Source organism: Bubalus kerabau, chromosome 1 (genome assembly GCF_029407905.1).
Source record: "Bubalus kerabau isolate K-KA32 ecotype Philippines breed swamp buffalo chromosome 1, PCC_UOA_SB_1v2, whole genome shotgun sequence".
In the NCBI taxonomy this organism is placed as follows: Eukaryota; Metazoa; Chordata; class Mammalia; order Artiodactyla; family Bovidae; genus Bubalus; species Bubalus kerabau.
Window position 1 is genome coordinate 124,777,312 of NC_073624.1, and position 72,089 is coordinate 124,849,400.

Below are 72,089 nucleotides of genomic sequence, written 5' to 3' on the forward strand. Positions count from 1 at the left end.
AAAATAATCTATAAAGTAACCATAGACATTTGTTCAAGTACCTTTACAAAGAACGTTCCAGAATGAGCACGTAGGCTGCAGCTTGAGGCCATGGGAAGGATGGTTATCTGAGACCTGTTTGTGAGGGAAATATTTATGGCAAAAGAAGTTTGCTGAGTTTAGGGTTTAAGAGTAATTAAGAATAGTTAGAAGCTTAAAGTTTAAGGAATGTTTTAAGGAAAGTTAAGGAATGTTAGCATATTTTACTATAGCTTATAGAGATTAGGGGAGAAGGCAATGGCACCCTACTCCAGTACTCTTGCCTGGAAAATCCCATAGATGGAGGAGCCTGGTAGTCGGCAGTCCATGGGGTCGCTAGGGGTCGCTAGGGGTCAGACACGACCGAGCGACTTCACTTTCACTTTTCACTTCCATGCATTGGAGAAGGAAATGGCAACCCACTCCAGTGTTCTTGCCTGGAGAATCCCACGGACGTGGGAGCCTGGTGGGCTTCCGTCTCTGGGGTCGCACAGAGATGGACATGACTGAAGCGACTTAGCAGCAGCAGCAGCGGCATAGAAATTAGGAATTTTAGAGATATCAATAGCTAGAAGCCTTTTTAGGAGCTCATGATCTTAAGATACTAAGGGCAAACAGGATTTAGAAAGATTAGAAATAAACTGAGGAATGTGGCATGAGTTACAATGTAATCACAAGTTAAGTATAGGACACATAGAGGAAGTGGATAATGGATAGTAAAGCTGATTCTGAGAGAATCGCTGAAGCAGGAACTCTATTTGAAGGGCAACAGTTATTTCTGGAGACAATAAATCTGGGGGGGGGGGACTAAAAATGTCAAACCTCTGACCTAATGCTTTTGTCAAAGTATAAAAGAAAACCTGAAGCTTGAAATAAACATGTAGTCCCGCACCTTGAGTCAGAGGCTACTGTCCCCTGCTGATACCACTCATCCCTTCAGGCGGATTCCCTGGCTGCTGGAGCTGGACTCCGAACTCAACATTCAGAAAATGAAGATCATGACATCTGGTCTCATCACTTCATGGGAAATAGATGGGGAAACAGTGGAAACAGTGTCAGACTTTATTTTTTTGGGCTCCAAAATCACTACAGATGGTGACTACAGCCATGAAATTAAAAGATGCTTACTCCTTGGAGGAAAGTTATGACCAACCTAGATAGCATATTCAAAAGCAGAGACATTACTTTGCCAACAAAGGTTCGTCTAGTCAAGGCTATGGTTTTTCCAGTAGTCATGTATGGATGTGAGAGTTGGACTGTGAAGAAAGCTGAGTGCTGAATAATTGATGCTTTTGAACTATGGTGTTGGAGAAGACTCTTGTGAGTCCCTTGGACTGCAAGGAGATCCAACATTCTAAAGTCCATTTTAAAGGAGATCAGCCCTCAGTGTTCTTTGAAAGGACTGATGCTAAAGCTGAAACTCCAGTACTTAGGCCACCTCATGTGAAGAGTTGACTCATTGGAAAAGACTCTGATGCTGGGAGGGATTGGGGGCAGGAGGAAAAGTGGGACAACAGAGGATGATATGGCTGGATGGCATCACGGACTCGATGGACGTGAGTCTGGGTGAACTCCGGGAGTTGGTGATGGACAGGGAGGCCTGGTGTGCTGCGATTTATGGGGTCGCAAAGAGTCGGACACAACTGAGTGACTGAACTGAACTGAACTGAGGTCTGGTCTTTATAAGGATTATGTAACAATAATGTATCCTGCCTGAAGGCAGTCTCTGGACTAAACTTTCTAGCTAATCCTGTTATCTTAAAATGTAAATTATGGGAGTAGGTCTGGTGAGATCTTTACAACATCCAGACATTCTTTGGATTCATTGGAGAGTATATAACTCCATTGCTAACACTAGCAAGCGGGTACTCTTTCTACCCTCTTCTGATGTCTATGTCAGAAGCTTTCTCTATCTCCTTTATACTTTAATAAAACTTTATTACACAAAAGCTCTGAGTGATCAATCGAGCCTTGTCTCTGGCCCCAGATTGAATTCTTCTCCTCTGGAGGCCAAGAATCCCAGTGTCTTTGCATGATTCAGCAACAAACTTTCAGTCTGCAATCACCATTTGCAGTGATTTTGGAGCCCCCCAAAATAAAGTCAATCACTGTTTCCCCATCTATTTGCCATGAAGTGATGGGACCAGATGCCATGACCTTAGTTTTCTGAATGTTGAGTTTTAAGCCAACATTTTCACTTTCCTCTTTCATCAAGAGGCTCTTTAGTTCTTCTTCACTTTCTGCCATAAGGATTGTGTCATCTGCATATCTGAGGTTATTGATATTTCTCCCAGCAATCTTGACTCCAGCTTGTGCTTCATCCAGCCCAGCGTTTCTCATGATGCACTCTGCATGTAAGTTAAATAGGCAGGGTGACAATATACAGCCTTGAGGTATTCCTTTTCCTATTTGGAACCAGCCTGTTGTTCTCTGTCGAGTTCTAACTGTTGCTTCCTGACCTGCATACAGGTTTCTCATGAGGAAGGTCAGGTGGTCTGGTATTTCCATCTCTTTCAGTATTTTCTACAATATTTTTGTGATCCACATAGTCAGAGGCTTTGGCACAGTCAATAAAGCAGAAATAGATATTTTTCTGGAACTCTCTTGCTTTTTCGATGATCTAGCAGATGTTGACAATTCGATCTCTGGTTCCTTTGCCTTTTCTAGAACCAGCCTGAACATCTGAAAGTTCATGGTTCACGTATTGCTGAAGCCTGGCTTGGAGAATTTTGAGCATTACTTTGCTAGCATGTGAGATGAGTGCAATTGTGTGGTAGTTTGAGTATTCTTTGGCATTGCCTTTCTTTCGGGTTGGAGTGAAAACTGACCTTTTCCAGTCCTGTGGACCTTGCTGAGTTTTCCAAAATGGAAAGAAATCATAAGGATCAAGCAGAAATAAATGAAATAGAAATGAAGAAAATAATAGAAAAGATCAATGAAACTAAAACCTGGTTCTTTGAGAACCAATTGAAACAACGACAGACTTTATTTTCTTGGGCTCCATGACGTTCAGTCATGTCCGACTCTGCGACCCCATGAATTGCAGCACGTCAGGCCTCCCTTTCCATCACCAACTCCTGGAGTTCACTCAAACTCATGTCCATCGAGTCAGTGATGCCATCCAGCCATCTCATCCTCTGTCGTCCCACTTTTCCTCCTGCCCCCAATCCCTCCCAGCATCAGAGTCTTTTCCAATGAGTCAACTCTTCGCATGAGGTGGCCCAAGTACTGGAGTTTCAGCTTTAGCATCATTCTTTCCAGAGAATCCCCAGGACTGATCTCCCTTAGAATGGACTGGTTGGATCTCCTTGCAGTCCAAGGGACTCGCAAGAGTCTTCTCCAACACCACAGTTCAAAAGCGTCAATTCTTCGGCACTCAGCTTTCTTCACAGTCCAACTCTCACATCCATACATGACCACAGGAAAAACCATAGCCTTGACTAAATGGACCTTTGTTGGCAAAGTAATGTCTCTGCTTTTCAATATGCTATCTAGGTTGGTTATAACTTTCCTCCAAGGAGTAAGCATCTTTTAATTTCATGGCTGCAATCACCATCTGCAGTAATTTTGGACTGTTAGTATTTGCCATATATACTGGGGTGCTATATGTGTGCATATATAATCACAATTATTATATATTCTTCTTGATTCGTCCCTTGATCATTATATAGTGTCCTTCTTTTCTCTTGTTATCAGTCTTTATTTTAAAGTCTATTTCGTCTGATATTAGTACTGCTGCTCCAGCTTTCTTTTGATTTCCATTTTCGTCGTCTACCTTTTTCCTTCCACTCACTTTCAGTTTGCATGTGTCTCTAGATCTGAAGTGGGTCTCTTATAGATGCCATATATATGGGTCTTGCTTTTGAATCCATTTAGCCAGTCTATATTCTTTGGTTGGAGCACTTAATCCATTTACATTTAAGGAAATTGTCTATATACATGTTCCAGTTGCTATTTTCTTAATTGTTTCAGCTATGTTTCTGTAGGTCTTTTTCCTTCCATTCCTCTTTTGTATTCTTATCTTGTGATTTGATGACTGACTTTAGCGTTGTGTTTGGATTCCTTTTTCTTTTTTGTGTGTGTATCTGTTACAAACTTTTGGTTTGCAGTTATCATGAGGTTTTGATATAGCAGTCTGTATATTAACAATACTATTTTAAGTTGCTGGTCTTTCAATTTCAAATGCATTTCCAATATCCTGCACTTGTACTTTCCTCAAAATTGCTGGTTTTGATATCACATTTATCTGTGAATGATGTCCTACATTTACTGTATGTTTGCCCTTACCAGTGAGCTTTTCCATTCATAATTTTCTTGTTTCTAGCAATTTTCTAGAATTGCCTCTGTCTTTGTACCTGCAGTGAACCACAGCTACCCTCCACCACAACAGGAAACTCTCCAACACTAGCAGGTAAGTCTGGCCCCGTCTCTTGTGAGGTAACTGCTTTTTTCACTGTGTTCTGGTGTGCATGAGATTCTCTGTGTGCCCTCCAAGAGTGGAGTTTCTGTTTTTCTCAATTCTCTGAAATTCCTGCAGTCAAACCCCATTTGTCTTCAAAGCCAGATTCTCTGGGGCTCCTCCTATTTCCAGGCTCCTAAGCTGGGAAGCCTCCCATGGGGCTCAGGACTTTCACTCCTGTGGGAGAACTTCTGTGTTATGATTCTTCTCCAGCTCATGGGTCACCCACCTGGTGGGTATGGGACTTGAGTTTATTGCTGTCCTCCTACTGTCTTATTGTGGCTTCTCTTTTGTCATTGGATACAGGATATCATTTTGGGTCAGTCGGTTCAGCGGGTCAGTTATGTCCAAACCTTTGCAAACCCATGGACTACAACGTGCCAGGCTTCCATGTCCATCACCAACTCCTGGAGCTTACTCAAACACATGTCCATTGAGTCAGTGATGCCATCCAACCATCTCATCCTCTGTCATCCCCTTCTCCTCCTGCCTTCAATTTTTCCCAGCACCAGGGTCTTTTCCAATGAATCAGCTCTTTGCATCAGGTGGCCAAAGTATTGGAGTTTCAGCTTCAGCATCAGTCCATCCAATGAATATTCAGGACAGATTTCCTTTAGGATTGAGGGGTTTGATATTCTTGCAGTCCAAGGGACTCTCAAGAGTCTTCTTCAATACCACAGTTCAAAAGCATTAATTCTTCAGTGTTCAGCCTTCTTTATGGTCCAAGTCTCACATCCATACATGACTACTGGAAAAATCATAGCTTTGACTAGACAGACCTGTTTTGGTAAATTAATGTCTCTGCTTTTTAATATGCTGTCTAGGATGGTCATAGCTTGTCTTCCAAGAAGAAAGCATCTTTTAATTTCATGGCTGCAGACACCATCTGCAGTGATTTTTGAGCCCAAGAAAATAAAAAGTCTGTCATTGTTTCCAATGTTTCTCCATCCAGTTGCCATGAAGTGATGGGACTGGATGCCATGATCTTAGTTTTTTGAATGTTGAATTTTAAGTCAACTTTTTCACTCTCCTCTTTAACCTTCATCAAAAGGCTCTTTAGTTCCTCTTCACTTTCTGGCATAGAGTGTCTGAAGAACTATGGACAGAGGTTCATAACATTGTACAGGAAGCAGTGATCAAAATCATCCCAAAGAAAAAGAAATGCAAAAAGGCAAAGTGTTTGTTTGAGGAGGCCTTACAAATAGCTGAGAAAAGAAGAGAAGTGAAAGGCAAAGGAGAAAAGGAAAGATATATCCATCTGAATACATAGTTTCAAGGAATAGCAAGGAGTGATAAGAAAACCTTCCTAAGTGATCAATGCAAAGAGATAGAGGAAAATAATACAATGGGAAAGGCTAGAGATCTCTTTAAGAAAATTAAAGATACCAAGGGAACATTTCATGGAAAGATGGGTACAATAAAGGACAGAAGTGGTATAGACCTAACAAAAGCAGAAGATATTAAGAAGAGGTGGCAAGAATACACAGAAGAACTATACAAAAAAGATCTTCATAACCATGATGGTGTTATCACTCACCTAGAGCCAGACATCCTGGAGCGGAAGTCAAGTGGACCTTAGGAAGCATCACTGCAAACAAAGCTAGTGGAGGTGATGGAATTCCAGTTGAGCTGTTTCAAATCCTGAAAGATGATGCTGTATGCCAGCAAATTTGGAAAACTCAGCAGTGGCCACAGGACTGGAAAAGGTCAGTTTTCATTCCAATCCCAAAGAAAGGTGATGCCAAAGAATGTTTAAAGTACTGCACAATTGCACTCATCTCACACGCTAGCAAAGTAATGCTCAAAATTCTCCAAGCTAGGCTTCAACAGTATGTAAATCAAGAACGTATAGATGTTTAAGCTGGATTAGAAAAGGCAGAGGAAGTATAGATCAAATTGCCAACCTTCGTTGGATAATAGAAAAAGCAAGACAATTCCAGAAGAACATCTACTTCTGTTTCATTGAATACACAAAAGGCTTTGACTGTGTGGATCACAACAAACTGTGGAAAATTTTTTGGGGGTAGGTTCCTTTGGGGTAGGTATTTTGTTGTTGTTGTTGTTACTGATGGCTGCTAAGCAGTTAGTTGTGATTTTGGTGTTTTTGTAAGAAGAGGTGAGCTCACATCCTTCTACTTTGTTGTCTTCTAACTCCCTTCTCCAGTTTGATTTTTTTTTTGCATGTAGCTCTCTAGTTTTCCCCGGAGAAGGCAATGGCAACCCACTCCAGTACTCTTGCCTGGAAAATCCAATGGACGGAGGAGCCCAGTAGGCTGCAGTCCATGGGGTTGTGAAGAGTCGGACATGACTGAATGACTTCACTTTCACTTTTCACTTTCATGCATTGGAGAAGGAAATGGCAACCCACTCTAGTGTTCTTGCCTGGAGAATCCCAGGGACGGGGGAGCCTGGTAGGCTGCCGTCCATGGGGTCACACAGAGTTGGACACGACTGAAGCGACTTAGCAGCAGCAGCAGCAGCTCTAGTTTTCCCAACAGCCTTTATTGAAGAGATGGTCTTTTCCTTCTTGGGCATTCTTACCTCCTTTGTCATGGACGAATTGACATATAAGTGTGAGTTCTCACTGTGATCATCCATTCTTTTGAGTACATTGAATATCTTTATGATTATTACCTTGAACTCTTTATCAGGTAGGTTATTTAACTCCACTTCACTTAGTTCTTTTGGAGTTTATCTTGTTCCATCATTTGGGGTATATTCCTCTGTTGCCTCTTGTTACCTAATCATCTGTTTTGTTTCTATTTATTTGATAGGTCAGTTACTTTCCCAGTCTTGAAAAACTGCCCTTATGTAGGAGATGTGGGAGACCCAGCAGCACATTTGCTGTGGTCACCAGAACTGCATGCTCTAGGGGCGCCCCCCACCCCAATGTGGGCTATTTGTGTCCTTCTGTTGTGGCTGAGCCAGCCATTGTGGGCATGCTGGTTGACAAGGCAGGGTCCCCAGCCCCTTGGCTGCCAGGATTTCCTGGTATGGAGGTTTCTGGCTACTGGTGGATAGGGCAGTGTACTGGTATAACTAACACTGTTGCCTGGAGTCTTAAGGGCTGGTGCCAACTCACTAGTGGGCAGGACTGGGACCTTGGTTTTCCTAGAACTGGCTCCAGCCTGCTCATGGGTAAAGTCAGGTCCTGGGCCTGCTTATGGTTGGGACTGGGTCCTGGGGCTGTTGGCTGGGGGAGTTAGGGAAGTGGTCTATGGCCAGTGCTGACCAGCTGATAAGCAGTTAAACCCCAGGTGCTAGTAGGCAAGAGGGAGGGCTCCAAATCGCCCTCATCAGCACCAGTGTCATCACTGTTTTACGAGCTTTCAGTAATTGCTGCTGCCAGTGTCTCTATCCCCAAAGGGAAGCCCCAGCTGCCTCCTGCCTCTCTGTGCAGCTCTTAAAGTTCAGCAAGTGTGTGTTATCCAGGCTGCTTAAAGGTCACTGCCTCTGCTCTGTGTCTTGGATCATGTGAAGTTTTGTATGTACCCTTTAGGAGCAGAGTCTTTGTTTCCTACAGCCCTTGGCTCTCCTGTGTACAAACCCCACTAGCCTTAAAGCTACATGTTCTAGAGGCTCACCTTCCTGGTTCTGGGGTACCCAAGGTGGAGCTTGGACCCCTTCTTGGCGAGAAGTCTACTATTGTGATTATACTCCTGCTTGTGGGTTCCCATCTGGGGGTATGGTTCTTGACCTCATCATGCCCTCTTACCCTTCTTGTTGTGGATCTTTCTTTATACCTTCAGTTGTGGATTCTCCTTGATGGTGGCTCCATGAATAGTTGTAGGTCTGGTTTCGGTGGCAGGAGGTGAGCCAGGATCTTCCTATTCTGCCATCTGGCTACCTCTCAAAATTATATTTCTTATGGAACATGTCTGCTGCTGGGAAATTATATCAGCTTTTTCTCATCTGAAAGTTTTTACTTTGCTTTTAGTTTTACACTGGGTATAAAATTCTAGTGATTTCCCCCCCCCCCCTTCTCAGAACTCTGTTGTCTTCAGGCTTCTGTAATCTCAATCAACAAGTTCACAGTAATTCCTATCTTTCTTCCTTTGTCTATAACATGCTTTTTTCTCTGGCTACTTTTAAGGTTTTTCTCTTTATTACAAATTTTCATCAGTTTCATTATAGTGTTCTTTTGCATAGTTTTCCTTGTTGATTATTGTGCTAGTTGGGATTTGTTAAGTTTCTTGGATTTTTTTTTTTTAATTTTAATTAAAAACTTTTTTTGGCTGCACTGTGTGACTTACAGGATCTTGGGTCCTTGACCAGTGATTGAACCCACAGAGTCCAAACTACTGGGCCACCCATCCAGAGAATTTCTGGATCTTTGGGTTTAGAGTTTTCATCAATTTTGGAAAATTTTCAGGCATCATTTATTCAAGTATTTTATTCTATTTTCTTTCTCTTTCTAACTGTATTTATGCTAGACTGATAATGTCCAAAATACTATTGAGGTTCCTTTAAAATTTTTTTCCTATTATTTTTTCTTTTTGTGTTTCTTTTTGAATTCAAATTCATTTTTCTTTTATTCTGGGGTATCTAGTCTGTAAATTCTACTCAGTAAAAATTGTATAAATACAATTTTCATGTTGTATTTCTCATTTGCTTCTTTTTTACACTATTCACTTTTCTCCCATTATTCTTGTATTTTTATTTGGATCTTTGAGCATATCACACATTTATTTTTGAGCATGTCACATTTATTTTAATATTTTACTGATAATTCAGTTTCTCTATTATTTCTGGGTCCTTGTAATTTTTGAGGAATATTTATGTCTATTTTTATTGCACATAAGCAATAAACTAGATTTTATTCTGACATTTTCACTTTATTTACTTTATTTGAAAATTTTTTATTGAAGTGTAATTGATTTACAATGTTAATCTAGTTTCAGATGTGCAGCCAAGTGACTCAGTTGTAATACATGTATGTTTATATATCTATCCATTTTCAGATAACTTTTCTTTGTAGATTTTTACAAGATATTGAATATAATTCCCTTTCTGTACAGTAGGCCCTTGTTGTTTATGTAGCTTATATAAAGTAGTATGAATCTGTTAGTCCCAAACTCCTAATTTGTTCCATTCCCCAACTCTTTCCCCTTTGGTAACCATGAGTTTCTTTTGTATATCTGTGAGTCTTTTTCTGTTTGGGAGTTTTATTTGCATCATTTTTTTATATTTCACATATAATTGATATCATATGATAGTTGTCTTTGTCTGACCTAGTTCACTTAGTATGATAATTTCTAGGTCCATTCATGTTGCTGCAAATGGCATTATTTCATTCTTTTTTATGGCTCAGTAATATTCCATTGTATATATACCACATCTTATTCATCTATTCATCTGTCAATGGACATTTAGGTTGCTTTGATGTCTTGGCTATTGTAAATAGTGCTGCAGTGAACATTGAGATATATGTATCTTTTCAAATTATGGTTGTCTCTGGGTATATGCCAAGGAATGGGATTGCTGGGTCATATGGTAACTCATTTTTTAGATTTTTGAGAAAACTGCTCTCCATAGTGACCGCACTGATTTACATTTTTCTGGGTCCTTTTTAATCAACTGATTTTTCTTCTAGTTATGTGACACACTCTTCCTGCTTCTTGGAAGTCTACTAATTTTTTAGATATAGGACATTGCATTTTTTTCATTGTTGAGTGCTAGGTATTGTCTTATTCCTTTATTGTGTGTTTGAGTTTGACAGGCTATTAAATTACTTGTGGATTAGTTTGACTCTTTCAAAACTTGTTTTTAAAGCTCATATAAACTAGGCCTAGAGTAGCCTTTACTTTAAGGGTAGTTTAGTTCCATTTCTAAGATGTGACTCTTTGGAGTTTATGCTAAATGTATTCATTGATGTTCCTTCCACTCTGGCAGGTGGATGCTCACATGATTCCAAGCTGTGTGTGAGCTCTGCGAATTATTTAGCTTGAAACACCTTGTATGCTCTTTTCTTGAAAGTTCTCTTTCCCTCCTTGTGGAGCTTTACCTAAGCATATGCAGATGATTTTTTTCAGTCAGAGACTGAAAGGGACATCATTCAGATTTCTGGAGCTCTTTCTCTGTGTATCTCCTCCTATCTGTACTCTCCCCTAAATACTACCTGCCTTGGCTTCTCTGAATTTTGATCTCTGTAGTCTAATATTGATAAGACTGCTGGGATCTGAGTTCTCTCTCAGCTTGAATCAGTTCTGTTCAGTTCAGTTCAGTCACTCATTCATGTACGACTCTTTGTGACCCCATGAATTGCAGCACGCCAGGCCTCCCTGTTCATCACCAACTCCCAGAGTTCACTCAGACTCACATCCATCAAGTCAGTGATGCCATCCAGCCATCTCATCCTCTCTCGTCCCCTTCTCCTCCTGCCCCCAATCCCTCCCAGCATCAGAGTCTTTTCCGATGAGTCAACTCTTCGCATGAGGTGGCCAAAATACTGGAGTTTCAGCTTTAGTATCATTTCTTCCAAAGAAATCCCAGGGCTGATCTCCTTCAGAATGGACTGGTTGGATCTCCTTGCAGTCCAAGGGGCTCTCAAGAGTCTTCTCCAACACCACAGTTCAAAAGCATCAATTCTTTGGCACTCAGCTTTCTTCACAGTCCAACTCTCACATCCATACATGACCACAGGAAAAACCATAGCCTTGACTAGACAGAACTTTGTTGGCAAAGTAATGTCTCTGCTTTTGAATATGCTATCTAGGTTGGTCATAACTTTTCTTCCAAGGAGTAAGCATCTTTTAATTTCATGGCTGCAGTCACCATCTGCAATGATTTTGGAGCCCCCAAAAATAAAGTCTGACACTGTTTCCACTGTTTCCCCATCTATTTTGCATGAAGTGATGGGACCAGATGCCATGATCTTCGTTTTCTGAATGTTGAGCTTTAAGCCAACTTTTTCACTCTCCACTTTCACTTTCATCAAGAGGCTTTCATCCAGTAGCTCCAATATGCTACTGGAGATCAGTGGAGAAATAACTCCAGAAAGAATGAAGGGATGGAGCCAAATAAAAAACAATACCCAGTTGTGGATGTGACTGGTGATAGAAGCAAGGTCCGATGCTGTAAAGAGCAGTATTGCTTAGGAACCTGGAATGTCAGGTCCATGAATCAAGGCAAATTGGAAGTGGTCAAACAGGAGATGGCAAGAATGAACGTTGACATTCTAGGAATCAGCGAACTAAAATGGACTGGAATGGGTGAATTTAACTCAGATGACCATTATATCTACTACTGTGGGCAGGAATCCCTTAGAAGAAATGGAGTAGCCATCATGGGCAACAAAAGAGTCTGAAATGCAGTACTTGGATGCAATCTCAAAAATGACAGAATGATCTCTGTTCGTTTTCAAGGCAAACCATTCAATATCACAGTAATCCAAGTCTATGCCCCAACCAGTAATGCTGAAGAAGCTGAAGTTGAATGGTTCTGTGAAGACCTACAAGACCTTTTAGAACTAACACCCCCAAAAGATGTCCTTTTCATTATAGGGGAATGGAATGCAAAAGTAGGAAGTCAAGAAACACCTGGGGTAACAGGCAAATTTGGCCTTGGAATACGGAATGAAGCAGGACAAAGGCTAATAGAGTTTTGCCAAGAGAATGCATTGGTCATAGCAAACACCCTCTTCCAACAACACAAGAGAAGACTACACATGGACATCACCAGATGGTCAACACCGAAATCAGATTGATGATATTCTTTGTAGCCAAAGATGGAGAAGCTCTATACAAACAGCAAAAACAAGACCAGGACTGACTTTGGCTCAGATCATGAACTCCTTATTGCCAAATTCAGACTTAAATTGAAGGAAGTAGGGAAAACCACTAGACCATTCAGGTATGACCTAAACCAAATCCCTTATGATTATACAGTGGAAGTGAGAAATAGATTTAAGGGACTAGATCTGATAGATAGAGTGCCTGATGAACTATGGAATGAGGTTCGTGACATTGTACAGGAGACAGGGATCAAGACCATCCCCATGGAAAAGAAATGCAAAAAAGCAAACTGGCTGTCTGAGGAGGCCTTACAAATAGCTGTGAAAAGAAGAGAAGCAAAAAGCAAAGGAGAAAAGGAAAGATATAAGCATCTGAATGCAGAGTTCCAAAGAATAGCAAGAAGAGATAAGAAAGCCTTCTTCAGCTATCAATGCAAAGAAATAGAGGGAAAAACAGTATGGGAAAGATTAGCGATCTCTTCAAGAAAATTAGAGATACCAAGGGAACATTTCATGCAAAGATGGGCTTGATAAAAGACAGAAATGATATGGGCCTAACAGAAGCAGAAGATATTAAGAAGATGTGGCAGGAATACACATAAGAACTGTACAAAAAAGATCTTCACCACCAAGTTAATCATGATGGTGTGATCACTCACCTAGACCCAAACATCCTGGAATGTGAAGTCAAGTGAACCTTAGAAAATATCACTATGAACAAAGCTAGTGGAGGTGATGGAATTCCAGTGGAGCTATTTCAAATCCCGAAAAATGATGCTGTGAAAATGCTGCACTCAATATGCCAGCAAATTTGGAAAACTCAGCAGTGGCCACAGGACTGAAAAAGGTCAGTTTTCATTCCAATCCCAAAGAAGGGCAATGCCAAAGAATGCTCAAACTACCGCACAATTGCACTCATCTCACATGCTAGTAAAGTAATGCTCCAAATTCTCCAAGCCAGGCTTCAGCAATATGTGAACCATGAACTTCCAGATGTTCAAGCTGGTTTTAGAAAAGGCAGAGGAACCAGAGATCAAATTGCCAACATCTGCTAAATCATGGAAAAAGGAAGAGATTTCCAGAAAAACATCTATTTCTGCTTTATTGACTATGCCAAAGCCTTTGACTGTGTGGATCCCAATAAACTGTGGAAAATTCTGAAAGAGATGGGAATACCAGACTACCTGATCTGCCTCTTGAGAAACCTATATGCAGATCAGGAAGCAACAGTTAGAACTGGACATGGAACGACAGACTGGTTCCAAATAGGAAAAGGAGTACGTCAAGGCTGTATATTGTCACTCTGCTTATTTAACTTATGTGAAGAGTACATCATGAGAAACGCTGGGTTGGAAGAAGCACAAGCTGGAATCAAGATTGCCGGGACAAATATCAATGACCTCAGATATGCAGATGACACCACCCTTATGGCAGCCTTAATAGAAGTTCAGAAATTGCCTATAGGCAGGTGGACCAGAGGACTACATAACTCACTCACTTGTCCCTTTTTCTCAGTGATCACAGTCCTGTACTGCCTGCTGTCCATTGTCTGAAAGCAGTTTGTTCTGTTTCCTGCTTTTTTGTAATGGTAGAAGTGATGCAGAGAAGAGACTGAGGCAAGAGAAGATGGTCACATTTCAAGTCACATTTGAGTTCCTTGGATGGCTTCCAAGCATGGGATGTTGGCTTCACGCAGGAAAGAATTCAAGAGTGAGCCATAGTAAAGTGAAACAAGGTTTATTCAGGGAGCAAATACACTCTCTAGACAGAGTATGGGCCATCTCAGAAGGCTAGAGAGGCCAGAGTGGAACCAGGATATAGGGTTGTCAGTTGTTATAAGGGATGAGTAATTTCATAGGCTAATGAGTGGGAGGAGTATTCCAGTTATTTGGGGGGAGAGGTGGGGATTTCCAGGCTTCCCTTATAGCTCACTTGATAAAGAATCTGCCTGCAGTGCAGGAGACCCTGGTTTGATTCCTGGGTCAGGAAGACCCACTGGAGAAGGGATAGGCTACCAACTCCAGTATTCTTGGGCTCAGCTGGTAAGGAATTTGCCTGCAATGCGGGAGACCTGGGTTCAGTCCTTGGGTTGGGAAGATCCCCTGGAGAAGGGAAAGGCTATCCACTCCAATATTATGGCCTAGAGAATTCCATGGACTGTATAGTCCTGGGGTTATAAAGGGTTGGACATGACTAAAAGACTTTCACTTTCACTTTTCACTGGGGATTTCCAGAAATTGGGCCACCCCCTGCTTTTGATTTCTTGTGGTCGTCCTTGGAACCAACATGGCACCTGGAATATGGCATTTAGTGTGCTGATGTGTTGCAATGGGCATACACTGAAGCTCAAGGTCGAGTAGAAGTTGACTAGTCCACCATCTTGGACCTACTCAGTTTATGTTGTGTCACTGGGCTATGTCATTCTTTTAAAGGTTGTGCCCTGACCCCTTTGTGTCTCAGAAGGTAATTTTAGACTCTCTCATTCTTTTGCCTCTTTCTTTGACTAGAACTAAAAAAGACCATAGACATACAAGGTGCTAAGTTCATAGGACTTTTACAGTAAGGTGTAAAATGAAATGAAAACAATGTGTTTAACAGTATAAGCCTATGGATGTGAGGCAGGTGGGTCTTCTCTGCAAATAGATAAAAGTTTTTCTAAAGAAAGAGCCAGACCTACAAGGTCTGGGCCACTGGTTTTTGAACTAATACAAAGAGAAGCATTTGGGTGTTAAAAGGGCAGATTCTAGGTTTTCTACAAAAGATCCTGTTCAGAAGGTCTAGGGTGGGACCTCATACTTTCTGTTTTTAACAGGCACTCTAAGATGATTCTGATGCAGGTGGTCTGTGGACACTTGTTGGAAAAACCTCAAGCTAAGGGTCCCAGTTGGAGTATCTTAGTGTTACTATAGAATTCGATCTCAGACACATGAGTGGGGCCTCTACTTGGATAAAAGACTAGCAGGCGAGCAAGAATAGGGTAACAAAGGGCCAATAAGAAAGAGCTAGCCTTCCCAACCAGATAGAAGGTCAAGAGATAGGAGAGTGTGAGCAGGGGGTGAGAAGGCATTCGGATCCAGAATTGCTTTCCTTCCACAGGCTGCATAGACTGTGTATGGAAGGTGCCCGTCAAGATAAAGGGTCTGAAGCCATCCCACACAGGAAGGTCAAACAGAAGAGCAGCCCAGAAGGAAGACAGCTAAAGTCAAAGCAGCAAGAAAACCTTGCTTTGCTGGCGACTGCAAACACTGATTTAGATGAACTTTTGCCTCTGCAGTGGTGTGGCCTATTTCACAAGATGCTTCTCTCCATTCCCATGAGCTCTCTAGGGACACAATTTTAGCTTTGTAGTGATTCATGCTAGGTTGTTATGCAGGTCAAATTGCCTTAGTGCTTTATCAGAGAGCTGAGTACAAACAGAGGAAGTGGGGTTGATCTCATCATCAAGGTTCCTAAAAGACCTGTCTCAGTAGGAGTTTAAAAATTCAGGTACACTGAGTGCAGCTCAAAATCCTTTATTAACTTTCTATTGATGTATCACCTGTGAGGAGTCAAATCTTCCTATCTTCTATCAAAATCCACTAACTACCACTGGTGCTTGGAGCAAAAAGAGAAGTCTTTCAACTACAGATAAAGGAACCACACAAAAGGAGTCTTCAGGGACAAACAATGCATATTCCGACAAACAGGCCCACTACATAGCTTCTTTAGAGCAGGATGTGCACTTGAACCTGTGAGCAAGGACTTTCAAGTTAATGACACCAGGAAGGTGAGAGTGGAGGTAAAACATCAGGAAAATGTCGTTGTGACTTACTTTACAATCTTCGGTGGTTGTAGACAGCTCATAAGGCCAGAAAGTGATCCTGTCCAGAGGGGACTGGCATTAACCTGTTGTGTGAGGAGTCAAGAGACTACAATGTTGTAGGACTTTGCAACCACAGTTGCAAACTATCAATCACAGTTCCATAGTGGGTGTTCTCAGAAGAATAGTCACAGAAATGTTATTCTAGGAAAGGACTGACAAATTTAGAAAGAGACTTGATTAAATAAAGAACAGAAAGACCTCTTCATTTTTGTGGAGAAAAAAAACTGTTTCAGCTAGTGTATACTAATTAAGAATCCACAGATTATTTTTCTTCTATGAACTGTAGCAGCATTTTCCAAATGTGTTTTGCCCAATATTCACTTATTGGGGTGCTTCATAAAAAAAGAGTTTCATGGTCAAATTTTGGGAAAACACTGCTTACTATAACATTCTTGTGGAATGTACAGAAGGTTAGTCAATAAAAAAAAGGAGAAATAAAAAATATATACAAGTTTGCTTATATATTTTTTAATAGAAGGATAAAGAATTAAAAAATGGTATGTAGGTCAAGAAGCAACAGAACTGGACATGGAACAATGGACCAGTTCAAAAGTGGGAAAGGAGTCCATCAAGGCTGTATATTGTCACCCTGCTTATTTAACTTCTATGCAGAGAATACATCATGCAAAATGCCAGACTGGATGAATCACAAGCTAGAATCAAGATTGCCAGGAGAAATATCAACAACTGCAGATGTGCAGATGATACCATCCTAATGGTAGAAAGTGAAGAGGAACTAAAGAGCCTCTTGATGAGGGTGAAAGAGGAGAGTGAAAAAGCTGGCTTAAAACTCAACATTCAAAAAACTAAGACCATGGCATCCAATCCCATCGCTTCATGGTAAATAGATGGAGAAAAAATGGAAACAGTGACAGACTTTATTTCTTGGGGCTCCAAAATCACTATGGACGGTGACTGCAGCCATGAAATTAAGATGCTTGCTCCTTGGAAGAAAAGCTATGACAAACCTAGACAGCATATAAAAAGCAGAGACATTATTTGCTGACAAAAGTCCATATAGTCAAAGCATGGTTTTTCCAGTAGTCATGTAGAGATGTGAGAGCTGAACCATAAAGGAAGTTGAATACTGAATTGATGCTTTAGAACTGTGGTGCTGGAGAAGACTCTTGAGCATCCCTTGGACCACAAGGAGATAAAACCAGTCAATGGTAAAGGAAATCAACCCTCAACATTCATTGGAAGGACTGATGCTGAAGCTGAAGCTCCAGTATTTTGGCCACCTGATGTGAAGACCAGAATCACTGGAAAAGACCCTGATGCTGGAAAAGATTGAAGGCAGGAGAAGAAGGAGATGACAGAGGATGAGATGGTGGGATGGTATCATTGACTCAAAGGACATGAGTTTGAGCAACTTCTGGGAGAAGATAAAGGACAGGAAAGCCTGGTATTCTGCAGTCCATGGGGTTACAAAGAGTTGAACATGACTTAGCAGCTGAACAACATCAATAGGAGAGGGAAGCAGTAAGGTAGAGGGAGTGTAGATAGAAATTCAGTTGAGTTCAGTCACTCAGCCGTGTCCAACTCTTCGCGACCCCATGAATCGCAGCACGCCAGGCCTCCCTGTCCATCACCAACTCCCGGAGTTCACTCAGATTCATGTCCATCGAGTCAGTGATGCCATCCAGCCATCTCATTCTCTGTCGTCTCCTTCTCCTCCTGCCCCCAATCCCTCCCATCATCAGAGTCCTTTCCAATGAGTCAACTCTTCACATAAGGTGGCCAAAGTACTGGAGTTTCAGCTTTAGCATCATTCCTTCCAAAGAAATCCCAGGGCTGATCTCCTTCAGAATGGACTGGTTGGATCTCCTTGAAGTCCAAGGGACTCTCAAGAGTCTTCTCCACCACCACAGTTCAAAAGCATCAATTTTTTGGCACTCAGCTTTCTTCACAGTCCAACTCTCATATCCATACATGATCACAGGAAAAACCATAGCTTTGACTAGATGGCTTTGTTGGCAAAGTAATGTCTCTGCTTTTGAATATGCTATCTAGGTTGGTCATAGCTTTTCTTCCAAGGAGTAAGCGTCTTTTAATTTCATGGCTGCAGTCACCATCTGCGGTGATTTTGGAGCCCGAAAAAATAAAGTCTGACACTGTTTCCCCATCTATTTCCCATGAAGTGATGGGGCCAGATGCCATGATCTTTGTTTTCTGAATGTTGAGCTTTAAGCCAACTTTTTCACTCTCCGCTTTCACTTTCATCAAGAGGCTTTTTAATTCCTCTTCACTTTCTGCCATAAGGGTGGTGTCATCTGCATATCTGAGGTCATTGATATTTCTCCCGGCAATCTTGATTCCAGCTTGTGTTTCTTCCAGTCCAGCGTTTCTCATGATGTACTCTGCATATAAGTTAAATAAGCAGGGTGACAATATACAGCCTTGACATACTCCTTTTCCTATTTGGAACCAGTCTGTTGTTCCATGTCCAGTTCTAACTGTTGCTTCCTGACCTGCATACAGATTTCTCAAGAGGCAGGTCAGGTGGTCTGATACTCCCATCTCTTTCAGAATTTTCCACAGATTATTGTGATCCACACAGTCAAAGGCTTTGGCATAGTCAATAAAGCATAAATAGATGTTTTTCTGGAACTCTCTTGCTTTTTCCATGATTCAGCGGATATTGGCAATTTGATCTCTGGTTCCTCTGCCTTTTCTAAAACCAGCTTGAACATCTGGAAGTTCATGGTTCACATATTGCTGAAGCCTGGCTTGGAGAATTTGGAGCATTACTTTACTAGCATGTGAGATGAGTGCAATTGTGCGGTAGTTTGAGCATTCTTTGGCATTGCCTTTCTTTGGGATTGGAATGAAAACTGACCTTTTCCAGTCCTGTGGCCACTGCTGAGTTTTCCAAATTTGCTGGCATATTGAGTGCAGCACTTTCACAGCATCATCTTTCAGGATTTGAAATAGCTCAACTGGAATTCCATCACCTCCACTAGCTTTGTTCGTAGTGATGCTTTCTAAGGCCCACTTGACTTCACATTCCAGGATGTCTGACTCTAGGTCAGCGATCACACCATCCATCCTTTTGTATATTTAATCTCTGCTGCTGCTGCTGCTAAGTTGCTTCAGTCGTGTCTGACTCTTTGCGACCCCATAGACGGCAGCCCACCAGGCTCCCCCATCCCTGGGATTCTCCAGGCAACAACACTGGAGTGGGTTGCCATTTCCTTCTCCAATGCATGAGAGTGAAAAGTGAAAGTGAAGTCACTCAGTCGTGTCCGACTCTTAGCGACCCCATGGACTGCAGCCCACCAGGCTCCTTCGTCCATGGGATTTTCCAGGCAAGAGTACTGGAGTGGGGTGCCATCGCCTTAATCTCAGAATCATGTAAATATTATGGAGAATTCTAAAACAAAGCTAAATAAATTTTAAAAAGCAACCACTGAAAATTGAGAGTAAAATAAAGCAAATGAACTTGTTCCTAGGTAGGACATATTTCTAAAAAGGATTATTCTAATTGGCTTTATTTAAAAAAAAAGTTATTTATTTTGCTCACTTAGGTTTTAGGTGTGGCACATGGGATTTTCATTGATTGATGTGGGTCGTTGCCATACACTGACTCTCTAGTTGTCGGGCACAGGCTTAGTGGTTGTGGTGCATGGGCTCAGTTGCTGCTTCGCATGTGGGATGTTAGTTCCCTAATCAGTGATCAAACTCATATCCCTCCATTGCAAGATTGATTCTTAACCACTGGGCCACCAGGGAAATCCCTTTAATTGACTTTAAAACAGAATTATTTAACTGTATGTCCCATGTTGGGGTATATCCTTAGCATGTAAACCAAAATAAACCAAACCACCCAACCAAATGAGCAAACCCTAAAGTTATGAAACTGTTTTTAGTAATCATATTGCTGATAAGAGTGTTGATGTTGTTATTTGGAGACTTTTGTGTGTGTTATTGTAGGAAAAGTGATTATTTGAGAATTGAGATTTTTGTTATGGTTGAAAAGAAATACAATGTAAAATTGATGAGGTTATGTTAAAACCTCATAGAACTGCAGTTGAATTGGAAATATTAATATGAACTCATGATGTATTTTGTCTTCAAAGCAACAGTTATTTTTTAGCTCCATCCACCAAAAAATGCCTAGAAACAATGACCAACCCAGTAGCAATAAACACCCCCACAACCTAGATTATGTTTTCTATATGTCACTTGCCACTAAAGGAACCAGGACTCTTTGGAGAAATGGTTGCTTCCAAGTTTGGGACACAAAAAAACCTGGAAACTTTGTCAAGCCAGAAAGAAAAGGAGCCATTAAATACTACCAGAATGATGTCAAAAGACTGAACAGTTACCTGAGTAAGTTCTCCTTGACCAAAGATGGGATGCTTTTAGCATCAATAAGGATAATCAATGCAATGTTTACATGCAAAGGTTCACAATGAAACAAAAAATGAAAACCTCCATTGGATATCCTTAGAGCATTTCAGAGAACCATCTCATTTTAAAAAAGAAAAAACAGTGAATTAAAGAAAATAATCAGAAGTTTATTTTTTATTTTTTATTTTTTTTGTATCTCAGGGCAACCAAAAACAGATAAAGAAAAATTTCTCTTTAAAGGAAGTTAACTGTTAAATGAAGAAGAAATAGCAAACTTAAGATATCATTAGTTCAGTTCAGTTGCTCAGTTGTGTCCGACTCTTTGCCACCCCATGAACTGCAGCACACCAGGCTTTCCTGTCCATGACCAACTGCTGGAGTCCACCCAAACCCATGTCCGTTGAGTTGGTAATGCCATCCAACCATCTCATCCTCTGTCGTCCCCTTCTCCTCCTGCCCTCAATCTTTCCCAGCATCAGGGTCTTTTCAAATGAGTCAGCTCTTCACATCAGGTGGCCAAAGTATTGGAGTTTCAGCTTCAACATCAGTACTTCCAATGAACACCCAGGACTTATCTCCTTTAGGATGGACTGGTTGGATCTCCTTGCAGTCCAAGGGACTCTTAAAAGTCTCCTCCAACACCACAGTTCAAAAGCATCAATTCTTTGGCACTCAGCCTTCTTTATAGTACAACTCTCACATTCATACATGACTACTGGAAAAACCATAGCCTTGACTAGATGGACCTTTGCTGACAAAGTAATGTCTCTACTTTTTAATATGCTGTCTAGGTTGGTCATAACTTTCCTTCCAAGGAGTAGGCATCTTACTTACTCCTTGTAAGTAAGATATCATCAGGCAATGACAATTAGTGGTTGATGGCATTGCAGAGAGAGATTAGCAGACATCAGGTACCTCCTAAAGTAGTAATCCTGCCAAGAAAGAAAAAAATTAACCTAAATCTGGTCAAGACTCTAGATCCTATAACTGGTTTACAGAACCACCAGGGACAGAGGAACATACTGAATGATATGACAGAGACATAATCAACAAATCTGAGGCTGTGTAAGACTTTATAAATGAGATCCTGTTTCTTCAAAAAATATTTTAAGTGTGAAGGAAGAGATGGAGAGAAATATGTGGGATAAAAGAGACTTAGAAGATTAGAGCAATTCCAATTCCAAGCAATTATTCTTATTTTGATTCTGATTTAAATAAACTATAAACAAGATTGTAATAAGATCAGGAAAAGAAAACATTGAGCATATTGGCTATTAATAAATTGCTAACATTTTTAGATCTAATGACATTAAAGAAAGATCTTGACTAACTTTAAAAAATAGTATTAAAGAGAAATATCATGAGTTAAAGGAAAAAGTTCTTTTCTTTCACAGCAGAGGTTGGCACACTAAGCCCTGTTGGCCACTCTGGCCACTGCTTGTTGTGTAAGTAAAGCTTATTGCAACTCAGTTAGCCCCGTTTGTCTATCGCTACTTGTGTGCTACCATGGCAGAGCTGAGTTGTTACTACAGAGACCTCATCTGACCTTTGCCAACCAACCCCTGTCTTAGAGATATCTACTGATGAAAAGAGATACCTATCAAAAAGAGTCGATGCCTGGAATTTGCTTTAAAATATTCCAGGGATGGTAGAATGGGTGATGATATAGATGAATCAAAGCTGATCATGTTGAATTTTAATTCATTATACTATTCTCTCCACTTTCACTTGTTTTTGAAACTTTTCATAATGAAATATTTTAAAGATAAGGTAAAGCTATACTTAATGACATAAAAATATTTCCATGATACGTTGTTAAATGAATAAAGTAAGTTGCAAAATGGTATGTTATAATAATTCCATTTGAGTAAAAAAAAGTATATATACATATATATGTATGTATATGCATACAGATGTGTATAATAGAAAAGACAAAACTGTTAAGAGTGGGAATGGCAATGGTGGAATAGGAAATAGGTAGGTTTTTTTTTTTTCACTTTTTATAATTCTGTTCTGTTTGATATTTTTTTTGCAATGTATTTTTATAGCAATTTTTTAAAAGTTATAGACTGTGTCACAATTTCTCTATCTTCCCAATTGAATTCCAAAGAAAATGGATGAGCACCTCTTGATGAAAGATATTCCAAAGCATTTTCATGTACATTTGTCTGATTTATTTATTGCTAAGCATCTCTTATATATCTCTTCTATTTCAAGGAAAATTTCATAGTCCCACTTTTCCAAAGTAAAACTCAAGACTCAACTTCCCAGCCTCCTTTATAGCTGGTAAGTGGGTGTGAGATCCAGGCCCTGCCATTAAACAAGCCGGGGGAAGGTGGGGGCTGGAGATGGGCTTGGCAAGAGAGAGAGGCATGTGGGCTCCACCACTACATGGCCAGTGGGTCAGCGGAGGCTCCCCTTCTGGAGCAGCTCCTGGAGCATGGATCTGACCCATGCTCCATCAGCATGAGTGTGCCCTAGAACTCACTACATGTGCTGCTACCAGGAAAAGAGGTAGGGCTTTGCTGGAGCTGCCCTTGGGTGGGGGGTCTCATTCCCAGAGGCACTGTCTGTAAGGCTCTCACATACTCTAGTAAATCCTTTTCTTTTAAACCAGACTCAGCAGGAAGCTTACACAAGCCTCTTAGCTTCCATTCACCAGAGATAGGCAGAAGAAGCAAGAACTACACTCCCACAGCAGCTAGAATGAAAACCATATCACAAAAAGTTAATCAGAATGAAAAAGTAGAGACTTATGTCCTAGATGAAGGGACAAGATAAAACTCCAGAAAAATAACTAAATGAAGTATAGATAGGCAACCTTCCAGAAAAAGAATTCAGAATATTGATGGTGAAGATAATCCAGAAACTCAGAAAAAAAAAAAAATGGAGAAGATGCAAGAAATGTTTACCAAAGACCTAGAAGAACTAAAGAACACAAACAACAACAAAACAAAACAAACAAACAAACAAAAACAGGTGAATGATACACTAGAAAAATTTAATAGCAGACTGAGGCAGAAGAATGGATAAGTGACCTGGAAGACAGAATGGAAATCACTGCTGAAAAATAGAACATAGGAAAAATAAAGAAAACAAAAAACAAAAACGAAGACTGCATAAGAGACCTCTGGGATAACATTAAATATACCACATTTGCATCATAGGGATCCTGGAAGGAAAAGAGAGACAGAAGGGACCTGAGAAAACATTTGAAGAGATAATAGCTGAAAACTTCCCTAACATGGGAAAGGAAAGAGTCAACCAAGTCCAGAAAGTACAGAGAGTGCCAGGGAGGATAAACCCAAGGAGAAACACACTGAGACATTCGTAATCAAACTGACAAAAATTAAAGACAAAAATAAAATATTAAAAGCAACAAGGGGAAATCATCAAATAAAACACAAAGGAACTCCCATAAGGTTATCAACTGATTTCTCAACAGAAACTCTATAAGACCAAAGGGAGTAGCATGATGTATTTAAAGTGATGAAAAGGAAGAACTTACAACCAAGAATACTCCACCAGCAAGATTCTCATTCAGATTTGATGGAGAAATCAAAATCTTCCCAGACAAGCAAAAGTTAAGAGAATTCAGCACCACCAAAACAACTTTTTAACAAATACTAAAGGAACTTCTCTATGCAGGAAACACAAGAAAAGGAACAGATCTACACAAGATAAACCCAGAACAATTAAGAAAATGGTAATAGGATCATCCATATCAATGATTATCTTAAATGTAAGTGGATTAAATGCCCCTACCAAAAGACATAGACTGGCTGGACTGATGAAAACATGTACATGTATGTACTTCCACTTACTACATCACTCTACTTAATCCACTAAAACTGTATGTAATTATTTTATTATTTTATAATGTTAGGTAAATCATGTTTTCATTATGGCTTGCAATTGTAATTATCTTTTAATTATTGTCTGGCTATTTACTGTGAAAACTGATTAAGATATTTTATCATTGTGATTATTCAGCTATTATTCACTTAATACCATTGTATCATGATTGGTCAACAGAAAGTAACAGGATTCTATGTCATTAAAACTACCATTTAATAGAAAAGCCTGTAATCACTTTCCAAAATCCAAATACACATTAGAATTATCTTGGAAATTTTTGAAAAATACAAAAGTACAAGTATTGTTTTTTCCTCCAAAGTATCTTTTATATTAATTTCTCATTTTGATATTAATTTCTCATTTAAATACTTTCTTCTCTGCAATCACCCTCTTGTGTTTTTCAATCTTTTACTTCATTGAGGCTTTCAGTGGCTAAGTCAAAATCTCTCTTGGTAATTGTCACATTGCTCTTGAAAATACCTGGATTATTTTCAAATATCTCTTGATATTGATTTCTAACATAATTTCACAGTGGTAAGAGAACAGACTCTATGATTTCAATATCCTTCTGCCTATTCATTCTCTTAATTTTTTTTCCTTTTCTTTTTAATAACAAAAGTATTTTTATTTTATTTTTTTACTTTACAATATTGTATTGGTTTTGCCATACATTGGCATGAATCCGCCATGGGTGTACACATGTTCCCCATCCTGAACCCCCCTCCCACCACCCTCCCAGTACCATCCCTCTGGGTCATCCAAGTGCACCAGCCCCAAGCATCCTGTATCCTTCATTGAACCTGGACTGGCAATTCGTTCCTTATATGATATTATACATGTTTCAATGGCATTCTCCCAAATCATCCCACCCTCGCTCTCTCCCACAGAGTCCAAAAGACTGTTCTATACATCTGTGTCTCTTTTGCTGTCTCACATACAGGGTTATCGTTACCATCTTTCTAAATTCCATATATACGCATTAGTTTACTGTATTGGTGTTTTTCTTTCTGGCTTACTTCACTCTGTATAATAGGCTCCAGTTTCATCCACCTTATTAGAACTGATTCAAATATATTCTTTTTAATGGCTGAGTAACACTCCATTGTGTATATGTACCACAGCTTTCTTATCCATTCATCTGCTGATGGACATCTAGGTTGCTTCCATGTCCTGGCTATTATAAACAGGGCTGCGATGAACATTGGAGTACACGTGTCTCTTTCAATTCTGGTTTCCTTGGTGTGTATGCCCAGCAGTGGGACTACTGGATCATAAGGCAGTTCTATTTCCAGTTTTTTAAGGAATCTCCACACTGTTCCCCATAGTGGCTGTACTAGTTTGCATTCCCACCAACAGTGTAAGAGGGTTCCCTTTTCTCCACACCCTCTCCAGCATTTATTGCTTGCAGACTTTTGGATCGCAGCCATTCTGATTGGCATGAAATGGTACCTCATAGTGGTTTTGATTTGCATTTCTCTGATAATGAGTGATGTTGAACATCTTTTCATGTGTTTGTTAGCCATCTGTATGTCTTCTTTGGAGAAATGTCTATTTAGTTCTTTGGCCCATTTTTTGATTGGGTCATTTATTTTTCTGGAATTAAGCTGTAGGAGTTGCTTGTATATTCTTGAGATTAGTTGTTTGTCAGTTGCTTCATTTGCTATTATTTTCTCCCATTCTGAAGGCTGTCTTTTCACCTTGCTTATAGTTTCCTCTGTTGTGCAGAAGCTTTTGATTTAATTGGGTCCCATTTGTTTATTTTTGCTTTTATTTCCAATATTCTGGGAGGTGGGTCATAGAGGATCCTGCTGTGATTTATGTTGGAGAGTGTTTTGCCTGTGTTCTCCTCTAGGAGTTTTATAGTTTCTGGTCTTATGTTTAGATCTTTAATCCATTTTGAGTTTATTTTTGTGTATGGTGTTAGACAGCGTTCTAATTTCATTCTTTTACAAGTGGTTTACCAGTTTTCCCAGCACCACTTGTTAAAGAGATTGTCTTTTCTCCATTGTATATTCTTGCCTCCTTTGTCAAAGATAAGGTGTCCATATGTGCGTGGATTTATCTCTGGGCTTTCTATTTTGTTCCATTGATTTATATTTCTGTCTTTGTGCCAGTACCATACTGTCTTGATGACTATGGCTTTGTAGTAGAGCCTTAAGTCAGGAAGGTTGATTCCTCCAGTTCCATTCTTTTTTCTCAAGATTGCTTTGGCTATTCGAGGTTTTTTGTATTTCCATACAAATTGTGAAATTGTTAGTTCTAGCTCTGTGAAAAATACTGTTGGTAGTTTGATAGGGATTGCATTGAATCTATAGATTTCTTTGGGTAGTATACTCATTTTCACTATATTGATTCTTCCTATCCATGAACATGGTATATTTCTTCATCTATTAGTGTCCTCTTTGATTTCTTTCACCAGTGTTTTATAGTTTTCTATATATAGGTCTTTAGTTTCTTTAGGTAGATATATTCCTAAGTATTTTATTCTTTTCATTGCAATGGTGAATGGAATTGTTTCCTTAATTTCTGTTCCTATTTTATCATTATTGTATGGGAATGCAAGGGATTTCTGTGTGTTGACTTTATATCCTGCAACTTTAGTATATTCATTGATTAGTTCTAGTAATTTTCTGGTGGAGTCTTTATGGTTTTCTATATAGAGGATCATGTCATCTGCAAACAGTGAGAGTTTTATTTCTTCTTTTCCAATCTGGATTCCTTTTATTTCTTTTTCTGCTCTGATTGCTGTGGCCAAAACTTCCAAACCTATGTTGAATAGTAGTGGTGAAAGTGAGCACCCTTGTCTTGTTCCTGACTTTAGAGGAAATGCTTTCAATTTTTCACCATTGAGGATAATGTTTGCTGTGGGTTGTCATATATAGCTTTTATTATGTTGAGGTATGTTCCTTCTATTCCTGCTTTCTGGAGAGTTTTTATCATAAATGGATGTTGAATTTTGTCAAAGGCTTTCTCTGCATCTATTGAGATAATCATATGGCTTTTATTTTTCAAATTGTTAATGTGGTGTATTACATTGATTGATTTGTGGATACTGAGAATCCTTGCATCCCTGGGATAAAGCCCACCTGGTCCTGGTGTATGATCTTTTTAATGTGTTGTTGGATTCTGATTGCTAGAATTTTGTTAAGGATTCTTGCATCTATGTTCATCAGTGATATTGGCCTGTAGTTTTCTTTTTTGTGGCATCTTTGTCAGGTTTTGGTATTAGGGTGATGGTGGCCTCATAGAATGAGTTTGGAAGTTTACCTTCCTCTGCAATTTTCTGGAAGAGTTTGGGTAGGATAGGTGTTAGCTCTTCTCTAAATTTTTGGTAGAATTCAGCTATGAAGCCGTCTGGACCTGGGCTTTTGTTTGCTGGAAGTTTTCTGATTACAGTTTCAATTTCTTTGCTTGTGATGTGTCTGTTAAGATTTTCTATTTCTTCCTGGTTCAATTTTGGAAAGTTGTACTTTTCTAAGAATTTGTCCATTTCTTCCAAGTTGTCCATTTTATTGGCATATAATTGCTGATAGTAGTCTCTTATGATCCTTTGTATTTCTGTGCTGTCTGTTGTGATCTCTCCATTTTCATTTCTAATTTTATTGATTTGATTTTTCTCCTTTTGTTTCTTGATGAGTCTGGCTAATGGTTTGTCAATTTTATTTATCCTTTCAAAGAACCAGCTCTTGGCTTTGTTGATTTTTGCTACGGTTTCTTTTGTTTCTTTTGCATTTATTTCTGCCCTAATTTTAAAGATTTCTTTCCTTCTACTAACCCTGGGGTTCTTCATTTCTTCCTTTTCTAGTTTCTTTAGATGTAGAGTTAGGTTATTTATTTGACTTTTTTCTTGTTTCTTGAGGTATGCCTGTGTTGCTATGAATTTTCCCCTTAGCACTGCTTTTACAGTGTCCCACAGGTTTTGGGTTGTTGTGTTTTCATTTTCATTCGTTTCTATGCATATTTTCATTTCTTTCTGATTTCTTCTGTGATTTGTTGGTTATTCAGTAGCATGTTTTGGGCCTCCATATGTTGGAATTTTTAATAGTTTTTCTCCTGTAATTGAGATCTAATCTTACTGCATTATGGTCAGAAAAGATTCTTGGAATGATTTCAATTTTTTTGAATTTACCAAGGCTAGATTTATGGCCCAGGATGTGATCTATCCTGGAGAAGGTTCCATGTGCGCTTGAGAAAAAGGTGAAATTCATTGTTTTGGGGTGAAATGTCCTATAGATATCAATTAGGTCTAACTGGTCTATTGTATCATTTAAAGTTTGTGTTTCCTTGTTAATTTTCTGTTTAGTTTATCTATCCATAGGTGTGAGTGGGGTATTAAAGTCTCCCACTATTATTGTGTTATTGTTAATTTCTCCTTTCATACTTGTTAGCATTTGTCTTACATATTCTGGTGCTCCCATGTTGGGTGCATATATATTTATAATTGTTATATCTTCTTCTTGGATGATCCTTTGATCATTATGTAGTGTCCATCTTTGTCTCTTTTCACAGCCTTTGTTTTAAAGTCTATTTTATCTGATATGAGTATTGCTACTCATGCTTTCTTTTGGTCTCTGGTTGCATGGAATATCTTTTTCCAGCCCTTTACTTTCAGTCTGTATGTGTCCCCTGTTTCGAGGTGGGTCTCTTGTGGACAACATATATAGGGCTCTTGTTTTTGTATCCATTCAGCCAGTCTTTGTCTTTTGGTTGCGGCATTCAACCTATTTATGTTTAAGGTAATTATTGATAAGTATGATCCTGTTGCCATTTACTTTATTGTTTTGGGTTTGAGTTTATACACCATTTCTGTGTTTTCTGCCTAGAGAAGATCCTTTAGCATTTGTTGGAGAGCTGGTTTTGTGGTGCTGAATTCTCTCAGCTTTTGCTTTTCTGTAAAGCTTTTGATTTCTCCTTCATATTTGAATGAGATCCTTGCTGGGTACAGTAATCTGGGCTGTAGGATATTTTCTTTCATCACTTTAAGTATGTCTTGCCATTCCCTCCCAGCCTGAAGAGTTGCTATTGAAAGATCAGCTGTTATCCTTATGGGAATCCCCTTGTGTGTTATTTGTCGTTTTTCCCTTGCTGCTTTTAATATTTGTTCTTTGTGCTTGATCTTTATTAATTTGATTAATATGTGTCTTGGCGTGTTTCACCTTGGGTTTATCCTGTTTGGGACTCTCTGGGTTTCTTGGGCTTGAGTGATTATTTCCTTCCCTTTTTAAGGGAAGTTTTCAACTATTATCTCCTCAAGTATTTTCTCATGGTCTTTCTTTTTGTTTTCCTCTTCTGGAACTCCATGATTCAAATGTTGGGGCATTTAATATTGTCCTGGAGATCTCTGAGATTGTCCTCATTTCTTTTAATTCGTTTTTATTTTTTCCTCTCTGATTCATTTATTTCTACCATTCTATCTTCTACTTCACTAATCCTATCTTCTGCCTCCATTATTCTACTGTTTGTTGCCTCCATAGTGTTTTTTATCTCATTTATTGCATTATTCATTATATATTGGCTCTTTTTTATTTCTAGGTCCTTGTTAAACCTTTCTTCCATCTTCTCGATCCTTGTCTCCAGGCTATTTATTTGTGATTCCATTTTGATTTCAAGATTTTGGATAATTTTCACTATCATTATTCAGAATTCTTTATCAGGTAGATTCCCTATCTCTTCCTATTTTGTTTGGTTTAGTGGGCATTTATCCTGTTCCTTTAACTGCTGGGTGTTCCTCTGTCTCTTCATCTTGTTTATATTGCTGAGTTTGGGGTGGCCTTTCTGTATTCTGGCAGTTTGTGGAGTTCTCTTTATTGTGGCGTTTCCTCACTGTGGGTGGGGTTGTCCGGGTGGCTTGTCAAGGTTTCCTGGTTAGGGAAGCTTGTGTCCATGTTCTGGTGGGTGGAGCTGGATTTCTTCTCTCTGGAGTGCAATAAAGTGTCCAGTAATGAGTTATGAGATGTCAGTGGGTTTGGAGTAACTTTGGGCAGCCTGTATATTGAAGCTCAGGGCTGTGTTCCTGTGTTGCTGGAGAATTTGTGTGGTATGTCTTGCTCTGGAACTTGTTGGCCCTTGGGTGGTGCTTGGTTTCAGTGTAGGTATGGAGGCGTTTGATGAACTCCTGTTGATGAATGTTCCCTGGAGTCAGGAGTTCTCTGGTGTTCTCAGGATTTGGACTTAAGCCTCCTGCTTCTGGTTTTCAGTCTTATTTTTACAGTAGTCTCAAGACTTCTCCATCTATGCAGCACCATTGATAAAACATCTAGGTTAAAGATGAAAAGTTTCTCCACAGTGAGGGACACCCAGAGAGGTTCACAGAGTTACATGGAGAAGAGAAGAGGGAGGAGGGAGTTAGAGGTGACCCAAATGAGATGAGGTGGAATCAAAAAAGGAGAGAGCAAGCTAGCCAGCAATCACTTCCCTATGTGCACTCCACAGTCTGGACCACTCAGAGATTTTCATGGAGTTATACAAAGAAGAGAAGAGGGAGGAAGGAGACAGAGGTGACCTGGAGGATAAAGGGGGGAATCAAAATGAGAGAGACAGATCCAGCCAGTAATCAGTTCCCTAAATGTTCTCCACCATCTGGAACACACAAAGAGATTCACAGAGTTGGGTAGAGAAGAGAAGGGGGAGGGAGGAGATAGAGGCGACCTGGTGGAGAAAAAGGAGAGTCCAAAGGGGCAGAGAGCAATCAAGCCAATAATCTTGCTCCCAAGTAAAAATGGGTACTGAAGATTGGGTTCTTATAGGTACAAAATTGATAACAAATACCAAAAAGCAAACATTAAAAATCTAGAGTAGAGGTTGGATTTTCAAAAATACAATATTAAAGAGAAGGAAAAAAAAGCCACAAAACTATATATATATATATATATATATATATATATATATGAAGTTTGCTTTAAAAAATACGGTCTTTTTTTTTTGCAAAGTAATAATAGGTTATAAAAATTAAAATTAAAAGAGTAATAGAGGACTTAAAATTTAAAAAAATTAAAAAAAAAGAATGATCGTAAAAATAGTAAAAATATATCTAGGACTTTCTCTGGTGTTGTGGGCAGTGTGGGGTCAGTTCATTTTCGGATAGTTCCTTGGTCCAGCTTATATTTTTCAAGATCTTTAGGCCCCTTCCTATGTAGTTGGTACTAACTACAGGGTTTTAATCTCTTGCACCTGTCACTTCCAAGGCGGTTCCCTCTGTTTTTGCTTCTTCTGTTTGCTGGTCTCTTCAGTGTCTGATTTCCGCCCTGACACAAGGGGGGCGGTGGTGGACACTTTTTTAGGCTCACTTGTTCAGTCGTGCTGTGGGGAGGGAGGGACGCTGCAAACAAATAACACTGGCATGTGCTCGCAGTGTCTCAGCCACACTGGGCCTGCCCCCACTCACGGTGCGTGTACCTTCCCTGCCCACACTGCTCAGGCTCTAGTTTGCTTCACCGGGAACTGTCTGAGGCTGGCCATGGGCTGCATGCACCTCCCAGGTTTAAGCCGCTCAGGCTCAGGCACTCCAGTAGTCCCCAAAGGCACAGACTCGGTTGGGCCTGCGTTTTGTGCCCTTCCCAGGTCCGAGCAGCTCAGGTGATGAGGTGTTTGGTGAGCACAGTCACTGCGACTTATCGCCTCCCCCGTCCCTGCCCCTCGGTTTTCTGGATATACAACCAGAGCACCTTCTCAGGTGGATGTTGACAGTCCAGAATCCCAAGAAGTCTTAGTTAGCAAAGAAGCCTGCTTGCAGTTTGGTAGATAATGGTTCTCTGGGGCTGCAATTGCCCCCTTCTGACTCTGGCTGCCTGACACCGGAGGTGGATGGTCTGAAGTGGGCTAGATCTGTTCAGTCCTTTGTTCTGTGAGCAGGCCTGGCGGTGTCTTGCTGTTGCTGCTGCTAAGTTGCTTCAGTTGTGTCTGACTCTGTGCGACCCCATAGACGGCAGCCCACCAGGCTCCCCCGTCCCTGGGATTGTCTAGGAAAGAATACTGGAGTGTGTTGCCATTTCCTTCTCCAATGCACGAAAGTGAAAAGTGAAAGTGAAGTAGCTCAGTCATGTCTGACTCCTAGCGACCCCATGGACTGAAGCCTACCAGGCTCCTCCTTCCATGGGATTCTCCAGGCAAGAGTACTGGAGTGGGGTGCCATTGCCTTCTCAGGCGTTGTATTAGGTTAGGGCTTTTCGCGTGGTAGCTATCCCACAGTCTGGTTTGCTAGCCCAATTTAGTTCCCTCAGATTGCCCTTGGGGCATTCAGACCTGGTCCTTACTCTAAGCAATGCATCCAGCGCCTCCCTGCTCAGCCCCCGCTTACTGGTGGCGGGTGCAGGCGTCTGCGCTGCTTCTTCGCTGGGGGAGTTACCGTTGGGCACGTAATCTGTGGGTTTTAATTATGTATTTATTTTTCCTCCCAGTTATGCTGCCCTCTGTGGCTCCAAGGCTCACCATAGATTCAGCAATGAGAGTGTTTTCTGGTGTTTGGAAACCTCTCTTTTTAAGACTCCCTTCCTGGGATGGAGCTCCGTCCCTACCTCTTTTGTCTCTTTTTTTGTCTTTTATATTTTTTCCTACCTCCTTTTGAAGACAATGGGCTGCTTTTCTGGGTGCCTAATGTCCTCTGCCAGCATTCAGAAGTTGTTTTGTGGAACTTACTCGGCATTTAAATGTTCTTTTGATGACTGTGTGGGAGAAAGTGGTCTCCCAGTCCTATTCCTCCGCCATCTTAGGACCAACTCTCCCATTCTATTAATTTTTGAGAGTATGATATTGAAACTCCAGCTAAAAATATTTATCTACTTAAATAATTGTAATATACAATAGAACTATATATATCATTTTTCTTATATTTGTAAAGTCTCTTGTAAATATGCTATTATACTTTCATAATTTAAAAAAATCCCAGATTAAAAAAAAACCCATAATGATGCTTAATAAATATTTGTTGAGTGGATGAATTAATGGCTAAGTCTGTTTACAGGGCCCAATACAAGGGCAGGCTTTAAAGTTATGTACATGGAACATTAAAAACTCCCAGAACAGATCCCAGAATTGCAAAATGCACTATCTCTGAGCCAGGACTTGGGAAGCCTGTCATGAGTATAGCTGAGACTAACACCTGGAACTCCTGCTTAATAAGCTGGTCTTCTCATTCTTGTACTCTTTGTACTGTTATCAGATAATTCTCCCAGACTTAAATTCAAGGCCAGGAATAGGTTAGAGAGGCATGAGACTGAATATGAGGTGGGGAGAGCTACAACATACAGGGGTCTGGGGAGCTCATTTCCTACTTTTATCAAGCCCTGGAATTGTATCTAAAACTTTCTTCTGTACCAAAGCCCTTTAAAGGCAATGGCAAACAGACTTGTGGTTGCCAAGTGGGAGGGGGTTTGAAGAGGGATGGAGGGGGAGGTTTGCATTAGCATATGTAAACTATTGTATATAGGATGGATAAACAACACAGGGAATTGTATTCAATATCCTATGATAAACCATGATGGAAAAGAATATTAAAAAGAATGTATGTAAATATATCTTCAGATATAACTGAATCACTTTGCCCTATAGCAGAAATTAACACATTATAAATCTACTGTACTTCAATAAAAAATTGATTGAAAAAGACAGTGATTCTGATACATCTGGAAAATAAAGGAGAATATTAAAATATCTTCTTCCCTGTAAAAAAAGGGCAGTGGTAACATTATCATTTTTTTTTTGTCCCAATTAACACCAGGTATAATGCCCTATAAAAATGTTCCAGATCTTTGAAAGTCAGGGTGTTAGATTACTTGAGAACAACACTTCCCATGAGTTCAGTAATTCAGACAACTTCCATCAAAAAAGGAAGAGTTATGCTCTGATAACCCATTTCCCCATCTTTAGCGTTTTTCTGACCCGGAAATGATAGATCTTCTTTAAGATGGGGTGAAAAACCTTCTTGAGTATAGCATACCCAGTCCCTGTAGTCATGTCTCCCAAGCAGGACAGGAAAACAGGAGGAGTCCAGTCAAGGCTGGCAAGAGAAGACCTCCCTCTGCCTCCCACTGCCTCCTTCTCCAGGCTTCTAGGCACAAGTTTGCCCTTGTTGAGGGGAGCCTGATGCACTCAGGGAAAACTATTTGGCTTGGCAGGATTTTTTAGATCCTTGTTTAACACTTTGTTGGTGATGTTTTAAAATCTAAAGTATCTGGAATAATCTAGAAGTCTAAAGTATCTCGAAGTATACTTTAAGACCTCGTGGTGAAGAGGTCTGACAGAAGTGTTTGTACTGACAAGCTTACAAGTTTCTGTAAGTTTTCAGATTTCATCTGTGCTCATTGAGAAGTTCATTCAACTGCCTATGCACCAGCTCCTTGGAGGCAAATGCTTTCTTGGTTTCTTGAAACATTCTTCTACAAATTCCTTCATGATTTTAGGCAGAACATGAGGGGGAGCCTCCCCCTCTTCTTCTCTGGAAAAGACCTTGGCCACATATGACAGATGGAAGCACGTTGATTAAATCTAAAGCTATTGAATAATAAAAACTCATGAAAAATAAATGTGCTTAGAGAAATAAGCCTTTCTATAGCAGCCAATTCTGTCATATTTTCCTGACAGCCTATCTAATTTATGATGGCAATTCCATGGCAATTCCTCTTAATTTCCTATTATGGGTAGTTGATTTTTTCTGCTTCTGAATGCTTAGTATAAAAGTTTTTATTGCACACATAAGGGAAAAGGAGACAGCTTCCAGCACAGACCTGATGCCAACATGACATCTTGAATTGCCCCTTGGATATAAGCTTCTGTAAAAGCTAATCAGTTGAAAGTCTGCACAGCAAGAACAGTTTTGATTGGAGCCTCTATTTAACCCCTGGATGCAAAAAAAGGTTTTAACTATCTCAAGGTGAAAAATATTAGGGAAAAACAGGGCACCTGCAACCATAAATTCTGAAAGAGTCACAGAATTTCCAGCAAGATCCAGATGGATAAGCCAACTTCCCCATATGTTCCTATCCACTGCTGAGTGCATGGCCCCTGCCCTTGTTCATCTAAATGTCCCTGGGTAGACCAGGGGACAGAGCAGCAGTCAGGACTGGGAGCAAATAGGAGGACAGTGGTTGGCTAAGTAGAACACACATGATGAAACCCAGCTGAGGGAGTTTCCTTTGAGCAGAAGAAAACTGTGGAGATGGCCTAAAGTGGCAAAATGGCTGTTCTCCCAGGACATCCCCAGAGGGTGAAGGTGGAAGATGAAGCAGCGGGGCTGCAGTGTGCCCAGTGGACAAAGACACTGGTTCACACAAGTTGACAAGTGCAGCTTTGCCCACTCTTTGACCAATAAATGTGGATTCCATAAATCTAACTATCCTGCCAAAGAAGGCTGAAACTGTCCCCTCACAAACAGAATGAAGAGCAAGTACCTAAATTTCTAACAGCTATAAAATTGGTGGGCTTCCCTGGTGGCTCAGTCGGTAAAGAATCTGCCTACAATATAGGAGACCCAAATTCGATCCCTGGGTACAAAAGATCCCCTGGAGAAGGGAATGGCAACACACTCCTGTATTCTTGCCTGAAGAATCCCATGGACAGAGGAGTTTGGTGGGCTACAGTCCACGGGGTCACAAAGAGTCAGACATGGCTGAGTTAATAACACACACACACACACACACACACACAATTAGTACACTGTAAAGGACAGAGATCTTAGACCTGGAAGACCTACCTCTGAATCTAGGCTGTGAGATCTTCCTCATCTGATATTAACTGCAATTTCCCATTTGCAAAGAGCTGTGATTTGGATTGGTATCTCTGCCACACACACACACACACACACACACACACACATGGTGTGATATGGGCAAACAGCTTCCTTCACATCTTTTCATGAAGCATTTTTTAAAAATAAAATCTGCTTTCAGTTTTTACTATATTTACTGTCATTTCCATGCAATTCTGTACTTACATCATCGTATCTGTATTTGTTTTGTCTCTTGAGCTAGTCTAGGAGGCCCTTGAGACAAATGTCCATGTTTTAGTGATTTTAGCTGCAAGACAGCTGGAAGTAGGACCTCAGTCTTGTCTTCTTTAAAGAAAGAATTCAGCAAAGAGACCCAGATTGCGAAGCAGATAACGTGCTTATTATGTGGAAGAGCAGACAGGTGAACTTGGAGTGAGTTGTGTCCAATAGGAGTGCTTAGCTTGCTTATACAGGGGCAGTCTTCTGGGTTGTCTCTGGCCAGTCATCTTGCTTGTGCCTGTATCTTGTCTGACTCTGGGTTCTTCCTAGAGGGTGTGCCCATCTAAACCAAAGTCGATTTCAGCATAAAGGTTTCTACGGGGCTGGCAGGACATATTATGGGTTGGTGCCCCCTTCTCTCCTTTGTCCCTTCCCAGACTGAAGACCTTCTCTGCATGTGTGGGCTGGGAAATCCCTTTGACTACAAAAATTAGGAAGCTGTTTTTGGTTTGTCCTCCACCCAATCAGGACCTGATGCTTCTGCTAGTATCTTACCTTGAAGTTTCAACAGGAGACTGGTTGTAGCTGCTTAGCCTGGGGCCCTCCTATCTCCTACCTTCTCAGGACACCCAATTCTGCATGATGCTGAGTGTGCCTGTTTCGGGAACATACAGAATAGGTAAGGAAATGCTTGTTGAGTAAGGAAAAGACCTTCACTTTTTTTCATGTGTAACTGCCCAGTAGTGACCTGAAATGTCTGGTAACTACCCCTCTGGACTCTGGGACAGCACATCTTGGGGTGTCCATGCACATTGCTGAGAAAGCATAAATTTAATCCTGCCATGTACATGTGGACCATGTGACAAGGCTTTCTTCAGTTCACCAGAGTATCTTTTTAATTAGTTGCAGTTTGTAGGTTGTAAATCATAACAAGATGATGTAAGTTTGTTACAACACAGTAATTTAAATGTAGACACAACTATGACATGTGAATTACAAAACATATGATTCCTTTACAGCACTGCAATTTTTCAGAGGCTGGGAGCCCACCTGGTGGGACTGCCTGGCTGCTGCTGCCAAGAGCCATGACCATAACAGCTGGCAGGGAGAGGTGGGAAGAAGGGTCCTCAGACCTTTGCTCTTCACAGCTGAGCTCTCCTACAAGGTGCGGCAGGCCATGCCAGCTGCTAGGACTCTGCTGTGCTCACCCATCTTCAGGGAAGGAAGAGTAGGTAAATCTGATGGAGAGCCACCCTGAGGCTCAGCGTTGACTGGGTAATAACATGGTACTTTGCACTGCACTCAGTAGTGGGATCCAGAATGCAATGAGACAGTTCCTTGAAGATTCGGAGTCATATAATGTTTCAGGGTCAGTTGAGAGATTAGGTGGATGTTTGTCCATGACTCAGACACACATGGGCACTCTCTCTCTCTCACACATACATACACAAAGACACACTCTTTCTAATCTCACACACACAAGCACACTCACAAACACACAAACTCTCTTTCTTATACACTCACACACAAACACATTCTCTCTCTCACACACACAAGCACACATGCTGACTTTCACACACAGACACACACACATGCGGTCTCACTCATATATGTATACATACACACAAACAATCAGTCATCACAGGAGGAGATAATTAGTACCTCTGACCCTACGGTTGGAAAGGGGAGATGCCAAGAGCTCCAGGAACAGCAGGATTGATTTGGGCCTAGTGAAGATGGCTTTGTTAAGACACAGCAGACAGAAAATTCTGCCTTGAAGATGGGCATTAACTGGTGGTCTATGGATGTCAACACTTTGTATGTTTCCTACATGAAAAGCACCACTGACCCTTTACTGTTTTGTTGTTTAGTTGCTAACTCATGTCTGACTCTTTGGTGACCCCATGGAATGTAGCCCACCAGACTCCCTCTGTCCATGGGATTTTCCAGGCAAGGATACTGAAATGGATTGCCATTTCCTTTTCTATCAATTGTTCCTTGCAGATTGACTTTGTGGGGAATGCCTTCCCTGAGACAGAGGTTCCATGGCAAGAATCTCCATGTCAATTACTTTCTGACACTGCCTTGTCATCATCACTTTTTGGCTGAATTGGTGGCATGGTCTGGTTACTCAGGGTGTAATGTCACCCTATAGCTGGTTCCAGCTTTCTTTGGCTCTGACACTTGGAAAGCCCTTTTTCTCCTGGTTTCCTCCAGTCCACTGAGTATTTGGCCCTGCAATGAACATGACCTCAGGACCCTCAGGAGTCTGCCTTTCTGAAAGGAGAAGAGTGTAAGAAGAGAAACAATTGTAGGTCCAACAGGTCTGCAGATAATCTCAATTTCTCATTTTTCAGAAGAAGAGGAATATCTAATGGAGCAAGCATCAGTAGGGAAGGGTGAAAGGTTGTTGTTGAATCACACGAAGACACCGGGATTCTTGGCCCCCGGAGGAGAAGAATTCAATCCGGGGCCAGAGACGAGGCTTAATTGCTCAGAGCTTTTGTGTAATAAAGTTTTATAAAAGTATAAAGGAGAGAGAGAAAGCTTCTGACATAGGCATCAGAAGGGGGCAGAAAGACTACCCGCTTGCTAGTGTTAACAATGAAGTTATATAATCCAAAGAATGTCTGGAGGTTGTAAAGGCCTCATCAGACCTACTCCCATAATGTACATTTTAAGATAACACTGTCTTCAGGCAGGATACATCCTTGTAAAGACCAGGTCTACTCCCATAATTTACATTTTAAGATAACAGAAGGTTTAATCCAGAGATTGTCCTTAGGCAGGATACATTATTGTTATATAACCCTAAGGAATGTGGAGAAAGAAAAAAAAGTTTGTCCTTTCTTCCTCCTTGAGAATTCCAGACCCCTCTCTCCTTGGGAACCCCTAGACTCCTTATCAACCTGCCTAGGAACTGACTCTCTCATTCCCCCCTTTTCTTTTAGGAGAATTATATTGCCTAGGGAAAAGGGGCTTCGTTTTCATTCCATAACTGCTTCCGAGCTGACGAGGGGCTTTGTCCCTAAATTGGTGAGGCAACATATTCTCCTAATCCTCATATTGAGGATATCTGATCCAGGGGCCCCAAATAGTAGCTGGAGGAAGCTGCAATAGTAGCAGGAGTTTGAGCAATCATTTGTCGGCTATTTTACTCCCATCCCTGCTGTGCCCTTTGCAGTGCATAACAGCTACTTCTTTAGGACAATATATAGCAGTTAAAAGACTCTCGATCTCTCTGAAATGCTTAATAGGTTCTCCTGTTGCTGTTTTAAACTGTCTCTCTTTCCATATTGCAGCATGAGCATGTAAAGTCAAATAAGCATACTTAGAATCTGTGTAGATATTTACCCACTGCCCTTTGCTTAACTCTAGAGCTCGGGTCAGGGCCACAAGCTCCACTAAGTGAGTACTGGTTCCCTGGGGGAGAGATTTTGCTTCCAAAACCTGTTCAGCAGTCACCATGGCGTAACCTGCTTTACGCTTTCCATCCCGAACAAAAGAACTGCCATCTGTAAATATTTCCATGTCAGGATTGTCTAATGGGGTATCCTTTAGATCCTCCCGAGCTGCATAGTTTAAAGTTAGGAATTGAGAACAATCGTGATCAGGTGTTTCGTTTTCCTTCTCAGGAAGGAAAGTGGCAGGATTTAAATTTCCACAAACTTTAAGCTTAGTTACTGGTCCTTCTAACAACAATGACTGATACTTAAGAAGCCTACTGCCTGTCATCCAAATATTAACCTTAGAATTTAATATTCCACTTACATCATGAGAAGTCAGTACAGTAAGATTTCGTCCATTAATTATTTTTAAAGCTTCAGGTGCTAATAAAGCCGCTGCCCCAATTACTCTTAGGTAATGGGGCCCCCCACGTGAAATTACATCTAATTTTCTGCTTAGATAAGCAATAGGTTGCTGGTGAGGCCCTTGGGGTTGTGTCAAAACTCCCAATGCCACACCTTTTCTTTCAGTGACAAACAAATTAAATTCTGACCCTGTGGGCAAGCTCAGAGCTGGAGCTTGCAGGAGAGCAGTCTGAAGAATCTTAAAAGCCTTTTGAGTTTCTGGAGACCAAACCAGTTTGTCGGTTTGGGCCTGCTGAGTTTCAGCTATAAGTTTATATAAAGACCAGGCAAGTTCCCCGTAACCCAGAATCCAAATGCAACAGTAACCTGTGATTCCCCAAAATCCTCTCAATTGTCTTAAAGTCATAGGTAGGGGATGCTTTAGTATAGGTTTAATCCTCTCAGGGCCTATGGCCCTAGTCCCTTCTGATATGATTAGGCCCAGATATCTAACCAACTGTTGACAAAGCTGAGCCTTTTCTCTTGATGCCTTGTAACCACAGCCTGCCAGAAAGTTTAAGAAATCTTCTGAGGCTCACGAACAAGCTTCCTCTATCTCAGCACAGAGCAAAATATCATCTACATATTGTAACACCACCGCTTCAGAGCTATTAAAGTTTTGCAGATCCCGTGACAAACTTTGTCCAAATAAGTGAGGACTGTCACGAAATCCCTGGGGCAAAACTGTCCAGGTTAACTGAGAAGCTGGCTGCATAGGGTCTTCAAAGGCAAATAGAAATTGACTTTCTTCCGCCAAAGGCACTGAATAGAAGGCATCCTTTAAATCAATTACTGAGAAATATTTGGCCTGTTCAGGAATTTCAGACAATAGAGTATAAGGATTAGGCACCACAGGGTGTAAAGGAACTACAGCCTCATTTATTATTCGTAAATCTTGAACTAGTCTCCATTTACCATTCGATTTCTTTATACCCCAAATAGGAGTGTTGCAAGGATTGTTACAGGGAATTAATAGTCCCTGCTCCTTTAAATTTTCAATGATGGGTTTTAACCCTTCCTTAACTCCAGGTTTCAGTGGATACTGCTTTTTATGTGGAAATACGTGTGGGTCTTTGAGCTTAACAACTACAGGAATAGCATTTTGTGCTCGACCCACAGATTTTCCATCAGCCCATACTCTAGGATTTACATTTTGTTCAACTAAAGGGAGAGAAAGGAAGGGCTCCATATTCATGAAAACAGAGGCATGGACCTTGCTCAGTATATCCCTTCCCAAAAGGGGTGAGGGAGATTCTGGCACAATCAGAAACTCGTGTGAAAACAGCACAGAATCCCAGTTGCAAGATAAAGAATAACTGAAATAATACCTTTTGGCTCGTCCAGACAGTCCCATTATATAAGGAAGCGGATCAGGAAGAAAGTGGGCCAGGGGCTTCAGTAAGCACAGAATAAGTTGCCCCAGTATCTAAAAGGAAATCGACAGATTGCCCCCACACACTCACACACACAATTATTAATACCCGGGGTTCCTCAGGTGTAATTAGGACAGGAGCTTGTGTGGGGACCCCCGGGCACCTTCAGTCCTGATTGTCTTGAGTCCGACCCTGGAGACCTACGCCTCTGGGGGCAGTCTCTCTTCCAGTGTGGTCCTTTGCAGACCGGACATGGAGCCAGGGGCGGCTTAGATGCCTGAGGGCAATCCCGCTTGAGATGCCCCTCCTTTCCACAGTAATAGCAAGCCCATCCCTTTTCACCTGGGCCCCTCTGGGCATTTTTCTCAGGCTGTTTAAGAACGTTTTTCATAGCCATGGCGAAGGCTTCCACCTTTTCCTTTCTTTTTTTCCCCTCTCTTTCTTTTCCTCATATTCCCTACCATAATAGACTGTCTGAGCCGGTTGTAACAGAGTATCTAAAGACTGATATGGTCCATACACCCGTTTTAATAGCTTACGGCGGATATCTGGAGCCAACTGAGTGAGAAATCTATCCTTTAAGATCACTTTTCCCTCTTCACTTTTGGGATCAATCTCAGTGAATCTGCGAAGAGCTTCTCTCAGTCTATCTAGGAATTTACCAGGAGCTTCCTTCTCCTCCTGTTCTATGTCTGCCAATTTGCCATAGTTTAAAGGCTTAGAACGTGCCTGCCTAAGTCCTTCAAGAATACATCTAACAAAATGACTCTGATCCCATCTTCCTTTAGCTGTGTTGTAGTCCCAGTCTGGTTCTATAGTTGGGACTGCCTGATTCCCAGTGGGGAGGGCTGCCATCTCATTCTCCCTCTTCCCTACTGATTCATTACCAAGCCATTCATCTCCATAAACAACCGCTTTTCCCAAAACTCGAATCTTTGACTCGGGAGTCAGTGTTTGTCCCAAGATATACATCACATCCTTCCAAGTGAGATCATAAAGCAGAGTAACACCTTTAAAAGCTCTAATATATTTTTCTGGGTCCTCTAAATAGTCTCCAAGATCCTCCTTGATTCTTTGTATTTCTTGATAAGAGAAAGGCTTATTAACTCTCACAGACTGATTATTTCTCCCAGTGGGTGTTTCATAAAGAGGCAACAGCTTGTGTGGCTGTTCCTCAGTCTCTCTGGCTGCTCTGTGCATATGATCCCAGGGATAGATTGGAGAAACCTGTTTTTTCTCTTCTCTTTGTCTCCTGTCCTCCATCTCATCTCTTACTTCGATGGTCTGAGTTTCTACTGAAACCAGAGTAGTCTTAGGTCGTACTGAGACAGGAGTTGTTTGGACCTCCATGCGGGCAGTTTGAATCTCAGTTTGGATTTCCAGGTACAGGGGCAAAGTAAGAGGACAGGAGGGAGCTGACGGTTTCATGCCCAAATCTATACCCTTAGGACATAAGTCAGGCATATTTCGCAGAGATAAAAAGGGCAACACATATCCCTTGTTCCTTACAGAACCGGTCTAATTGTAGAACAGTATTATACTTAAGAGACCCTCCAACTGGCCACCGTTTGCCATCCTCCAATGGATACCGTGGCCATGCAGTATCACATAGGAAGACCAGGTGTGTCTTCTTTAAGCCCTGGGGATCAAATCTATCCCAGTTTTTCAGGATACAGTTCAAAGGAGTGAGGCTGGAATTGTTAGCTCCCATCTGTAAGAGAGAAAAAAAGCGACCAGCGCCATTTTTCTACCGGAGGCATCCCTCCCTGCTCAAGATGGGGGTGTAGACAGACGTTACACCAAAAGCTTTTCCTTCCTGGTTGGACTTAGTCTGTCCCTTACCAACCCAGGTGCAGTCCTCGTCCCTCCCGCTTCTACCACCGAGATGGGGTGGGGATGTACCAGGGGTAGACTTGATAGCATCCCTACTTGACGTCCAGCTCTTCACCTTTAACCATGCTTGCCTCTGAAGCCACCCGGGGTGCAATCAGAGTAACCTTCCGGAATGCCTCCCAAGCTAAGACCGCTGGGGAAAACATTTGTCACCTGAGTGCCTGTGCACGACCCTGAGTATTTCCTGACCACAATAAGACCGACACGAACATAAGACTGAAATGTTCTTCCCAAGCATCACCACACCAGTATAACAGTCTCCTTTGATCCACTAGGAGCCGGTGTTACCAAAGAAAAAAAAACCCATTGCAGTCCCTATCTGAGTAACTTTTAACCTCAGAGATGTTCTTGGAGCTAGAGCTCCATCTAGCTTCCGAACTTCCGATTCTTAGGCGCTTTCTTGACTACCAATCCAAGTCTGGGAACTAAGCCTTAGTATACAATAACAGTATAGATCACAAGTCCCTTGAAAGTCTATGATCCAATAGATTAGGTTAGTACTTCTAATTCCCAAGGAGTTATGAAATGGTCAAAGAGACCAAAAAGTTTGACCGAGAAAGGAGAGTTCGGTCCACACGCTTTGCCCATTTCTCGTCTGTTCCCGAAGGAGACATTGGGTGGCTCTTGGCATTGGCAGGTCGGTATAACCCCCCGACAGGTTTCTGCCATAAGCCATATGAGATCACCGTGGAACCGCAGAGCAGGGCTCCTTACTTGCTTCATGCAGGGCATGCCATTCATTCACACAAGCACACCGTAGAGTTAGTAAAGCACAGCAGAAAACGTGTTCGCTAAGAGAACAAAGAACTAAAGCTCCAAGCATCCTTACCTTGTCCTGAAGGATCCCAGATGAGCCCCCAAGATGAAAGGTTGTTGTTGAATCATGCGAAGACACCAGGATTCTTGGCCCCTGGAGGAGAAGAATTCAATCTGGGGCCAGAGACGAGGCTTGATCACTCAGAGCTTTTGTGAAATAAAGTTTTATTAAAGTATAAAGGAGAGAGAGAAAGCTTCTGACATAGGCATCAGAAGGGGGCAGAAAGACTACCCGCTTGCTAGTGTTAACAATGAAGTTACATAATCCAAAGAATGTCTGGAGGTTGTAAAGACCTCATCAGACCTACTCCCATAATGTACATTTTAAGATAACACTGTCCTCAGTCAGGATACATCCTTGTAAAGACCAGGTCTACTCCCATAATTTACATTTTAAGATAACAGAAGGTTTAATCCAGAGACTGTCCTTAGGCAGGATACATTATTGTTATATAATCCTAAGGGCCTGGCGTGCTTTGATTCATGGGGTCGCAAAGAGTCAGACACGACTGAGAGACTGATCTGATCTGATCTGAATCCTAAGGAATGTGGAGAAAGAAAAAAAGTTTGTCTTTTCTTCCTCCTTGAGAATTCCAGACCCCTCTCTCCTTGGGAACCCCTAGACTCCTTATCAACCTGCCTAGGAACTGACTTTCTCAAGGGTGAGCTGCAGATTTCGAGGAGAAAGTTCTCCTCCTATTAGGATGTGGGGGGGTCCTTGGAGGAAGGATCCAAATCTATATTGAGGCAAAGAAAGTGATATTAAAGATGGTCTTAGGAGCCAGTGGGCATGGCTGCTCGGGGTCTGATAGGAAGATAGAGTTTCAGGGGTGGGAAAAGAGTTTTATTACCCCAGGGTCCTGCCTCTCTGAGCACATGGTCTGGGAATGTGACTGACCTGACATAAAGGTGGCAGTAGCCCTTGTTTTCTGTTGTGTCCCCAGAGCCCAGCCCAGAGACTGGAACCTGGTGAGTACTTCTCAAATTATTGAATAAATGAGAGTATTACTTGAGGAAATAGTGTAATGCCACATGATCACAAATTCAGTTTTTTTTTTTTTTTTTAAGGACTTGCATTTTATAATCACAATAGCATGTAGATTTATCTGGAATATTTTTGGGTAAACATGTGTAGGCTAGTTCCAGAGGCCACCCTACTTATGAAAGATTGGGTCTCAAAGGCTGTCTGTAGGTCTCTTTGTCCAAAATGGGATGACACAAGCAACAGTGGTGGTGGAGATGAAGCATTTTTGCTGATATTAACATGTAACAAATTTGGTGTTCTTACCACATACCAGCATTCACGCTGGTGCTTTATATGTGTTACTTCCTTTAACCCAACAACAGTTGGAAGGCGCTGTAATAACACCCATTTTACAGCTAAGAAAACTGAAGCTCGGGGAGGTAAGTGGTGCAGCCGCTTATCTGCTGGTAAGCCACAGGGTTGGAATTGGAATGGCAGCAGCTAGTTTGGAGACTTAATCACTACACACTGCTTTCGTTTATCATTTCAGTTTCTGAACTGAAAAGCTGTGAATGGAATATTTCCCATTTTGATTTGTTTATTGGCCATGCTTGGTGCTCAGATGGGGCCTGTGTGTAGATACAGTTTGTTCTAGCTTAACCCCCAAAATACAGTCCTTGTGGCTGTTTATTCATTTTCAATCCAACATGTGAATCAAACTTATCTACAAGTCCATTAGAATGGAACTTCCCCGAACCTGGGCTTCAGGACAGCATTTAGGGTCAAGTTTCCTAATTAGAGCTCCTCTTCCAAATTTCTCTGCTCAAACTAGAGCTCAGAATGTAAGCTCCCACACCTGGGGCCTAGGGCACCCTTTTTAGTGTCTTAGCTTCCTCCCTGTGGGTCTATATAGAACCCCCATAATAAATAGTTTCCAAATGCACAACAGATCAAGCACATTGGAAGTTTATTTCACCTTCAAATAGTTAAGCCCAGTGGTGGTTTTGGTTGTTATGGGGTTCTGCTCCTGTAGTTATTCAGGGATTCTGACTCCTTTAAGTTTGTGGTTCCACCACTATCTAGGATGTGATCACTGTCTATACTTGGAAGAAGAGGATCAAGAAAAGGGAGGAGTAACTGCCATATCCTAAAAGCCACTCAGATTCCCACGGATTAGAATTTGTTCAGTTCAGTTCAGTCGCTCAGTCGTGTCCGACTCTTTGTGACCCCATGAATCACAGCACGCCAGGCCTCCCTGTCCATCACCAATTCCCGGAGTTCACTCAGACTCACGTCCATCGAGTCAGTGATGCCATCCAGCCATCTCATCCTCTGTTGTCCCCTTCTCCTCCTGCCTCCAATCCCTCCCAGCATCAGAGTCTTTTCCAATGAGTCAACTCTTCGCATGAGGTGGCCAAAGTACTGGAGTTTCAGCTTTAGCATCAGTCCTTCCAAAGAACTCCCAGGGCTGATCTCCTTCAGAATGGACTGGTTGGATCTCCTTGCAGTCCAAGGGACTCTCAAGAGTCTTCTCCAACACCACAGTTCAAAAGCATCAATTCATTGGTGCTCAGCTTTCTTCACAGTCCAATTCTCACATTCATACATGACAACATGGCCATCTCATTGCAAAGGAGGTGGGAAATGGAGTTTGGCTATGTGCTCAAGTAGATAAGAAAAGCTTGGATTCTGATAAACAGCTAGAATTCTGGACCACTGGGATTGAATTAGCTGGGATTAGCCTAGGCCACCATGAAAGAGCTAACTGTCATTTGGACAGGTAAGAGGATTTCTCTCACACACGAGTCAGGAATTCAGCTGCCCAGGTCTAGTAAAGTGGTTCCACAGACCCCAGGTCCCCATACTCCTTCTTCTTTGCTGTTCCTCCAACCTAGCATGTGTCCTCATGGTGCAAAATGGCTACTTGAGCATTGGACACCATACTCTCCCCAGCCCTTCTGCTCACATGTCACTGTCCAGAACTTCAGTCATATGTCCACACTTCCTCACTAGAAAGCTGACAAAAGAGATCTTTTGTTGTGAGTCTGGTATGCTAAGCCAACATTGAGATTTTATTGCCTAGAAGGTAGAAGAGGTTGGAGGGCTAACTGCATGCCTACAGGCCTTTCTTTATTTGCAGTGTGCCTGGGTCTGGTAAAGAATCTGCCTGCAGTGCAGGAGACCCTGGTTTGATTCCTGGGTCGGGAAGGTCTGCTGGAGAAGGAATAGGCTAGGCTCCAAGCGAGCCACAGTGCAGTGTTAGCCATACACATAACAACACTCCTTGTTACTTGTGAAGTGGCTCAGAGGGTAAAGAATCTGCCCAGAATATGGGATACCCAGGTTTGATCCCGGGATCAGGAAGATCCCCTAGAGAAGAAAATGGCAACCCACTCCACTGCAGTATTCTTGCCTGGATAATCCCATGGACAGAGGAATCTGGTGGGCTACAGTCCCTGGGGTCTCAAAGAGTTGGACACGACTGAGTGACTTTCACTTTTGGGTCCCTGGGAGGTACGCAGCCCTGAATGCCCACCAGCTCCTTCCCCTGGGACACTGATTGCTGTGCAGTCTGTTCTGTCAGCTCGAAATGTTGTCACAAACTAACAGACAAATGTCTGCCTTTGTCAAACCAGAATCTTCAGGCTTAAAAACCATGTACAGACAAGATCTTTAGTTGATTCTTTAAATTTTTTATTTTATATTGGAGTATAGTTGATTTACAATGCTGTGTTAGTTTCAGGTGCTACAGCAAAGTGATTTAATTATGCATATTCATATATCTATTCTTTTCCAGATTCTTTTCCCATAGAGGTTATTAACAGAATATTGAGTAAGTTTCCCTGTGCTACACAGCAGGTCCTTGTTGATTATCTATTTTGTACATAGTAGTGTATATATGTTAATCCCAACCTCCTAACTTATCCCTCACCTTCTCCAATGGTGGAGAAGCAACAGGAAAACATAAATGTGTATTCAGAAAAGGGGGCATGTGGGGGATACACCACAAGCCAGCAGATATTTTGCATCTGAAGTTGGTTGTTGTTACAAAGTCCTGCTGGGCAGTGTACCAGGTTTCCTGCCTCAGCCTCCCAGGCAGCTCTGCTTCTGCTTTCTGGACCTCACTTTGACCTCTGGGGGTTCTTTGTCATCTCTTTTCTTCTGTGGCCCAATGCTCTGCTTTTGGTTTCAACCTACAGGCCAGTGAGATTGGGATTTTTTTAGAATGACATTTTTCTGAAACACTTGGTAGCTTTTAAGTTCATCTTCTTTCATCTTGTTCTATGTGTAAATAATCAATTAAGGATCATCATACTAAGTGAAGTAAGTCAGACAGAGAAAGACAAATATCAGATGATATCCCTATATCTGGAATCTAAAAATATGACACAAATGAACTTATTTACAAAACAGAAACAGGCTCATAAACTTAGAAAACAAATTTATGGTTACCAAAGGGGAAAGTAGGGGTGAGGGATAAGTTAGGAGGTTGGGATTAACATATATACACTGCTGCTGCTGCTGCTAAGTCACTTCAGTCTTGTCCGACTCCGTGTGACCCCATAGACGGCAGCCCACCAGGCTCCCCCGTCCCTGGGATTCTCCAGGCAAGAACACTGGAGTGGGTTGCTATTTCCTTCTCCAATACATGAAAGTGAAAAGTGAAAGTGAAGTCGCTCAGTCATGTCCGACCCTCAGTGACCCCATGGACTACAGCCTTCCAGGCTCCTCCATCCATGGGATTTTCCAGGCAAGAGTACTGGAGTAGGGTGCCATTGCCTTCTCCACATATATACACTGCTGCTGCTACTGCTGCTAAGTCGCTTCAGTCGTGTCCGACTCTGTTCGACCCCATAGACGGCAGCCCACCAGGCTCCCCCGTCCCTGGAATTCTCTGGGCAAGAACACTGGAGTGGGTTGCTATTTCCTTCTCCAATGCAGGAAAATGAAAAGTGAAAGTGAAGTCGCTCAGTCGTGTCCGACTCTTAGCGGCCCCATGGACTGCAGCCTACCAGGCTCCTCCATCCATGGGATTTTCTAGGCAGGAGTACTGGAGTGGGGTGCCATTGCCTTCTCTGACATATATACACTACTATGTACAAAATAGATAATCAACAAGGACCTGCTGTGTAGCACAGGGAAACTTACTCAATATTCTGTTAATAACCTCTATGGGAAAAGAATCTGGAAAAGAATAGATATATGAATATGCATAATTAAATCACTTTGCTGTAGCACCTGAAACTAACACAGCATTGTAAATCAACTATACTCCAATATAAAATAAAAAATTTAAAGAATCAACTAAAGATCTTGTCTGTACATAGTTTTTCAGCCTGAAGATTCTCATCTTTTACTATTTGCTCTGTCCTCAACTTAATGCCTCTGTTTGAGGCCATCTGAACAACGGGCTTTGTCTTGAAGACTAATCTCCTTGCCAGTAGTCTCACTGCCTTTATGTGGAGATCATCATCTCATTTCCTCTAAATGGCTGCTTCTAGCTCTACTAGGACGCAAAAGCAGGGCTGTGGGTAGACAGTCCCTCCCTCAGCTCTGTAGTCTCCTTACCTTCTCTGCCCGGGGGCTTAATTACTGTGCTGAGCTCAAGCTTGCCCCCCACCCTCACCCCCCCACCTCTCTCTCTCACACACACACACACACACAAAACTTTGTGAACAGAGATGTGGAATTATTTTGCAGGACTGGCTACTTAAATTGCTGGACCCAATGCAAAGTGACAATGCAGAGTCCCTTGTGAAAGGGACTCCTTTTCTTTTCCTTTTTTTTCCCTTTCCTATTTGCCCATTTCTGTCCCCTCTAACCTTAAAAGAACCTACTTGTAAGAATGAGATCACTAGGCAATTTAACCTAACCCCTGACATATGTGCTCCTGAATGCACACCATGCCTTGTCTAGCTTCTTAATTCTTTTCCTAGATGAAAAGAAGGAAGAATAAAGAATTAAGTGTTAAAGAATGACCAGCTCTCTAACCGCAACAGTTTCTTTAGCAATCCTGCAGGAAGATCATTTCTGAGGAGAGAGTCAGCCAGTTTGCACTCAATGGAGAAGAATGCAGAACCCAACCTCCTGCCTTGATGATTCATTCAGATTTTTCCCCTCACCCCATTTTCCCCTTTAAAAACTGTCCTAGGTGAGCAGAATCTTCAGAGTTGGCCCCTGAACACGAGTCCACCTTCTCCCCAAATTGCCGGCTTTCTGATTAAAACACTTTAAAAGTCCTTTCTACTGACACACGCCTCTTAGGTTATTGGCTTCTGAGTGGCAAACAGCTGAACCTGGGTTCAGTAATACTTGTTTCGAACTTGTTCCAAAGTTCTGAATGTCAAGAGGGTGACAGCACACCATTCACTGAAGGCAGGGTGCTTAGAAGTGGGATCCTGCACGGATTGCACACCTGTGCAGCCAGGAACACACATCTGTAGGAGGAGGCAGAGACAGGTCAACTGCAGCTTCCTACCAAGGAGGCAAGCCAGCAGGTCAGTAATGCTGGGGAACCACACAAAGCCTGCTGCCCCCGCCCTGGCCTCCAGGTCTCAAAACAGGTTCTCATGTGGCCTACCTCACGGGTGCCTGCAGGAAAGGGCCTCCTGGAAGGTAGTCTGGCCTGAGCAAGTCGACTGTTGAAACGTCATTGCAGCCCAGATTCTCATCTAGGGGACAATAGGTGGCAGTTTTACCAAATGTTTGATCACTATGTAACAAGGAGTTTGAGCCCTCATCATCTGCCATCTGATATTACATTAATGACACTTACATTTTAGGCCCTACCTCTTGTACCATGCCACTCCAGGTACCACTTAATTGCCACATTGCGTCAAACTAAATGTGATCTCAAATTCAAAATATCAGTGGCTTAACAAAATGAAAACTTATATTTCTCTCACAGGAAGAATCTAGAAATACAGTCCCAGCTAATATGGTGGCTCTAAGGTCACCAGCAACTCAAACACCTTTCTAGCCTGGCTTTCATGATGGCTACTGAGCATTAGACACTGTCTCCTGATGAAAGAACTTCCCAGGCATCCCAGATAACACTTCTGCTTATATGTCATTGTCTGGACTTTGTGGCCACATGTGGCTGCAAGGGGGCTGGGAAATGGCTTTCACCCTGAGTGACATATGCTGAGATGCAATAATGGGATTCTGCTGTGGAAGAGGATACATATGGACAGAGAACGAACTCTGTCTTAGGAATGAGACCAGCCCCATCCAACTTTGCTTTTGTTGTTGTTCAGTCGCTAAGTTGTTCCTGACTCTTTGTGACTTCATGGACTACAGCACACCAGGCTCCTCTGTCCTCCACTATCTCCTGGAGCTTGCTCAAATTTGTGTCCATTGATTTAGTGTTGCTATCTAACCATCTCATCCTCCACCTCCCCTTTCTCCTTTTGCCTTCAATCATTCCAAGCCTCAGTCAGGGTCTTTTCCAATGAGTTGGCTCTTCACATTATGTGGTCAAAATATTGGAGTTCAGCTTCAGCATCAGTCCTTCCAATGAATATTCATGGTTGATTTCCTTTAGGATTGATTGGTTTGATCTTTTTGCAGTCCAAGGGACTCTCAAGAGTCTTCTCCAGCACCACAATTCAAAAGCATCAATTCTTGGGACCTTGGACGTTTATACGGTCCAACTCTCACATCCATACATGACTACTGGAAAACCATAGCTTTGACTATACGGACTTTTGTCAGCAAAGTGATGTCTCTGCTTTTTAATATGCTGTATAGATTTGTCATAGCTTTCCTTCCAAGGAGCAACTTATCAGACCCCTAATCCTGGGCTGGGCCATCCTCTCAGTAGAGGATCGCTGGGCATGCCTGAAGTGGACCTGGGTGTGCATCACCGTGGGCCCAGGGAAATCCCTTTCCCTGATCTTTGGCTCCAGGAGTGGATCACATTGATATAAATTTTGCCTTGAAGTCACATGGTCTGCTAAGTGTCACAGAAGCAGTTGCGTGTGCAATAACAGGTGCTTTGCTGTGGACAAACAGGTGCTGTGGGTGAGATGGAAGCAGATGATTTGCAAGTGTTTTCAGCAATGGGAACATTTCTTCAACTGCATTCTGAACTCATAGCCCCATGGGAAGAGGGATCAGAGGTGAGATGCTTCTATTAAAGATGGAGGTCTGCTGCCTCCCACCTTCCATGCAGGTTTCCAGGCCACTGCATAGAACCCCGTGGGCCCTCTGGTGCCTTGTCTAGATCAGCTATTCCAATCCATGTCTCTTGTTTTGTTGATGAGAACATGGAGTCTCAAGGAGGTTGTGCCCTGGACTGAGCTGGAGGCAGGCTTGCTTTGTTCTGGTTGATGTGTGTGGTGCTAGGGCTCACAGGCCTCACTGGCAGAGGTCTGAGACCAGCGAGGCCCTGATGGTTTGCTGATATGTTCACATGTGACTGAGACCTTCCTGTGGATCACAACAGGCATCATTATTTATCCAAAGGGTCTGTGAGCACTGGGATCAGACTAAATTGACCCTTGTTGTTGATTTTTGCTCCCATTGGTGGTGGGCAGAGAAGATTTCTGCTCCCTTTGATTGACTCAGAGGCAGAGTGTAGGCTGTGCTTTAGTTTGCAGCAGAGTAAGAAAGAGGTGTGTGAACAGCTGGCACCAGATTGACCTTAGTAGAGAACCACCTTTGCTTAGGAAGATGTGCTGAGAAACTAACAGAGGTGGAAGGAGGGCCCAGGGCTCTGGGCTGGTGGTGAGGCTGTTTGGCCCTGGGTCTCCAAGGTTGGTGCACCCTCTTGTATCCCCGTTCCTCTCAGCCCATCTGCTCCACTCTACCCCTCCTCCCCCTGCTTCCTCAGCTCTGCCTGACTTTTCTTTCCCAGTAACTTTGGCTTGCTCATGGCCAACAATGGCTTCCCCAGCTCTTTAATCATCTTGACGTTTTAGCTTTTATTTCTCTTGTAATTTCTTCTTCCTTAAGCATTTTTAATTCAGATTCCCGAGATAAGTTATGGGTTGGAATCAGCTCCTCTTTCAATCAGGTTGCAGGTTGAAGGTCATCGGCCTGAAAAATGGCTGTCATGGATGGTGCCCACCTGGACCTCTTAGACGTGACCCCCAGAATGGGAGATGCCACAAAGGGAAGTGGGAATATGGAGGGGCTGCTGCTTTAGCACTGGTTACAGGCTGCTTTAGCACTACTTCCAGGGAGTGAATAGTCTCCAGCACAGCTATTTTTATTATTTGATCAAGCTGAAACAGCATTCTAGTCTCCTGGATTCAATTGTTTAGGGAAATTGTTAGTCTTCTTTTGCAGCTGTATAGTCAAACCCTCTACTCCACCTTTTTCTGATCACTGACATCACCAGAAATTGCTTTCTAAGCATCTGATTGCATGTGGTGCCACGAGAGCTGTTTTGCAGAAAGAATGAGTTGCTGTGTTTGAAAGAAGACTGTCATAGAGGATGCTGACCAGAGAAGATACCCATCTCCTTGCTGACTCTAATTAATTCTTTGTGACTCCATGCATGATAGCCTGCCAGGCTCCTCTGTCCATGGAATTCTCCAGGCAAGAATACTGGAGTGGGTAGCTTATCCCTTCTTCAGGGGATCTTCCTGACCCAGGAATTGAACTGGGGTCTCCTGCATTTCAGGCAGATTCTTTAGCAGCTGAGCTACCAGGGAAAACCTTTCTAAAGCAAAGAGCCCAAAACTGAGAAATATTTGACAGGTATCACAGCAAAAGAATTTCCCCCATGTGCCTTCCATTTCCTGGTCAAGACAAGTTTTAGTCATAATCAGTTATCACCTGAGATCTCCTGCAGCTCTTTGTGAGGAGTTACTGTTCTTTCTTTGAACTAAAAAATCGGGCCATGGAGACCCTTCCTGTGGGAAGATAGGTCTCGAGCTGGGTCCAGGTTTCAGCTCTGAGGTACTGACAGAGCTTCAAACCCAGGCCCTCTCCTTTGTAGCTAAGACAGTTGTGCTTGATGACACCACTTTGCCACTTTTGAAGAGACTGAAACAAAAGTAGGGTACTGCACATGCCCCCTATCCACAGCAACACCTAAGGGGTGCCTGACCCCTACCCTCACCCCATGTAAAGAACATACTTGTCCCCACTTGGGGAATAAGTGACCCCTATTCTGACTCCAAACTTCCTGTTCCCCTTCCTGAAGTAGGCGGGTACATCATTGTTTGGTCCTAAAAATGTGAGCGGCAGTGAAGATGTGGGCAACTTCAGGATAGAGGCTTTCAGAGTTGGTGTAACTTGTGGAGTCCCCACTGTCTCGCCACGGTAACTGGAAAAGTGTGTGTGATAACATGGCCTCTCTCAGCCACCATGCCTGACTAACTTCCACTAAAACCTATTTTATTGTTTAAGCCACTGACATTTTTGTGTTTTTGTTACTGCAGCATAACCTAGCCTATCCACTCACACACTATTCATGACAACTCTTTTCTCACTAGTAGGCTGAGAGGGGTCCAAATGGTTTTTCAGAGTAGCTGTACCATTTTATATTCTCACCAGCAATGATGCATGACTCAGTTTCTCCACATCCTCGCCAGCACTTGGTGTTATCACTATTTTTTTAACAAAGTCACTCTGATAGGTAGTGTTACTGACCAGGATTCTTGGCCCCCTTAATCAATAGAAATTGACTAGAGGACAGACAAGAAATTCTGGCAAGGCAAGAAATTCTGACAAGGAAATTCTGAGGCCCCTGAAGCAGTTGGTTGAAGGGGGAGAAGTGAGAACAAGCAACAAATTCCCTTGCTTGCTTATTCCCCAAGTGGGGACAAGCATGTTCTTTGCATGGGTGTGGGTAGGGGTCAGGCTGGATGGTGGCTCAGGTGGTTTGCTCACCCCTTAGGTGTTGCTGTGGATAGGGGGCATGTGCAGTCCCCTACTTTTGTTCCAGCCCCTTCAAAAGTGGCAATTGGGTTTTTTTGGTCTCTGTATCTTTTGTCCAGAATTTGCCTTAACTGCACATGTGTGCAGAACAAAGCTAGTGGAGGTGATGGAATTCCAGCTGAGCTATTTAAAATCTTTAAAGATGATGTTGTTAAAGTGCTGCACTCAATATGCCAGCAAATTTGGAAAACTGAGCAGTAGCCACAGGACTGGAAAAGGTGAATTTTCATTCCAATCCCAAAGAAAGGCAATGCCAACAAATGTTAAAACTACCATAAAATTGCATTCGTTTCACATGCTAGTGAGATTATACTCAAAATCCTTCAATCTAGGCTTTAGCAGTATGTGATCTGAGAACTTCCAGATGTACGAACTGGGTTTAGAAAAGGCAGAAGAGCCAGAGATTAAATTGTCAACATTTGTCGGATTATGGAGAAAGCAAGAGAGTTCCAGAAAAACATCTACTTCTGTTTCATTGATTACACTAAAGCCTTTGACTGCATTTGCTGCTGTTGCTTGGTCATTTCTGACTCTGTGTGATGCCATGGACTGTAGCCCACCAGGCTCTTCTGTCCATGAGATTCTCCAGGCAAGAATACTGGAGTGGGTCACCATGTCCTCCTCCAGGGGATCTTCCCAACCCAGGGATCAAACCTGCATCTTTTGGGTGTCCTGAATTGACAGGAGAGTACTTTACCACTAGTGCCACCTGGTGCCCTTTGACTGCATGGATCACAACAAACTGTGGAAGAGTTTGTTGAGATGGGAATACTAGGCCACCTTATTGTCTCCTGAGAAACCTGTAAGCAGGTCAAGAAGCAACAGTTAGTACCGGACATGAAACTACTGATTGGTTCAAAGTTGGGAAAGGAGTACAACTAGACTGCATATTGTCACCCTGCTTATTTAACTTATATGCAGAGTACATCTTGCAAAATGCAGGGCTGGATGAATCACAAGCTGGAATCAAGATTGCCAAGAGAAATATCAACAATCTCAGATATGTAGATGATACCACTCTAATAACAGAAAATGAAGAGGAACTAAAGAGTCTCTTGATGAGGGTGAAAGAGGAGAGTAAACAGGCTGGCTTAAAACTCAATATTCAAAAAACTAAGATCATGACATCTGGTCCCATCACTTTATGGCAAATAGATGGGGAAAAAATGGAAGCAGTGACAGATTTTATTTTCTTGGGCTCCAAAATCACTGCAGATGGTGACGGCAGCTGTGAAATTAAAAGATGCTTGTTCCTTGGAAGAAAAGCTATGACAAACCTAGACAGTGTATTAAAAAGCAGAGGCATCACTCTGTCATTAAAACTATGACTTTTCCAGTCAAAACTATGGTTTTTCCAGTGGTTGTGTACAGATGTGAAAGCTGAACCATAAAGAAAACTGAGCACCGAAGAATTGATGCTTTCAAATTGTGGTGCTGGAGAAGACTCTTGAGAGTCCCTTGGACAGCAAGAAGATCAAACCAGTCAGTCATAATGGAAATCAACCCTGAATATTCACTGGAAAGAGTGATGCTGAAGCTGAAGCTCCAATGCTTTGACCACATGATATGAAGAGCTGACTCATTGGAAAACAAACACCCTGATGCTGGGAAAGACTGAGGGAAGAAGAAGAGGGTGTCAAAGGATGAGATGGCTGGAAGGCATCACTGATGCTGTGAACATGAACTTAGGAAAACTCCAGGAGATAGAGAGGGATAGGGAGGCCTGATGTGCTGCAGTCTGTGAAGTTGCAAAGAATTGGACACAACTGGGCTACTGAACAGCAACAAGTGATTACTGACATTGATCACCTTTTCATGTGCTTATTTACCATTTGTTTATTTTCTTTTTAAAAAATTAATTGATTTTTTTAATTGAAGGATAATGCCTTCACAGAATTTTGTTGTTTTCTGTCAAACCTCAACATGAATCAGCCATAGGTATATATGTATATATCCTCTCCCTTCTGAACCCCCATCCCATCTCCCTCCCCATCCCATCCCTCCCAATTGACAGAGTTTCCTCACAGTGTTTGAGTTTCCTGATCCATACAGCAAATACCCATTGGCTATCTATTTTACATATGGTAATGTATGCTTCCATGTTACTCTTTCCATACATCTCACCCACTCCTGTCCTCTCCCCATGTCCATAAGTCTATTCTCTATGTCTGTTTCTCCATTTGTGCCCTGTAAATAAGTTCTTCAGTACCGTTTTTCTAGATTCCATATATGTGTTAGAATATGATATTTACCATTCTCTTTCTGATTTACTTCACTCTGTATAATAGGCTCTAGATTCATTCACCTCATCAGAACTGAATCAAAGGCATTCTTTTTTATGGCCGAGTAATATTCCATTGTGTATATGTACCACAACTTCTTTCTCCATTAGTTTGTCAGTGGACATCTATGTTGCTTCCATGTTCTAGCTATTGTAAATAGTTCTGCAAGGAACAATGGGATACATGTGTCTTTTTCAATTTTAGTTTCCTCATGGTATATAATGAGGAGTAGGATTGCTGGGTCATATGGTGGTTTTTCCACAGTTTATTGTGATCCACACAGTCAAAGGCTTTGGCATAGTCAATAAAGCAGAAATAGATGCCTTTTTGGAACCCTCTTGCTTTTTCCATGATCCAGCGGATGTTGGCAATTTGATCTCTGGTTCCTCTGCCTTTTCTAAAACCAGCTTGAACATCAGGAAGTTCACGGTTCACATATTGCTGAAGCCTGGCTTGGAGAATTTTGAGCATTACTATGCTAAAGCTGAAACTCCAGTACTTTGGCCACCTCATGCGAAGAGTTGACTCATTGGAAAAGACTCTGATGCTGGGACGGATTGGGGGCAAGAGGAGAAGGGGACGACAGAGGATGAGATGGCTGGATGGCATCACTAACTCGATGGACGTGAGTCTCAGTGAACTCCGGGAGTTGGTGATGAACAAGGAGGCCTGGCGTGCTGCGATTCATGGGGTCGCAAAGAGTCGGACACGACTGAGTAACTGATCTGATCTGATGGTGGTTTTATTCTTAGTTTTTAAAGGAATATCCATAACATCTTCCATAGTGTCTGAATCAATTTACATTCCCATCAACAGTGCAAAAGCATTCCCTTTTCTCCACACCCTCTCCAGCATTTATCGTTTGTAGACTTTTTGATGATGGCCATTCGGACTGGTGTGAGGTGATATCTCATTGTAGTTTTGATTTGCATTTCTCTAACAATAAACATGGAGAATTCTGAACGAGATGGGAATACTAGACCACCTGATCTGCCTCTTGAGAAACCTGTAGTCAGGTCAGGAAGCAACACTTAGAACTGGACATGGAAAAACAGACTGGTTCCAAATAGGAAAAAGAGTACATCAAGGCTGTCTATTGTTACCCTGCTTATTTAACTTATATGCAGAGTACATCATGAGAAACGCTGGGCTGGAAGAAGCACAAGCTGGAATCAAGATTGCTGGGAGAAACATCAATAACCTCAGATATGCAGATGACACCACCCTTATGGCAGAAAGTGAAGAGGGACTAAAAAGCCTCTTAATGAAAGTGAAAGAGAAGAGTGAAAAAGTTGGCTTAAAGCTCAACATTCAGAAAACTAAGATCATGGCATCTGGTCAAATCACTTCATGGGAAATAGATGGGGAAACAGTGGAAACAGTGTCAGACTTTATTTTTTGGGGCTCCAAAATCACTGCAGATGGTGACTGCAGCCATGAAATTAAAAGACTCTTGCTCCTTGGAAGGAAAGTTATGATAACCTAGATAGCATATTCAAAAGCAGAGACATTATTTTGCCAACAAAGGTCAGTCTAGTCAAGGCTATGGTTTTTCCAGTGGTCATGTATGGATGTGAGAGTTGGACTGTGAAGAAAGCTGAGCACCAAAGAATTGATGCTTTTGAACTGCGGTGCTGAAGAAGAGTCTTGTGAGTCCCTTGGACTGTAAGATCCAATCAGTCCATCCTAAAGGAAACCAGTCCTGGGTGTTCATTGGAAGGACTGATGCTGAGGCTGAAACTCCAATACTTTGGCCACCTTATGCGAAGAGTTGACTCATTTGAAAAGACCCTGATGCTGGGAGGGATTGGGGGCAGGAGGAGAATGGGATGACAGAGGATGAGATGGCTGGATGGCATCACCGACTCAATGCACATGAATTTGGGTGAACTCCGGGAGTTGGTGATGGACAGGGAGGCCTGGCGTGCTGCGATTCATGGGGTCACAAAGAGTTGGATACGACTGAACTGAACTGAATAATGATCAGTGTTGACCATCTTTCCATGTGTTTGTTAGCCATCTGTATTTCCTCTTTGGAGAAATATCTGTTTAGGTCTTTTTCCCACTTTGTGATTGGGTTGTTTGTTCTTCTGGTATTGAGTTGTATGAGCTGCTTGTATATTTTGCAAATTAATTTTCTATCAGTTGTTTCATTTGCGATTGTTTTCTCCCATTCTGAGAGTTGTGTTTTCGCATTGCTTATAGTTTCCTTTGCTGTGCAAAAGCTTTTAAGTTTAATCAGATTCCACTTGCTTACTTTTGTTTTTATTCCCATTACTCTAGGAGGTGGGTCATAGAGGATCTTGCTTAGATTTATGCCGAGTGTTCTGCCTATGTTTTCCTCTAAGACTTTTATAGTTTCTAGTCTTTCATTTATGTCTTTAATCCACTTTGAGTTTATCTTTGTGTATAGTGTTAGAAAGTGTTCTAATTTCATTCTTTTACATATAGCTGTCCAGTTTTCCCAGCACCATTTATTGACGAGGCTGTCTTTGCCCCATTGTTTATTTTTGCCTCCTTCATCAAAAATAAGTTACCCTAGGTGGATGGGTTTATTTCTGGGCTTTCTATCTTGTTCCATTGGTCTATATTTCTGTTTTTGTGCCAGTACCATACTGTCTTGATGCCTGTAGCTTTGTAGTATAATCTGAAGTCAGGAAGGTTGATTCCTTCAGCTCCTTTCTTCTTTCTCAAGACTGCTTTCACTATTCGAGGGTCTTTAGTGTTTCCATACGAATTGTGAAACTTTTTGTTCTAGTTCTGTGAAAAATGTCATTAATCATTTGATAGGGATCACATTGAATATGTAGATTGCATTTGGTAATATGGTCATTTTCACAATATTTATTCTTTCTACCCAGGAACGTGGAATATCTTTTCATCTGTTTATGTCATCTTTGATTACTTTCATTAATGTCTCATAGTTTTCTGTGTACAGTTCTTTTATCTCCTTAGGTAAGTTTATTCATAGATATTTATTTTCTTTCTGTTGCAATGGTGAATGGGATTGATTCCTTAATTTCTCTTTCTGAATTTTCATTCTTAGTATACAGAAATGCAAGTGATTTCTGTGTATTGATGTTGTATCCTGCAACTTTGCTAAATTCACTGATTCAGTTCAGTTCAGTCGCTCAGTCATGTCCGACTCTTTGCAACCCCATGAATTGCAGCACGCCAGGCCTCCCTGTCCATCACCAACTCCCGGAGTTCACTGAGACTCACGTCCATCGAGTCAGTGATGCCATCCAGCCATCTCATCCTCTGTTGTCCCCTTCTCCTCCTGCCCCCAATACAGCATCAGAGTCTTTTCCAATGAGTCAACTCTTCACATGAGGTGGTCAAAGTACTGGAGTTTCAGCTTTAGCATCAGTCCTTCCAAAGAAATCCGAGGGCTGATCTCCTTCAGAATGGACTGGTTGGATATCCTTGCAGTCCAAGGGACTCACAAGAGTCTTCTCCAACTCCACAGTTCAAAAGCATCAATTCTTTGGTACTCAGCTTTCTTCACAGTCCAACTCTCACATCCATGCATGACCACAGGAAAAACCATAGCCTTGACTAGACGAACCTTTGTTGGCAAAGTAATGTCTTTGCTTTTGAATATGCTATCTAGGTTGGTCATAAATTTCCTTCCAAGGAGCAAGAGTCTTTTAATTTCATGGCTGCAGTCACCATCTGCAGTGATTTTGGAGCCCCCCAAAATAAAGTCTGACACTGTTTCCACTGTTTCCCCATCTATTTCCCATGAAGTAATGGGACCAGATGCCATGATCTTAGTTTTTTGAATGTTGAGCTTTAAGCCAACTTGTTCACTCTCCACTTTCACTTTCATCAAGAGGCTTTTTAGTTCCTCTTCACTTTCTGCCATAAGGGTGTTAAGCCTCGTTAAGGATATGAAGGTGGGGAGAATCCTGTGTAGGTGGGAAAAGAGATAGGTGTGAACACAGCAAGGTGGGAAAGGACACATCTGGTTGGAGGAGCTAAAGGGAGCCCACTGTGTGCACAGTGCAGAAGGTTAGGGGCATGGTGAGAAATGAAACCCCAAGGAAGGGTCTGTGCTTCCAGGGACTGGACTCTACAGGCCCTGTTAGGAATTTTTCTGATAATCAGAACCTATTGCTATTAGAATAAAGATGGATCTTAAAATGAAATCTTGCCGTTTGTATCCACATGGATAGACCTCAAGAGTATGCGACAGAGAAAAAAATACCATATGATCTCATTTATATGTGCAACAAAAACAACAACAAAACACACAAAAACTGAGTTATAGATATAGAGAAAGTTTGGTGGTTGCCAGAGGTGGGAGTAGGGGTAAGGGAGGAACCTGGTGAAATAGGTGGAGTCAAAAGATACACCAAAAGATGGTTATAAAATAAGTCCTGGGGATGTGATGCACAACACAGTGACTAAGTTAATGATACTGTATTGTACATTCAAAAGTTGCTAAGAGAGTAAATCTTGAAAGTTCTCACCACAAGAAAGTTTTTTTGTAACTATGTATGGTGGCTGGATATTAACTACACTTACTGTGCTGATCATTTCACAATATATACAAATATCGAATCATTATGTTGTACATCTGAAACTACTTTAATATGTCAATTGCATGTCAATATTTTTAAAAAGGAGCCTTTTTGTATGTGTGTTTGTGTGTAAAGTATAATCAGTTTATGTCCTGATCAGTTCATTGTGGCTACATTATTCACTGTGGAAAGAGGGAAGCCCCATGGGTGCAGAAAGATGAGGCAGAGAAGTTTTATAATAGTCCTGGTGAGAAATGATTGCCATTGGGTGACTCTCCACAGGGCAATCAGTCTGGGGTGCATCTCCTCAAACCCCCTTGTAGGAAACAACACCTTTTTGTGGTTAACAGGTGAGGGATGAAAGCCAGTTCCACATGCATGTGTGTTTAGCAGATTCTGGGCCTGATGCAGTTAAATAGATCTCCTTCCTCTAGAAGGTACCCACTGAGAATCTGCCCAGGGAGGGGCATAGACACTGTGTCTCTCCACTGAGCACCTCACAATCCACCCCACCATTCACTTAGCATCTCCAGAATATTCTGTGTAACAGTGTAAAGGAATGTTTATCCATTGACACCTCTCTTCAAAATCCATAGTTTTATATCATCACCAATACAGAAAATGGGTGTTTGAAAATTTTAGCCTTGGGCAAAGGGGATGAAGTTTTAATGTAGACATGTCTAGTAAGGAATGTAGGTGGGAGGAGTACAGTCTCTCTTCTTACAGGATATGTGGATAAAGAGGTGGGAACTAAGGAGGCTGCTGTAGAGGTCGCTGCTGCAGGCTGGCTTGTTTGACCCTTGGCTTGACGACCTCTGGGCATGTCTGTTTCTTGGGCATGGCCCATGGAGCTTGGGAAGAAACAGACCCCAGGATCCCCTTGGTCCTCCTGCAATATCAGGTGACCAGGCCAATGATTATTTCCAATATTTACTCAAGGACTCCCCAGCCAGTAGCACATTAGCCAAAGCGACTGTGATTAGGGGGCAGAGATCCGAGTTCTTGGGTGCAGAGGACAGCTGTGATCTGTTGGCACATGTCCATAAGGACTAACTGGCCTGTCTTTCAAGAAAGCTCAAACTCAGGCTTCAGTGAGCCTGGACACTGCCCTAACCATCCTGTACTGATCAGTCCTGAAAAGGCCTGCCTCACAGCATGTCCATCTGCTGTGGAAGCTAGAAATTCAGTGCTAGCACTGAATTTAAGTTTCTCAAACTGAGGAACACATGCCCCGAGGAGTGGGTGTGGGAAAAGTCACAGGACAAACATGTAGGCATTTTACTTGTATATTTTAAAAAGTTATTTTTACATGAAACCAAACATATGAGTTATCATGAAAAACATGAGTTTTTTTTAATTTTTTTATTTTTAGGATTAAATATGAGACTTCAATGAAATCTTGTGGGCCTCTGAAATGGAAATAAGGTAAGGAGTTGACTATCATCTGCTATTAGGGGCTCTCAAGATTAAGAAGTTTGGAATTTTTGTATGTAGTCCAATACTCATTTTATTACTGAAGAAACTGAGGCCAGAAAGATTAAAAACCTTGTCTTGATCCCCTAGCTTGGAGGACAATGTTGACTCTCAACCAATACTCATTTCCATCCCTCCACCCTCCCCCCACCCCTCACCACAGCACCCCCCCCCCCTTTTTTTTTTTTTTTACTACATAACCTGGACTATGTTCAGGGCAATGATGTGCTCAGCTGAAAATGCTTGTCTTCTCAGAATCCCTTGTATTTAAGAATAGCCACTCAATACAGTTCTGCCTAGCGGCCCAGCCCAGAGCCCCTCACTTCCTGTGGGGCTTGCAGGGGTTTACATTTAAAGAAACACTGAGAGATGCTACACTTTCACCTGAAATCCCCTTTTTATTTTCTCTTTTATTTGAGCTATGGATATTTTTAACCCTATAAATATGAATAGCTCCTCTTTTTACTTTTTTGTAAATTAGTTAATTTTATTTTGTTTATTTTTTATGTTTGAATTTTTTGCAACTTTATTTTTTAAATTAATTAATTTATTTTAATTGGAGGTTAATTACTTTACAATATTGTAGTGGTTTTTGCCATTATTCACATGAATCAGCCATGGGTGTACATGTATTCCCCATTCTGAACCCCCCTCCCACCTCCATCCCCATCCCATCCCTCAGGGTCATCCCAGTGCACCAGCCCTGAGCACCTTGTCTCATGCATCGAACCTGGACTGGCGATCTGTTTCACAAATGATAATATACATGTTTCAGTGCTATTCTCTCAAACAGACCCACCCTCGCCTTCTCCCACAGAGTCCAAAAGTCTGTTATTTACATCTATTTCTCTTTTGTGGTCTTGCACATAGGGTCATCCTTACTATCTTGCTAAATTCCATATATTTGCGTTAGCATACTGTGTTGGTGGTTTTCTTTCTGATTTACTTCACTTTGTATAATAGGCTCCAGTTTCATCCACCTCATTAGAACTGATTCAAATGCGTTCTTTTTAATAGCTGAGTAATATTCCATTGTGTATATGTACCATAGCTTTCTTATCCATTCATCTGCTGATGGACGTCTAGGTTGCTTCCATGTCCTGGCTATTGTAAACAGTGCTGTGATGAACATTGGCGTACACGTGTCTCTTTCAATTCTGATTTCCTCAGTGTGTATGCCCAGCAGTGGTATTTCTGGGTCCTATGGCAGTTCTATTTCCAGTGTTTTAAGGGAATCTCCACACTGTTTTCCATGGTGGCTGTACTAGTTTGCATTCCCACCAACAGTGTAAGAGGGTTCCCTTTTCTCCACACCCTCTCCAGCATTTATTGTTTATAGGCTTTTTTGATAGCAGCCATTCTGACTGGCAAGAGATGGTACCTCATAGTGGTTTTGATTTGCATTTCTCTGATCATGAGTGATGTTGAGCATCTTTTCATGTGTTTGTTAGCCATCTGTATGTCTTCTTTGGAGAAATGTCTGTTTAGTTCTTTGGCCCATTTTTTGATTGGGTCGTTTATTTTTCTGGAATTGAGCTGTAGGAGTTGCTTGTATATTTTTGAGATTAATTCTTTCTCAGTTACCTCGTTTGCTGTTGTTATCTCCCATTCTGAAGGCTGTCTTTTCACCTTGCTTATAGTTTCCTTTGTTGTGCAAAAGATTTTAAGTTTAGTTAGCTCCCATTTGTTTAGTTTTGCTTTTATTTCCATTCCTCTGGGAGGTGGGTCATAGAGGATCCTGCTGTGGTTTACATCAGAGAGTGTTTTGCCTATGTTTTCCTCTAGGAGTTTTATAGTTTCTGGTCTTACATTTAAATATTTAACCCATTTTGAGTTTATTTTTGTGTATGATGTTAGTTCTAGTTTCATTCTTTTACAAGTGATTAACCAGTTTCCCCAGCACCGCTTGTTAAAGAGATTGTCTTTTCTCCATTGTATATTCTTGCCTCCTTTGTCAAAGATAAGGTGTCCATAGGTGCGTGGATTTATCTCTGGGCTTTCTATTTTGTTCCATTGATCTATATTTCTGTCTTTGTGCCAGTACCATACTGTCTTGATGACTGTAGCTTTGTAGTATAGTCTGAAGTCAGGCAGGTTGATACCTCCAGTTCCATTCTTCTTTCTCAAGATTGCTTTGGCTATTCGAGGTCTTTTGTATTTCCATACAAATTGTGAAAGTATTTGTTCTAGTTCTCTGAAAAATACCATTGGTAGCTTGATAGAAATTGCATTGAATCTATAGATTGCTTTAAGTAGTGTACTCATTTTCACTATATTGATTCTTCCAATCCATGAACATGGTATATTTCTCCATTTGTGTCATCTTTGATTTCTTTCATCAGTGTTTTATAATTTTCTATATATAGGTCTTCTGTTTCTTTAGGTAGATTTATTCCTAAGTATTTTATTCTTTTTGTTGCAATGGTGAATGGAATTGTTCCTTAATTTCTCTTTCTGTTTTCTCATTGTTAGTGTATAGGAATGCAAGGGATTTCTGTGTGTTGATTTTATATCCTGCAACTTTACTATATTCATAGATTAGATCTAATAATTTTCTGATGGAGTCTTTAGGTTTTCTATGTAGAGGATCATGTCATCTGCAGTGAGAGTTTTACTTCTTCTTTTCCAATCTGGGTTCCTTTTATTTCTTTTTCTGCTCTGATTGCTGTGGCTAAAACTTCCAAAACTATGTTGAATAGTAGTGGTGAGAGTGGTCACCCTTGTCTTGTTCCTGACTTTAGGGGAAATGATTTCAATTTTTCACCATTGAGGATAATGTTTGCTGTGGGTTTATCATATATGGCTTTTATTATGTTGAGGTATGTTCCTTCCATGCCTGCTTTCTGGAGGGTTTTTATCATAAATGGATGTTGAATTTTGTCAAAGGCTTTCTCTGCATCTATTGAGATAATCATATGGTTTTTATCTTTCAATTTGTTAATGTGGTGTATCACATTGATTGATTTGTGAATATTGAAGAATCCTTGCATCCCTGGGATAAAGCCCATTTGGTCATGATGTATGATCTTTTAAATATGTTGTTGGATTCTGTTGCTAGAATTTTGTTGAGGATTTTTGCACCTATATTCATCAGTGATATTGGCCTGTCAGTTTTTGTTTTGTTTTGTTTTTGTGGCATCTTTGTCTGGTTTAGGTATTAAGGTGATGGTGGCCTCATAGAATGAGTTTGAAAGTTTACCTTCGTCTGAAATTTTCTGAAAGAGTTTTAGTAGGATAGGTGTTAGCTCTTCTCTAAATGTTTGGTATTATTCAGCTGTGAAGCATCTGGTCCTGGGCTTTTGGTTGTTGTAAGATTTTTGATTATAGTTTTGATTTCCGTGCTTGTGATGGGTCTGTTAAGACTTTCTATTTCTTCCTGGTTCAGTTTTGGAAGGTTATACTTTTCTAAGAATTTGTCCATTTCTTCCAAGTTGTTCATTTTCTTTGCATATAGCTGTTGATAGTAGTCTCTTATGTTCCTTTGTATTTCTGTGTTGTCTGTTGTTATTTCTCCATTTTTCATTTCTGATTTTGTTGATTTGATTCTTCTCCCTTTTTTTCTTGATGAGTCTGGCTAATCATTTGTCTATTTTATTTACCCTCTTAAAGAACCAGCTTTTAGTTTTGTTGATTTTTGCTATAGTCTCCTTTGTTTCTCTTTCATTTATTTCCACCTAATTTTTAGGATTTCTTTCCTTCTACTAACTGTGGGGTTCTTCATTTGTTCTTTTCCTAGTTCCTTTAGGTATAGAGTTAGGTTATTTATTTGACGTTTCTCTTGTTTCTTGAGGTAAGCTTGTATTGCTATGAACCTTCCCCTTCAGATCAGATCAATCACTCAGTCCTGTCCGACTCTTTGTGACCCCATGAATCACAGCACACCAGGCCTCCCTGTCCAACACCAACTCCCGGAGTTCACTGAGACTCACGTCCATCGAGTCAATGATGCCATCAAGCCATCTCATCCTTTGTCGTCCCCTTCTCCTCTTGCCCCCAATCCCTCCCAGCATCAGAGTCTTTTCCAATGAGTCAACTCTTCGCATGAGGTGGCCAAAGTACTGGAGTTTCAGCTTTAGCATCATTCCTTCCAATGAAATCCCAGGGCTGATCTCCTTCAGAATGGATTGGTTGGATCTCCTTGCAGTCCAAGGGACTCTCAAGAGTCTTCTCCAACACCACAGTTCAAAAGCATCAATTCTTCGGCGCTCAGCCTTCTTCACAGTTCAGCTCTCTCATCCATACATGACCACTGGAAAAACCATAGCCTTGACTAGACGGACCTTTGTTGGCAAAGTAATGTCTCTGCTTTTGAATATGCTATCTAGGTTGGTCATAACTTTCCTTCCAAGGAGTAAGCGTCTTTTAATTTCATGGCTGCAGTCACCATCTGCAGTGATTTTGGAGCCCAGAAAAATAAAGTCTGACACTGTTTCCACTCTTTCCCCATCTATTTCCCATGAAGTGGTGGGACTGGATGCCATGATCTTCGTTTTCTGAATGTTGAGCTTTAACCCAACTTGTTCACTCTCCACTTTCACTTTCATCAAGAGGCTTTTTAGTTCGTCTTCACTTAGTACTGCTTTTACTGAATCCCATAGGTTTTTGGTTGTCGTGTTTTTATTTTCATTCATTTCTATGAATATTTTTATTTATTTTTTATTTCTTCTGTGATTTATTGGTTATTCAGAAGTGTGCTTTAGCCTCCATATATTTATATTTTTAATATTTTTTTTCCTGTAGTTGACATCTAATCTTACTGCATTGTTATCAGAAAAGATGCTTGAAATGATTTCAGTTTTTTTGAACTTACCAAGGCTAGGTTTACAGCCCAGGATGTGATCTATCCTGGAGAATGTTCTGTGTGCACTTGAGAAAAAGGTGAAATTCATTGTTTTGGGGTGAAATGTCCTATAGATATCAATTAGGTCTAACTGGTCCATTGCATGATTTAAAGTTTGTGTTTCCTTGCTAATTTTCTGTTTAGTTGATATATCCATAGGTGTGTTACAGATACATATTATTGTGTTACTGTTAATTTCCCCTTTCATACTTGTTAGCATTTGCCTTATATATTGTGGTGATTCTATATTGGGTGCATATATATTTATAATTGTTATATCTTCTTGGATTGATCCTTTGATCATTATGTAGTGCCCTTCTTTGTGTCTTTTCACGGCCTTTATTTCAAAGTCCATTTTATCTGATATGAGTATTGCTACCCCTGCTTTCTTTTGGTCTCCATTTCCATGAAATATCTTTTTCCAGCTCTTAACTTTCAGTCTGTATGTCTCCCTTGTTTTGAGGTAGCTCTCTTGTAAAAGCACATATAGGGTCTTGTTTTTGTATTCATTCAACCAGGCTTTGTCTTTTGGTTGGGGCATTCAACCCATTTACATTTAAGGTAATTATTGATAAGTATGATCCCATTGCCATTTACTTTGTTGTTTTGGGCTTGAGTTTATAAACCTTTTCTCTGTTTCCTGTCTAGAAAAGATCCTTTAGCATTTGTTGAAGAGCTGGTTTGGTGGTGCTGAATTCTCTCAGCTTTCACTTGTCTGTAAAGCTTTTGATTACTCCTTCATATTTGAATGAGATCCTTGCTGGGTATAGCAATCTGGGTTGTAGGTTTTTCTCTTTCATCACTTTAAGTATGTCCTGCCATTCCCTTCTGGCCTAAAGAGTTGCTGTTGAAAGATCAGCTGTTATCCTTATGGGAATCCCTTTGTGTGTTATTTGTTGTTTTTCCCTTGCCGCTTTTAATATCTTTTCTTTGTGTTTGATTTTCGTTAATTTGATTAATATGTCTTGGGGTGTTTTGCCTTGGGTTTATCCTGTTTGGGACTCTCTGGGTTTCTTGGACTTGGGTGGCTATTTCCTTCCCCATTTTAGGGAAGTTTGCAACTACTATCTCCTCAAGTATTTTCTAATGGCCTTTCTTTTTGTCTTCTTCTTCTGGAACTCCTATGATTCAAATGTTGGGGCATTTAACATTGTCCCAGAGGTCTCTGAAGTTGTCCTCATTTCTTTTAATTCTTTTTTCCTCTCTGCTTCATTTATTTTCACCATTCTATCTTCCACCTCACTTATCCTATCTTCTGCCTCCGTTATTCTACCCTTGGTTCCCTCCAGAGTGCTTTTGATCTCAGTTATTGCATTATTCATTATCGATTGACTCTTTTTTAATTTCTTCTAGGTCCTTGTTAAGCATTTCTTGCATCTTCTCAATCCTTGTCTCCAGTCTATTTACCTGTAACTCCATTTTGTTTTCAAGATTTTGGGTCATCTTTACTATCATTATTCTGAATTATTTTTTAGGTAGACTCCCTATCTCCTCTTCTTTTGTTTGGTTTGGTGGGCATTTATCATGTACCTTTCCCTGTTGAATATTTTTCTGCCTTTTCATTTTGTTTAGATTGCTGTGTTTGGTATGGCCTTTTTGTATGCTGGAAGCTTGTGGTTCCTCTTTATTGTGGAGGTTGCTCCCTGTGGGTCAGATTAGACTAGTGTCTTGTCAAGGTTTCCTGGTTAGAGAAGGTTGCATCGGTGTTCTGGTGGGTGGAGCTGGATCTCTTCTCTCTGGAGTGTAATGAAGTGTCCAGTAGTGAGTTTTGAGGTGTCTATGGGTTTGGTGTGACTTTTGGTCACCTGGATTTTTGTGCTCAGGCTTATGTTCCTGCATTGTTGGAGAATTAGTTTGGTATGTCTTCCTCTGAAACATGTTGGCTCTTGGGTGGAGCTTGGTTTCAGTGTAGGTATGGAGGCTTTTGGATGAGCTCTTGTCAATTAATGTTTCCAGGAGTCAAGAGTTTTCTGATGTTCTCAGGTTTTGGATTTAAGCCTCCTGCCTCTGGCTTTCAGTCTTATCTTACAGTAGCCTCAAGACTTCTCCATCTATACAGCACTGATGATAAAACATCTAGGTTAATGGTGAAAAGATTCTCCACAGCGAGGGACACCCAGAGAGGTTCACAGAGTTACATGGAGAAGAGAAGAGGGAGGAGGGAAATAGAGGTGACTGCTGGGAGCCGGCGAGAGACATTCCACTCGTGACAAAGGTCATGAGGAAGGGGGCTCGGCATACGCAAAGGCGGGATCGAGCCTCGGGAGTGCCCCCGGATATTCTCGAGCATCTACCCCCCAAAAAACCGGAGTCTGCCTACTTTATTGCTTTGTGCTCTCACCTCTGACTTTACTGGGGGCTGTCCCCCACCACCATCTCACTCTCTCTGTCAAAGAGTTAACTTACAGCTCCAATTAATAAAGTTCCTGGGCAATTAGGAGTGTTTAAATCCAAACCCCTCAGATGGCTCTCTAACTCGCCTGACAAGTTTACCCGGACACCTACAGCTATGCATACGATTGTTTACAGTCTCCCAGCCTCCAGAGGCACGGGAAGCTTAAGATATTCAAATAGCTTAGAGCCTCTCAGAGAATTAGAAACTGTCAGAATAAAGCTAGTAAAAGATTTCATTGATGAGCCAATGTTTGTTGCCAAGTTTTCACATCCCTTGAATTGTATCCTTGAATGTGCATTAATTAATATAGTTGGTATGTAGAAAAAATAAGTAGTGGCCTTGGTGTTAGTAACTTTAGACCCTTAAGGTAGTAAATTCTTTCCTTTGTAAACCCATTACACATCCACCCTATAGGAACGTAATCTTATCTTCGGAGGATGGCGCCAAACCTTAAAATAATTACTCTTAGAGAAAATAAGTCTTTGTTGATAAGTCCTTGTCAAGAGTCATAAAATGTTAATAGGCCTCTGGCCAGAAGATGATGTAAATCACCTAAACCATTTGTATACGATAAATCTGCAGGAAAGAAACCCTGGTTTTTGATAAGCATCAAAGACTGCTGACTTTGCATCCCCTATTGTCCTCTATGTGTAACTTAGGGTATAAAAGCCCCTGTTGAAAATAAAGCTATGGGCCTTGCTCACCAACGCTTGGTCTCCCCATGTCATTCTTCCCTTTAACTTCTAGCTGAGTGTCCATCTGGAGCGTGGATGTCCTCTGCGACCATTTATTTGCCTGGGCTTCTAAGACCCACTCGAGAAGGTGTCTAAGGTGGGGCACCTTCCGCTATTCGAGAGGGCGCCTGCGGCCTCCGTGGTCAGAGCTAACCTGGTGTCACGGGTTATATTGATTTTCCGCGTAAACCAAGCCACTCAGCTTCTTTTCTCCACTGAATTTTCCTACTGAGCTATCCTCATTCTATTCCTCTTTATTATATCTAATTAACATTTGAATAGGCCGCCTAGCCGTCTCTCCTTCGAAGACCCTGGATCAGCCGGGGCAGGAGTAGAAGAGAGGGAATCAAAAGGGGGTAGAGCAAGCTAGCCAGTAATCAGTTCCCTAAGTGTTCTCCACAGCCTGGAATACCCAGAGAGATTCACAGAGTTAAGTAGAGAAACGAAGGGGGAGGGAGGAGATAGAGGTGACCTGGGGGAGAAAAGGGAGAGTCAAAATGGGAGAGAGCAATCAAGCCAGTAATCACACCCCTAAGCAAAATTGGGTGCTGAAGATTAGATTTTTACAGGTACAAAATTGATAACAAATACCAAAAAGCAAAGATTAAAAATCTAGAGTAGAGGTTAGACTCTGAAAAACACAATACAAAACAAAAATTCAAAACAAAATCAATCACAAAAATTATTTTAAAAAATATATATGAAATTTGCTTTAAAAATAGGGTCTTTTTTTTTACAGGTAATAGTAGGCTATAAAAATGAAAATTAAAGGAGTAATAAAGAAATTAAAATTAAAAAAAATTTTTTTAAGTAAAAAATGATAATAGTAAAATATATCTAGGAATTTCT

At 41.4% G+C, this 72,089-nt stretch overlaps 1 protein-coding gene and 1 long non-coding RNA gene across 2 annotated transcripts; both read right to left on the minus strand.

The window, feature by feature from the left end:
- Positions 1-20,570: 20,570 nt before the first annotated feature.
- Positions 20,571-24,437, minus strand: LOC129641797 (uncharacterized). Its single transcript, XR_008709444.1, has 2 exons — positions 23,933-24,437; positions 20,571-21,356 (listed from the first exon to the last, which is right to left on the minus strand). It is a non-coding gene; the product is annotated as an uncharacterized LOC129641797 (long non-coding RNA).
- Positions 24,438-38,463: 14,026 nt separating this feature from the next.
- On the minus strand, positions 38,464-44,331 carry LOC129654515 (uncharacterized). The gene is made up of 3 exons (XM_055583857.1): positions 44,149-44,331; positions 41,947-43,137; positions 38,464-38,479 (listed from the first exon to the last, which is right to left on the minus strand). The coding sequence occupies exons 2-3, from the start codon at positions 42,888-42,890 to the stop codon at positions 38,464-38,466; spliced, it is 960 nt and encodes a 319-aa protein (XP_055439832.1). The 5' UTR covers positions 42,891-43,137; positions 44,149-44,331.
- Between the last annotated feature and the right edge of the window lie 27,758 nt (positions 44,332-72,089).

Excerpts from the sequence above, each read along its gene's own strand:
- LOC129654515 (XM_055583857.1), bottom strand. The coding sequence starts at position 42,890 with ATGCCTGACTTATGTCCTAAGGGTATAGATTTGGGCATGAAACCGTCA.